Source organism: Cryptomeria japonica, chromosome 10 (assembly GCF_030272615.1).
Source record: "Cryptomeria japonica chromosome 10, Sugi_1.0, whole genome shotgun sequence".
Lineage (NCBI taxonomy): Eukaryota > Viridiplantae > Streptophyta > Pinopsida > Cupressales > Cupressaceae > Cryptomeria > Cryptomeria japonica.
The window spans coordinates 675,318,496-675,390,584 of NC_081414.1; the positions used below are offsets into that span (position 1 = coordinate 675,318,496).

At 34.1% G+C, this 72,089-nt stretch overlaps 2 protein-coding genes and 1 non-coding gene across 4 annotated transcripts; 2 read left to right on the forward strand and 1 right to left on the reverse strand.

Annotated features, from left to right (window-relative positions):
• The first annotated feature begins 2,762 nt into the window (after positions 1-2,762).
• Positions 2,763-22,051, forward strand: LOC131076999 (uncharacterized). 2 transcript variants are annotated; one of them, XR_009113515.2, is made up of 8 exons: positions 2,763-3,316; positions 3,507-3,613; positions 5,907-6,015; positions 6,302-6,463; positions 6,608-6,781; positions 6,894-6,965; positions 18,343-18,406; positions 21,588-22,051. XR_009113515.2 is itself a non-coding variant. In XM_058014363.2 (7 exons), exons 1-6 carry the CDS (start codon positions 3,083-3,085, stop codon positions 6,921-6,923), a joined length of 816 nt encoding a protein of 271 aa, XP_057870346.1. In that variant the 5' UTR covers positions 2,763-3,082; the 3' UTR covers positions 6,924-6,965; positions 21,588-22,051. The 2 variants fall into 2 exon arrangements, 1 of the variants encoding a protein (XP_057870346.1); XM_058014363.2 differs by lacking the exon at positions 18,343-18,406.
• Positions 22,052-31,527: 9,476 nt separating this feature from the next.
• LOC131077209 (U11 spliceosomal RNA) lies at positions 31,528-31,653 on the forward strand. Its single transcript, XR_009113559.1, has one exon. It is a non-coding gene; the product is annotated as a U11 spliceosomal RNA (small nuclear RNA).
• Positions 31,654-35,553: 3,900 nt separating this feature from the next.
• On the reverse strand, positions 35,554-36,376 carry LOC131077186 (uncharacterized). The gene has a single exon (XM_058014625.2). It carries the CDS (start codon positions 36,276-36,278, stop codon positions 35,637-35,639), a length of 642 nt encoding a protein of 213 aa, XP_057870608.2. The 5' UTR covers positions 36,279-36,376; the 3' UTR covers positions 35,554-35,636.
• Positions 36,377-72,089: the final 35,713 nt, after the last annotated feature.

The window sequence follows — 72,089 nt, forward strand, 5'->3', positions numbered from 1 at the left end:
AAGACATACTAAGACACGTGGTAAAGTTGCGACTTATACATTATTAGCTTCATAGGATCATGACGATAGTTGATTTTCTCAATCACATCTTTCGATGAGATAAAATTGAATCAATCTTTAAGCAATATTGGAATGATTCTTTACTCTTGAGCATCTTTACAATACTATTGAAATTTAACAATTATCTTTAAAATGACATCTCTCGATGCATTTTACATATATTTTTTTCAATATAGGTATGCTAGTTATTTTGATTAACTAGAAAGTACAACAAATAATAACTAGTTATCATTTATGAGTCATGACATTTACATGCTAGGGCAAAATTAATAATAATAAACATATAATTTCTATAGTTCGAAATTTTTTTATTATTTAATTTTTTAATTATATATTTATTTAATTTATCAAAAGGGTCGAGTTTAATTGGTGAGGATGATGGTGTGTTATACCATCTCAATCCTTAGAGATGAGGTTGGGCCAATTTCAATCTATTATCGACTATGGTGGATTGGATAAATGTTTAAAGATAAAGTTGTTGTTGTGGTGACTATACTATTCTATCTACTTAAGAGTAGAGATGTAGATATATAAATTCTTAAATGTAGAGATGTAGTCAAATTGACTTTTTAAACTGTAATAGAATGGATAATGTGTGGTTAAAAATAGTGTCAATTAACAACAAACACATACATGAAACAATATGTAATTAGGAAGCAATTTGAAAACTAAAACAAATGCAAACTCTTAGCCTCCTTTGAAATGTTCCATCTTCCTCTAATCTTGAGGACCTTGAAGGTGTGTAGGTGGCTCTCAGCAGCAAGCAAGTAACCCTCAAAGTGACAACTCAAAAGTTGAGTAGGTACATGATTATGATAATGTAAGATTATGATTATGAAGCTCTAATTATGCTATAATGCTCTAAATGATCAAAACAACTAGATGTCAATTAACTATAGTAACAATACAAAAAGCTAGAATGTGAGAGATGTTTGATGCTCAAAACAAGAGGTATTTATAGGATTTCCTATGCCAAAGCTGCGGTGGCAGGAATCAATGGTCAGGATTCAATTTGGATATATCAACGATCAAGATTGAGGAAGTTGGAGAAGATGTTAGAGGGAGGGACACATGTCATCCTTGTGGTGACAAGTGTCAAAGAATCTTGATCATGAGAGGACAAGTGTCCAAGGGGAGAAGACATGTGGCCAAAGTGCCAAGTGTCCTCAAAGGGGTGTGTACACTCCAAAATGGGTTAGAAAGAGGTTAGAATGTGCAAGTTGGGAAGGGAGAGGGTTTGTTAGACCCAAGGTCAAGTGGAATGTGTTAAGTTAGAGGATGGTTAGGTTATGCAGTTAAAGTTAGGACACATGTGTCCAATTTGAATTTAGAAAGTCAAATAAATGGAAATTGATAATTAATTTCAACAAATCTTTAAATTTGTCTAATTAATTATAGGATTAGAAGAATTGAATTTGATGGGGGGGAATAATTAATCAATTTGGATTAATTAATTCAAGGGGGATACGAAATGAACTATATAAATAAATCACTTAGATTTATTTACAAGTAGACGAATATGGGAATTAATTAAATCACTTGAGTATTTAATCAATTAGGGAAGGGTATATTAATTAAATAACTGGGTTTTTAATCAATTATCTCCAGACAATTTTTAGGTGTATACAGATAAATGTTTAAAATCAAATTCATCATTGTAATTTTCTTAAATATAGAAACACCAATAGATAAATGCTTTAAAACAAAGGTATCGTTGAAAGATTAAATGCTTAAAGATGGAAATATTGTTGGAGTGACTATAATAGAATGATTAAATACTTAAAAACATATATGTCATAATGATATGCAAAGTGAAAAATTTGTTATCATAATTGTCTTAAAGAGAGAGATGTTATCAAGATAAGTTTTATGAAGTAGAAAATATTAAAAGACATAGATATCATAATAATTTAGAAAGTGAAAAAGATGTCATAATTTGTTTAAAGATAGAGATGCTATCATATGAGTTTTATGAAGTAGAAAAATATTAAAAAACATAAATATTATAATAATTTGCAGAATAAAATGTCATTGTAATTTGCTTAAAGATAGGGATGTTATATGGATAAGTTTTATGAAGTAGATAAATATTAGAAGACATAGATGTCACAATAATTTGCAAGTAGATAAATATTAAAAGACATAGATGTCATTGTAAGGATGAGTTTTATGAAAGTAGATAAATATTAAAAGACATAGATGTCATTGTAAGGATGAGTTTTATGAAAGTAGATAATAATTTGTAAAGTCAAAAAGATGTCATTGTAATTTGTTCAAAGATAGAGATGTTATCATGAAGATTTTTATGAACTAGATAAATATTAAAAGACAAAGATATTAGCATAATCTACTTAAAGATTCCAACAGCTAGAAATAAAGATGATGTCATAATCTTCTTGAAAATAAAAATGTTGATGAATAAATACTTATAAAATAAAAATATTATAAAAAAATAAATATTAAAATATACAAATACTACAAATCAAGTAACTTTGGTGAAACGGATAAATCTGAAAAACAGAAATACCATCCTAATCTGCTCAGACACTTTAAAAACAATTTAAAAAAAAAAACTGGTTAATCCATTAAAAATTTACAGTCAACGAGAAATTATTCTCCTGTGTAATGTTGACGTGTACGCCACGTGTGCATCATCTCAACACTTTTGGGGTTTTCAAAATGCTGATCTTGGGTTTTCAAAATTCTTATCAATGGGCCACTCTGAAGAATTCCTTCGATGGTACGGCTCGATCGTCGAATATCAAATTTGCATCTAGCATGGCTGGATAGAAATTGCCCTAAAAGAGTTTCGATAAGCGTTGGAACAAACGACGGTGGGTCCGGATGCGCGTAAGCAAAACGACTTGTAATGTTTATCGTAATGGCAGTGCCATCAGCAGAGAGAATGTCGAAAAGCAAAACTGCGGTGGAGACGGCACGAGCGGAGTGGGATGCTTGATTGCCGACGCTGCTTTAAAAATGCCCTCTACTATGACGAGGAAGGAGATCGTCCGTATTCGTAATGATGATTAACTCACTGCCGAGAAACATAATTGGAGGAGGATGGGCATGGGCAAGGGCAAGGGCAAGGGCAAGGGCACTCAGATGTTTTGCCTCGGTGGGGGCGCCTGCCAATGAGAGGTGTGGAGAGTGGTATGAGGAGTACCGGAAATCTTTACATGGAGGGCTTACTCACAAGGCTCTCTTGGTGGACGCTGTTGGGACTCTTGTCATCCCCTCCCAGCCAGCTGCACAGGTAATATAAAAACTACATTAATTTTTTGCTTTAGTTTTACTAGCAAGGTAGCAAGGATTATCTGTGCTGATACTTCTTTTGATGTGCGCTGACAGTTCTTTAAAATTTCCAGTTGATGCAGAATGTTAATGTGAAATCTGATGAGCGTTTGTTTATAGGTTTCTTTTCTGATTTGCCTGTGGAAATGCAGATATATAGGGACATTGGTGCGAAATATGGCGTGAATTACTCAGAGGACGAAATTCTGAGGCGGTACCGGTGGGCTTATCAGCAACCATGGGTGAATTCCCGCCTACGGTACGCAGTTTAAAAGAGCCATTCAATCCTCATTTATACGCTTGTTTTTGATTTTACGTGGGAGGATAAACCACGGCATTGAGTGGATGAATCCTTCACCTCCTTTTCCCTATCGTGAAGGATGTAATAGTATTTATTCAATCAAATTTGTTGGGTCTTTACACTAGACAAGAATCAGTTTGGGGTGCATTCGGCGTCATCTTTTATGGTACAGAGCCTTCACACTCGATCTTTAGTAGGTTTCTTATAGTGCTTGGTAGTTTTTTCTTTTAGTGCTTGACCGTTACACCTGACAAGAACTGATGCTTAACAATTCAACATCAAACCTTATAATACTAGAGCTTTGCACTTAACAAGATTCAATTCCTGATAGGTGCTTTCTGAGCCAAAGCATTCTCGCAGTAAACCAACGGCCACTTCAAACAGTCGTAGTTATTGAAATCATAACCAATGCAAAGGCAAGGAGTTACATTAGTTTATGATGTGTCGGAACTTGGGGAGAGGAGCCAATCCTCTTTCCCTCTACCTTTCATTTTGACGATAGTTGAAAAGCCGAGGGCATTTGTTTTGAAAAGAGCCATTTGATGCGACTTCCAAAGTTAAATGAATAGAAAATAAATTACCCAAATAGAATATCTCAATAATTTGACATTAATTAGTGCCATTGTGCACAGCTATGGCCAATGCTTTTTTTCTTTACATTTGAAATCTGTTGTTGCCAATGCCTTTAAAAATAACTTATTCAATATAGCTGAAATTAAAATCTAAGCTCTTTCCTTTGTTGACTTTGCCTCACTAGATTGGTAGGAGGTTCGTGATCCTTCTTTTGAGGAGCATAAGTATGATCCCTTTCCTCTGTCCGATGTCTTGATTTTCCTTTTATGCCTGTTAATAAATTTGATATTCCAGGTATTTTAGTTGCTATTAATTTCGTGGGTTGTACATACTTATTGGTCACACTTTAACTATAAAACCATAATTGTGTTTTCTGTTTTCATATTTTGTTTAATGGAACTCACAGAATTTGTATTGTAAAATCATCATTATACTTTATACTTGTAGTCTCACATTTTGTTCAGTAGAACACCATGACAGCTTTTCTGCTTAAAAAAACCTAGTTTTAGTTTTAGCATATATGATATATCAATATTCCGACTGCATGAATTTGGTTGGTTGACGTCTTTCCAGGTAGAAGTGGCTGACCCACTGACATAGAGTGCCCAACAGTTACCATACCTATCTTGTTTGTCTCTGTTGGTGTTGGAAATAAGCCACACCCGGACCGACGATGGACTGGTCCAAGAGGGGCCAGTAGCTCAGAGGTAGAGCACTCCAGCAGCATATGGAAGGTCCTAGGTTCGAGTCCTAGCTGGTCCATGTCTCAACATGGTATTAGAGCCAGGTCCAGGCTAGGAGCCCCAAGCACACGAGAGGTGTGGCTTAAGGGGGGTGTTGGTGTTGGAAATAAGCCACACCCGGACCGACGATGGACTGGTCCAAGAGGGGCCAGTAGCTCAGTGGTAGAGCACTCCAGCAGCGTATGGAAGGTCCTAGGTTCGAGTCCTAGCTGGTCCATGTCTCAACAGTCTCCTATGGTAGTACAGTTCATTATTAGTGGCAGTGTTTTTGAGAAAGGTGAATAGTTAAGCCACCCAATTATTTAGTCTAAAAAGCTGTAGAGGATTAAATTTTTCAAGGGGAATGGTGCTGGTTATGGTCAATTCACATTCGAAACTTTAGGAGAAATTGTTTTATGAATAATATCACTTATTTCTCTACACTCCATTTTCAAGTTTTGACATGCGGATTTTTGCTCTACATTTCAGTATTTTTTTTGTTTCTTACCATCCTGAATTTTTTTTTTTTGGTTTGTTGACTTGCTACATATTTTCCTATTTTCCTAATTTAAATGTTGTAGTTTACCGAGCCAGGAATTTAACATTATTGTAGTTTAGAATGTTAGCTAAATTATATCATTCACATTCCATTTTTTACATTATCTGTGATGCACCATCAAGCTTAGCTCACTATTAGGCTTATATGCAACGCACTACTAGTTTTCTACCCTTCAAATTTGCCGAGTACTTGCACCGAGCCTTGTTTGGCAGTGGCACCTGTTAGTGCTGCAGAACATGCCAAGTAGGGCTTGAACCCAGGTCATCATTAAACTTGACATTGTTGTATGTTCTAAAATTTTATATTTTACAAAGGAGGGATTTTATAAGATTATTAAATTTTAATTTACATTAAAGTTGTCATGTACATAAATTGACTATTGAGAACATCATTTCAGATTCATGGACGATGGGAGACCTTTTTGGCAGTTTGTTGTACAAAGTGCTACAGGTTGTGTAGATCCCCAATATTTTGAGGAGGTTTATGAGTATTATGCGACAGAGAAGGTATTCACATGCTTTCTCTTAGTGCTCTACCATGACATGTTGGAGTCCTATTGACCTGTTTTTATCATCTGTACACACTAATATAATTTCTTTTATTTCATTTCTTTATAGTTAGTTTTACTATTTTTATTTTAGAACTCCGATTCTACAGTTTTAATAGTCAGGGGGTTAAGGAAACAACAGAAGTATTATAGAGGATAATCCTTATTTATATTTTGATTTCAGAAAACATCTCCAAATTTGAGCCTTGTTATTCCAATTTCATACCAAATTTATGGTTTTGTAGGCCTGGCACCTCTGCGACCCAGATGCAGGTAAAGTGTTTGAAGCACTTAAAAGAGCAGGAGTAAAGTTGGCAGTAGTTTCGAACTTTGATACTCGCCTAAGGCCTGTATTACAGTCTCTTAGGTGTGAACACTGGTTTGATGCATTAGTTGTATCAGCTGAGGTATTAACAAGTTTTGTCGTCAGAATCTCTCAAATTCTGTGTTAATTACAAGCCATGACATCTCTATATTCAATATTGCACCATCTCTGCTATGGAAGCCTTTACATATTTAGAATTGCTTGCTGGTTTTGGGTTTTGAGATAGGTAGGAGCAGAGAAGCCCAATCCTACAATATTTTTGAAGGCATGTGAATTGCTTGGGGTAAATCCAGAAGATGCAGTTCATGTTGGAGATGATCGTCGCAATGACATTTGGGGTGCCAGAGATGCTGGTTGCGATGCTTGGCTTTGGGGTGCAGATGTACACACTTTTAAGGAGGTGAATTTTTACTCATTTCATGCTGTATTGTCCATTACTGTTGCTCTGATATAAACACCAGTTTTGATATCATTAGAAAGGACGATTGTAATGCTCTTGTAAATGATTGCAGGTTGCCAACAGGATTGGTGTGGAACTCTGACTGCAAGGGGACTATCTTTCTTTTCCAATTCAAATATGGATGGTATTATACTGGATTCTGTTTAACAGTACTTAGTACTAGAGAGTGCTTTCTATACCTTGTGCATTTTAACTTAAGAATTTTTTCCCTTTAAATGTTTTATACTGATATTAAAGGAAGAGAAATGTAGTGGACTTTGAAAACAACATGATTTTTTTCTCTATGGTGATGGTTGGCTTTCATTTTCAATGTTTATTTTTTCAGAATTTCTCTTATCTGAGAGCTTCATTGCTTTGTAATACGATGCAAAACATAGGCTGACTTCACTACCTATGGCAGCCCCAGGATTAGATTAGTTATTTATCTGAAATCTGTTTTGCTGCAGTGTATAATTTTTTTCCTTGTACTTCATAGCTGTTTTTGATTAGGGAGAAACAAAACAAGCAAAGGGAACTCTAGTTTCACAAGAGTATGTTGGTGCGGCAGATCTATTACCCGTACAGAAGTGTGGCACAATAATAGATTAGTTGTAATAGGAGAGTGTGCCCAGTTGATCGAGTTGGAATGTGTTGTGAGTTGGGTTACAAGGAGGCTTGGAATGTTAGTAGTAGGAATAACCGGTTAGCAATGCCCATTTTGTGGAATTTTCTGTAAATATTTCCTTCTAGGTCGGGGTCAAAATTTTATCAAAATTTGCACTAAACTGTTTGTATGTTTGCTATCAAGATGTCTACCAATGTATCCACCACCGAATGTTTGTCTTCATCACTATATTGTGTTGAAGTGAGTTACTGGTGCAAAATTAAACTTAAATCTGTTCATTTCTCAACCCTGCTGCTATAAATAATTTCGTTTTTGCAAAAACACCATATGCCATTACCAAATTTGATCAACAGATTCCCAAAATCTTTTCTAAACCAAATTAAATAGCTGTAGTGAGAAATTCATAAGCTTGTTTTTCTCTTTTGATACTGTGTAATCCAACTTATATTTCAAGTATCCAGTTAACGTCTTTTCTCTGCTGTAGATCTTTTTTCTTTGCAGTACCATTTGCAAATACCAATATCAATAATACACAAAACTCTATCTTATGCAAGCAGCAAAACAAATGTTTTAATACTGCATGTTAGATAGAGTGGATGGGTGCCACACTAGCTAATAATCTTTTGCTTCAGCACATGAAACATTTCCAGTATATTGTTCTAAATGCCTTCTAACCGTGCTTTCAATCCTTACGTACTGATACACTAATAAAGAAGGGAAGGTTTCATATTGCTCTGCAAATTTTGTTACAAATCAAATGTTTTGATGATTAAATAAGACAGAACATATTCCACACCATCCACCCTTGGACATGTATCTCATGTTGGTGAATAACATGTACTACACCTTTTTATTCCAAGTTTACCTGTATGATTCCTGTTTATCTTAAGTTTATTTTATTTTATTTAGGTATCTTAGGTTAGATTATTTGAATTACTCAAAACAAATTAATTATAAGTGTGGATAATTCCTAAATATACACCTCATGTAGTAGCAATAGAAGTGAGTCCTTGCGAGTAGTCTAGTTCATTTTCTTATTGAACTCAATGTCTGAGAGTTCATTTTCTCATTGACATCCATCACTAGGATGTATATGGTGAAGAGAAAATTGTAAATTTTTGCAACGTCATTGAATTGTAATTTTTAATAATGATTTTCAATCACCATGAGATTCATATTATATTATCAACAACTGTATTTACATGATGCAAAATTGCATTCGTGTTTTATTCAAGTCTAATAGAAAAGTCCAAAGGGTTGAGCTTAATTGGTAAAAAACTTAAAATGTTGAATGAATGTTTTTAATAACGCCCATGAGGCCAAACAGTCTATGGGACCCACAGATAGCTAGCAACATGGATAAGCATGAAAGTTCAAAATAAAATAGACCTGAGACGTGTTTTACTTAATCTCTAAGTTACCGGTTCGGGTTCGGGCTTGGGCTCGGGTTTGGGCACGCGAACCCAGTTTGTGGGCTTGGGCAATTTTTTTTGCCCTTTAGGTTCGTGGGTCAGGTTCGTTTGTACATGTATATATATTATATACAAAAATTTAAAGAAATATACAAAATTATAAAACTAAATACATTTGATTTTATGCTACTTCATTAATGATCAATGCAAATGCCAATTGACAGTTCAGAATTGAATTGGAAGATGGAACAATGCAAAATGGCAGAAGAAAATCATTTAATAGTATGCTACTTCATCATTGATCAATGTGGGTGGAAAACCCAATGATGAGAAGGGCTTCTTTTAGGGACATTTTAGAGATTTTGGATGCAAAAAAGGGTAAAAAATGTCTGTTTTTGTTATGTTTTGGTGCTCAGTGCCTTTGGATAGGCCTACGTTCGTACCCGGCGAACCCAATCCCCTGGATACGTACCCAGACGAACCCTTGGGCGAATCCTGAACCCAAGTGAACTCGGTTTGGGTGCATGGACTGAAACAGTTGAGCCCGGTAACCGAGCTTAGTCTCCTTTTCTATCTATATCTTTGGATCTTTTAGTGTGTATGTTGATCTAGTAATCTGCAACTTTTGTTATTTTTCTTCTTCAAACAGCTTACTCAAGGAGCCCACATTTAGAGTCTCGATGTAATTGATTAAAATATCCTTGTAAGTTGGACACTCTATGATATAATGTCATTCCATCTCCACCATTTCTAGAGAACAATAGCAGCATCTTTTATTTTTTCTCTTCTTTAGGTATCATCCACCTTTTGGTTTTACACCTCAGTTGATACGAACTAGTTCTTAGCTGAGCCATTAACATTTTTGTGTTCCATTTTATTTCCCCTCCTATATAGTTATTTTGTGCATGGTCATATGTGGGATTGGAGTGTTTGATATAATTCTCTTTCCCTCCCAAGTTGCCTTGCCCACATGCTTTCTTTGACTTTTCCTTGCGTGTACTTTTTGATTTACCCATTGTTATTGGGGCACTCTTTTATGCTAATACCCTAGTTATTCATCCTCATCATTTTGTTTCATACACTTGCTCTTCCTTCTATCTAATTTCTCTTTTGCTGCTATTTTGGGCCAATGAGGCAGCTCCATGTTCTCTAGTCTTCTTAGATAGCTTAGCAACCAGATCTATAATATTCCCCTTAATTTTTTTTCAAAATTTTCAGTTTACAATTAACACAAACACCCGTTAGGGTTAGCAAAATGAAATCCCAATATTGCTGAAAGTAACCCTTTCCACCTTTTGATCACCGAGATCCCAATCTGGGAGGGTGAGAGCATACAGTGTGAGGGGATCGTTAGATGCAAGAAATTGAAATTGATTACAATACTTGGGCGGCAAGCCAACCCCTTCCACTTTTCAGCGGGATATGGAGAATATCGAAGATCATTCTATTGCTTATCCAGCGGGAGGACTAAAATAAAATTACAATCAACTCGACCGCTTATGCAGTGGGAGGATAGTATTACAATATTCAAAATAGGCGGCAAAGCTAGCCTCTTCCACTTATGTAGTGAGACTAAGAGCAATAATCCAATTAGATAGCTGTTAGTACTACTAACCAGCTTTACAATGCACAATATGGATTACAAATTAAGAGAAATCACTATCCAAAAGATAGGCGGCAAGGCCAGCCTCTTCCACTTTGCAGGGGTCTAAGAAAGATCAATAGAAATTGCTGTTAGTACTACTACCGGCATTACAATATGAATCATAGAAGATAAGAATGAAGAACCAACAACTGCAAACAATTACCAAGATCTTCCTCTCTACTCCAAAGAACCCACACACTCTAAAACCAACTCCACACAAGAAAACACTCCAAGTTAACAAATTTTCAGATTTTGATATGCAACCCACACGCTGGAAACACACAGACCAGCAGCCTAAAAGCTCACAAAAATGCTCGTAACTCTATTCACACTCAATGGAATGACCCCTAAATGGATGCAAATGAGAGATACAAGACAAGTGCTGAGATTAAAACAAACAAACTGCACCCAAAACCCCCAAATGAATTTATGCACACATTCCCAAGCAGCCCAACATAGTACGGCTAGGAAAGAAGTACGATTTGCATTTAAAAATTAAATACTCAACATTAAGCTCTACAAACTTACAAACTCGATCGCCTGTGGCATAGGTAGATAACGAGCTACTACCCAAAATGATCTGACACACGAATTGAGAGTTATGAACTAAAACATGCTACAGCCACACCAAAACCAGCAAACTGAAAATCCACACACAGCACTTCAGAATCAGAAAACTAATACATAAATCTGCAACATTATCTTCAATCCACTCCTCTGAATGAAGAGTAGTCTTTGGCTCAACTAGTTGCTGTATTGCAAGTAAGAAATCAAGCTATGGCTAGGAGGTAAAATTGTTCTTGGATAGTCCCAAATGAAGGCCAAGGCACATATTTATATCTTCCTCCTCAAGTCGAACTTCTTTTCCCTCTAATATGGGATTAAACAACCACATTCCAATTTCCTTAATTTGCATTTCATTTCATTTCTCCAAAATCGCCCATTACTTGGTGGCAAATACACTTTATAAAAAAATACATTGATAAAGTGTATTACGACGTTTAAAGAATAAAGTGAATTATATCATAAAATTGTCTTATTTTTCCCATCTTGCCTAACAATAATTCACTTATAAAATATTTTCCTCAACCGAAAATCGCCCACATATAATTAAGGAAATGACTTAGATACAGTGTTACTTGGGGACTGGTTTCCGACATAATTTGACCTGTCCCTAAAACAGGGACGTCTTGGAAACTTTTGGAAACCCGAACTCTGGCTGTCTCATAAAATTAATGATTAAATTTTGATTCTTTGTTTGACTTCCACTCTCATGCAAACTCTCAATTTAAATTATTTAACACAAAAGTTATATGTTAAGGTTTTATAATGTATATAAGCATGCTTTATCTAAGTTTTTATATGAATATTTAAAATTTCCCTATTTTTTATATCCCTGTCCCCACTGCTGTCCCCTACTTTGGGGAAAAAAAATCCATCCTGGAAACCCGTTTCCCCGTCTCGGAAACTTGGGGTAACATAGCTTAGATATCAATATAACTTAAGCAATCCCTTTTAAATAAATCGTCCAACCTTTGCCTTAAGTTATAATTTAATTTAAAACACCATTTTTTCATCAAATACTGAACCTGCCAAAACAAGCTCCAAGGATATGGGGAAACAAATTGAGAGAATTGCCTTGCCAGAAATAGTCATTGAACTGAGTTGAAGAACCCTTGCCAAGAATAGCACCAAAAAATGCTGGAAGACCAACTGCTCAAACTGACCTGCCGGAAATAGCCATCTAAATTGGCCCGTTGACATCTTGCTAAAAATAGTACTTACTAAAAATAGCATACTGCTAAAAATAGGAAGTGTTTCCAAAGTGATTTTAACCACATTCTGAGCAGCCGTCGCACTTACTAAAAATAGTAAGTCCATAAAAAGTCACCCGATGTAGATGCATGTCGAACCATCCTGAAGCTCTTTGAAAACCTAGAAGGAATCCAGAATCCAAATTGTCAAACTCCCACATACACCCCTTGAAAACACCAAAGAATCCTCCTAAAAATTAGGAAACCCTAATTTTTGCTCCCGACTAGCCTACGGGCTTCCGAAATAGGCTAACGGCCAAGTGAACTAATCATTGCGGAGAAGGGGACATTACAAGATCATAGCCGATGCCTCCACAAAAAAGGCACTAGCCTTAGCTAAGACAATCTCATATGGAATAGATGATTTTATTTTGAGGCTTGTTGGTGTAAATTATGTCTCATAATTACACTTTACTTAAGCTGACTTAGGGTAATGCATTTCATAGTAGTTTGGATATGAGACACTTGGGGAAGTGTGCACACAAGGATGGTGCATGTAGGAGAAATTTCACCTTTCTCTTTTCTTAGTGCTCTTTCATTTTTTTTTGCTATGGGTTCTCCTAAATTTCCACTTTTAACTCCACATAACTATGCTCCATGGAAAATTGATGTATGGAGTAAGCTAATGTAATAGGGATTAACTCACTATATTGATGGAACTATAACTGCACCAGTTGATCCTAATGCTCACATGGAATGGCTCACCAAAAACATTATGGCTATTGGGACATTGAGGAAGTACATATCAAAGGATCTCATCTTTCACATTGACAAGTGTAAAACAGTTGAGGATGCATTGGATGTCTTGGGAAAATTGTATGGTCAAATTGATGAAATTAAAGGCTATCGACTTGATAATGATCTCACCATGTTGGATTCGAAGAACTTTGATACAATCCAAGATTATGTTACCAAGGCAAATGAGCTAAGAGCGCAGTTGAAGGATTGTGGCATTGATAAGAAGGATTCGTAGTTGGTCTACAACCTTTTGGAAAGCTTCCATTAGAACATGCAGCATTTGTTTCTAGCTTCCAAACCTATCGCTTGTGATGTAGCCATAACCGGTAAGAACCCTCAAAAGAGTCAACCGGCTTATGCAGCAAGAGAGACACAACGAAAGCAGCAAGAAAACATAACAAGCTCACATAAACAGATCATATTAAAGCTTCATCCGACAATCATCATATTATCATCAAAGAACATCTGGTAGTTAATCGGTTACATGCAGACTTCAAGCTAGATACAATCCAACCGGGACTCTAAGAATCAACTAGATCACAACATGCGGATCTCAATCCTTATTCTCAGTTCTACTTCCTCTGCCCCTACGAATGAATACATAATAACACATTTATACCCATCGGAACATATCTGGGTCGGCTTCATAAGATTACATTCACCAATGTAGGAAAATGAAACGTGTAATTAGGTCGGCCCTAAAAATTAGATAAATCTTTCCAGAAAATAACAACCAAGTGATGCGGTTCAGTAGGAAGCTCGGCCACATGCCAAAGAACATCGGACAAGACTCAAGATGGATCCACATCCCAAGAATTGCGCTAGTAATGAAGGAAAACCAATCGGTAAGCACAAGAACTGTCGCGAAACCCAGAAACAGTCAACTGTAAGCGATAACTGACCGGTAAAGAACCCAAATGAACTCAAAATTTGGAATCAAGCACAAGAAACCGTCTAGAAACCGAAAATAAGATCTGCCACAAAGAACAAGCAACTACCGGTACATACCAGTAAGAATACATAAAACTGCACAAAGAACTAAACAAGAACAAAACTGAAAGGAAATATTTTTGGTTGATGCAAGATTGCTCATGAACCGGGGATGCTCCTGCATCAGCTTGATAGTGGGTAGTTCATTCACTATGCCCACATTTGATGCATTCACATAAATGTTGATGGTGGAGCAATCAAAGTTGATGAGCATAGGGATTCTCAAGTCTTCAAAGTCTATGGCTTTGGTGGTTAATAAAGAGAATCAAGGAAAGGATTCCAATAAGAAGCAAAAGCAGTCTAAGCCTAAGACAAAACAAGATAGAGCACAATCTTCCTCTCCACAACAAAAGGATTCTACTTCCTCACCTAAGGGAAAATCATTTAAGGAGAGGCGTTCTTGTTCATATTACAAGAAAAGTGATCATGATGAGCATCGTTGCCACACCAAGCAGATTGATGAGTTGATCAACATTCTCAAGAAGAACAACATTGATTTGCCATCCACTTATAAGAAGAAGGATTGATCTCCTTCCCCTTCCTCGCAGTCAAAAGGAAAGGGACAAGTTCTTTGTGCTACTACAAGTCATGATTCAGGGAGATTGCTTCTAGATTCATGGGCTTCTCATCATATGACATCTTCGCAGTCTATGTTCTCTTCATTTGAGCCTTGCACCATGCCACAAATTTTGATGGGCAATCATACATATATGAATGTGATTGGGAAAGGATCTATTGCCATTGGGGATAACTCCTTCAATGATGTGTTGTGTGTACCCCATTTGACAAACAATCTTCTTTCCATCTATCAAATCACTCATGGGGCAACAAGGAAAATTGTGGAGTTCACACCTGATTTAGTTATCATTAGAGACTTGGAGACTAGAGCTATTATTGCAACTGGGGTGGTTAATCATGCATCTCGGTTGTACTTCTTTGCAGATTTTGGTCCTATTGGTGAGGTTGATTCTTCATATGTTGATGATTAAGATATCGAGGAGAACTTTGGGTACTTGAACTTGGGTGTTCTCACATGTGACCCCGTTCTTGAGCCTTGCATTTCATCTCCTCCTATTGATTTCACATCACCTATTGCACCTGATGATGCGGATATTGCAACAAGTTTGCCTTCTTATGATTTAGTGCAACAGGGTATTTCTTGTTTTCCAACTTCAGTTCCTTGGGATGGCTACTTGACAGACATTGCAGGTTTGTTTGTGGAGTCCTACATTGCAGATTGGGAGACATCATTGTTGATATTCATCTTCTCTTTGATGAAGATGATCCTTCTTCGATTGTTGCGAGGGAACACTCTGACCCTCTTGTTCATTCTCTACATGATCATTCTTTTGAGGTTGACATGATTGTGGATTCTTATGTACAACACTTGGAGGAGGTCTCTTTATCCTTAGAGGAGACATGTGAGTCTTTGGATCTTGTTCTACATTCATCTCCACTAGATTTTGGATTGCCTTTTTCAGTAGTGTAGACTAGTACACCTGATTTGGAGGGAGCTGCCCTTCAGCATCAACTTGGGGACACTTGAGCAATTTTCAGAGACTTCATACATCATGAGTTTTTTTCCTACATCTTCCCTTCACGATTGGGGAGACTTTATGGACACACCTTTGGTTTTGTTTCTTCCTGAGGGGAGGAACGTTGTTCAATGATTGTGGAGAAGTTTCTTCATTCAGTTTTGAGCTTCTACCATTGGTGCAGATTCTACATTTAGGGGTGGCTTCTTGGTCTCTCTTCTTCTCTCATATGGGGTGGACTTTTTCCTCACATGGGGTTTTGTCCTTCTCATACTTCTTTGAGAGTTCTTTTGTATAGTTTTCATCTCTCTTTTGGGGGGGTGTTTTTTCCCATTGGGTTTTTTACTCTTTCTCTGTTTGTGAGAGATTGCATTGCTTTGTGTGCATTTGCGTTTGTACATGGGTACCTAACATGGCCTTGTCATTAGGACCCATCTTGCATTGTTGACTTAAGTCGACATTCCCCTAAGTTGCACTTAAGGCAGGGTGTTGGTGTAAATTATGTCTCATAATTACACTTTATTTAAGTTGACTTAGGGTAATGTATTTCATAGTAGTTTGGATACGAGACACTTGGGGAAGTGTGCACATAGGGATGATGCATGTAGGAGAAATTCCACCTTCTGTGGTCTTATCTTGTTGTTATATTCCACCTTCGGTGGCTGATCCACCTCTTGTGGAATATTTTATTATTTCTCCTACCTACCCTTGTATCTCATTGAGCCATATGCCATGATTATGTGCTCACATATCCATATTGCCTTGCCTTTATAAGCAGGCTCATCTACATTGTATGAAACAATTTCAGTCAATTCAATTTCAATCAACTCAGTCAGTTGGGTATTTTGCATATTGATAGGAATACGGTTTATTCTTGTCACATACTTTGTTCTCTCTTGTTTGTGCTATCAATTGGACTCTAGATCTTGGCAAATTCTCACAAGGCTGTTTGTGATTTGATGTTTTTGTAATCTTTGTATTTGTCTCCACTTCATTGTTGATGTGTTGCCACCCCAAACTTCACACTCGTATAGAACAATACATATCGAGCTCTTTCTCTCTCTCTCTCATCTATCTATCTATATATATATTTGCCACCCCAAACTTCACAACTGTATTGAACAATATCTCTCTCTCTCTCTCTCTCTCTCTCTTACAATTTTTTATTTACATTTTTTAATAATAATCACATTTGGATCTTTGATATTATGATAATCATTGATCAATGATATTATGATAGTCATAATGATAATTGTCTAAATTCTTAGTTGTGGTCTCCACTCCTAGACCCCCTCATTGTAATCAAGTTTCTTAACTGACAAGAGATCCCAATAACTAGTGGGTGGTGGGAGTGGAGACCGCAATGGGGATGAGAGGCAACACTCCTCATGGGGGTCTTGCGGCAATGCCCCTAGTAGGGTCGAGGGGCAACACCCCTTGTGAGGTTTGGGGGCAGTGCCTTTTTCAAAATTTTATAACTTAATGGAAATACTTGGCATACGTTTGTTCATAAAAATGTTTTTAAAAAATGTTTATTTATTTATTTTTTGGTTTGGGTGGCTTAAGAGCGGCTTTGCCATGCCTAGGGTGTGACCCAAGCACCTTGGGTTTGTTGTGGGTCTTTCTGAACCCAAAGTACCTAAGGTGAGACCTTGGGCATAGCTAGGCCACTCTTGGGTGAACCTAAGGGGATCTGAGGGCCACCCAAACCAAAAAAAAGTAAAATTAATTTCTTAAAAACATTTTTATAAAAAAAAATGTGCCAAATATCTAATATTTCCATTAAGTGATAGTATTGTGAAAATGGCTTTGTCTCCAGACCCCCATGAGGGGTGTCATCTCTCGACCATACTAGGAGCATTGCCCCCATGCCCCCACGAGGGGTGCTGCTCCTCACCCCCATTGGGGGTCTCCACTCCCACCATCCACTAGTTATTGGGATCTCTTGTCATATAAGGAACTTGATTATAATGAGGACCCACAATGAACCTTGGGTGTACCTAGAATACTCCAGTTGTAGGGCCATACCTGCACCCACACCAGTTCGGTATGGGATCAGGATCCTAGAGGGGCATAGTTGGTAACTTGTGTGGAAACCCGAGTTCAAGTCCAAAATGGGACATCTAATATGTAATTCAAAGTTGTGACTCTTGTTCTTCTATAGTTGGCGTCTAGTTTGAAGGTGGTTTTTAAATAAGTGGATTTCTAAGTTTATTCTTGGTCTTCTATAGGGGATTTCTTATGTGATTGTTCAAATGGAGCTTGTATTAGTCTCATGGTTATGCTTGCAAGAACTTGTATTGGTCTCATGTTGATGCCTATATTTGTAGAATATTTGTGAATGATATGCATTAAAAAAATAATAGAATGCACACCGACAATGTTCTCAGGCTCATTGCATATGTTTTGTCTCTGCATTTTACATTTTTTTTTTTTAAGAAGTTAATTTTTTTTTAATTTGCTCAGTTTTTTGCGAAGTTGTCAAGTCTGAGTCAGAATTATCATTGCATATGTTTTGTCTCTGCATTTTACATTTTTTTTTTTAATTTGCTCAGTTTTTTGCGAAGTTGTCAAGTCTGAGTCAAAATTAAGTTTGCTGAATTTTATGGAGTAACGAGTTTTTGAACTATGGTTCAGTGTTTGAGATATCATTTTAAACTATGGGTATCTACAATAGGAGCACTTAAACCTGCTATGTTTCTCAATTAATCTTTATGATTACATTCTTGCTCCAATGAATTAAAAAAACTCCTTGCCACACAGGTGCGGCAGAGCACATTCAATATCCAATGGAGTACACCTTCTTAGCTATAACTACAATTGGCAGGTACAGTAGCTTATAAGTTTAAGTCATATGTGCATGTTTACAGTCATCTTTGCATTTTCCAGTCATCTTCGCATGTTCATAACCTTTGTAAATTTGTAGTCATTTTCACAGCTCATTTTCACATCCAACTCATAATTGCTCTCATCCACATATTTACCTATGGAGTGATACTCAAGGAAGCCTTATGCAAATAGCTTCATCTTTAAAAAACTAGACAATTCATGAAGATTTTGTGTGTGGCTTAGTGCGCCCTTACATTATTAGCTGGAATAAGTTGGACTCATCTTGCGTACATGCTGTCTTTGTATATTTCCTACTATCCACACATAAAATGAAAAATCTGCTTGCATAATCTTTTGTACCCAGGATGCAAGAAGAAACATGCAACGCTAATCAATTCTTTTAGAAGATTACACAAATACATATTTATACAAGTACATATGCAGGCAGCTTGTCCAACTATAACAAATTATTAAATTCTATTGTTGGCAGTTATTCTCAAAGTTGAGATACTAACAGCTAAAACTTAAATGAAGATATCCACTCTAGGCTCTTACTTTGTGGTTATTGGACTCATTATACATGTGCGACATTCATGATCAAAATTCACTTAGGATCAGATAGAGTGGCCTCTGCTAAAGCTTGACCAAGTTTTATTGATCTTTCAAGAAATTATGCATTTCATCGTCAGATAGCATTGTTACTGTGTAACTTTGGTGATCCGTTTTACAAGTTTTTATGGATTATTCAAGAAATTATGCATTTCATTGTCAGATAGCATGGTTACTGTGTAACTTTGATGATCCGTTTTAACATGGTTTATGCAGTTCAAGCCCTATGCCTATGAGTTTGAGGAAAAGTCATTGCCTTGCTATTTTCTGATCACTTTATTGAACTTTGAAGCAGTGGACCAAAACATATGAAATTGTATGTAATAAAATCAACTGGCTCTCTTAGAAAAATTGTTAGGGATACAAACTTCTTATTATTGAAACTTACATTTTGATTTAAGAATAATAAATTTTTGAAGCTTCTGTATTGGTTCAATGAGTTCTGAAACATCGCAATTGATCCTATCTGCTGTGTTTATTCTTTGGAATGGATCGGATCTACTGTAAATCGGTTCATTTGGCTTAGCATCATAAGGGTGACTAGACACCAGAGCCATATGATGCAATCATTGCAAAGTATAGATACTGAGGCCTTCCTCTCTGCTCATTAAATTGTTGGAACTGCACCTGAACCATAGAAGGATTGGACACCAAGTGGGCTGGTAGCTTGGTAGTAGTGTACTGCAGCAGCAAATGAGTAGTCGTAGGTTTGACTCCTAGCTGGTCCATGAACAAGTTTTAACATAGAATCAGAGCCAGGTCAGCAGCTAGGAGCCCTGAGAATCTGCAGCGTGGCTCAAAGGGGAATGTTGGAAATTGAAGCACACCCAAACCATAGATGGACTGGTAGCTCAGTGTTAGAGCACCCCAACAGCAAATGGATGATCCTAGGTTTGACTCCTAGCTGGTCCATGAAAAAAATTAACATGAATCACATCTTTTATATTTTAATTTGTTATTACTGCTGCAATTATTATAATACTTCATATTCTGAGAGGTTTAGGAGATTCAATCATGTACAATTCTTTGAGAATGTTGAGTGATTGCAAGAAGGTTATTGCTGTTTCATCTTCATGGAGATGCTCTGTTGGGATGAACACTATAGTCACATTACAACTTGGGAAACCTCAAACGTGCCTTGTTAAGGAGAGAGTACAAGGCTAGGAGAGACAAAGGTTCTCTACTTTCACTTTGTTGGGGTAATAAACACCAAGATATTGTCTAAACTGAGCCACATTGCAGTCGTCAGAAAATGATCTCTGTCACAAATAATTTCGTTTTCAAGGATGAATTGAGACCTTAACCATTTCATATATTTATGGTTATCAACATACGTTGATGTCAAAGTACTTGAAACCTTTTTTGCATTTCATAATCGGTAGTAAGTAGTGTCAGTTTGGGCCATTTTGTGTTCTGTTTGTTATTCATCCATTTGTCAGAGTCCTACTATGTTGTATATGTTTCTTAAAGGAATTAGCTCTCCGAGAGCAGTGATTTGCTCTTCACCCCATGTAGCTTCTATTGTCAAATATGTCTAATTCTATCTAGGCATCATGTGTCTAAAGGCCTACCATTTTGTTGACAACGACTGGCAACCAACTCTAATTACTAGAGCTGTACACTGGCTATCTATCCATCTTTTTACCGAGAATTTTCATTGCATCATCAGTCTTTTCATCTTTTCCTGATTACGATTCCTCATACAACAATACTATTTTTTTTGCTGGCTTTCATGGCAATAGTTTAAAGCATCTAGAATACAATAATTTGCTTGTATTGAAGACTTTTAATGACATTGAATTCTGTTTGTTGTTTTCATCATTCATGTATATTACACAGTTTTGTGTTGGGCATGGGTTCATCGAGCTCAGATTTCGACTAGCATTCATCTGCATTTTAATTCTTAAAGATGTAGTTAGTATGACACTTCGGCAATCTCCATTTTTTCAATTTTAGACAAACCTTCAGCCCACTAGTTTCACAGGTTTCTTTGCTACATAGCGCCTTAAAGAAGAGCAGCAAGAGCTTAGTTTTGACTTTCTGGCTGCAAGGAAACTTGTCTGAGTACTAAATGGAATTCAATAACTTAAGATTGTATATCATTATTTCAGTACTAACCTTGACATTGCACCTTGAAGTGAACTAACAACAGATATACCGCTAAAAGCATACAATAAGAACAATCATTTTAAAATCAATTATCCCGTTTCAAGCTTTCTTCTTTAAAAGATTGTTCTTTCAGACAAAAACAGGTTGCTTTTCTTTTGCAGGGTGACTGAGGATTGCCATCCTTTGCTGTGTGATTAAAATCTATCAACCTTTTACCTATTCTTGCCTTCCAACTTTGAATGTCCTTGAGTAAAGTTTCAACTATCTTTTACTTGATTTTTGTTTTTTGGTGGTGCTACGGTTTGCTTTGATTATGCATGTGTTTCCTTTTGATTGGTGGTAATTTGCAAGAAGAGTAAATGCATTTACTCAATTTATATGGCTTTCTGCGATTCTTTTTTATTTCTCAGTATAATATGAATCTGTACTTATTATTTATTTGATATTCTTCCTTTTTTCAGGGAGTGGAGCTTTGCAGGAATACCGTTGCTTGTGATTAGTCTTTATCTATGGAGCTCCATTATGGGCACGGCACTTATCGTAAAGGAAGACATAGTTTTTTCAAGCATGCTTTGTTAAAAGGAATGCCATCTGTTTCTATGAAGTATGTGGAAGCATGTTTGATCTCTTTAGACATCAAACCTTCTATGTTGGTTTAACTTGTAAAAAGGCAGAAGCAAGAAAGAGGATGATTTGGTCAAAAGTTTGCAATTTTCTTTCTATTTACTTTAGATTAGATGAAAAATACCGAATGAATCTATAATGCATATAAATTTGCATTAACATTCAACTGTTCTTTTAATGCAGATTATAGAAATATGTATCATATGAATAAATAAAAAATGTGTACCAAATTGTTCCATGAAAATGAGATACTTTGTCTGATACAAACCTTCTGATTGTAGTCAGAACAATTCACCAGGAAGTGAATATCTGCTCAAGAAAGTAACCCACAAGCAGGGACGATTAACTATTTTTCTTCTAGAACCAAGATCTTTGCAGGCAGATAACTGATTTTTCTACACATTTCTATATTTTTTAATTATTGTTTGGTTCTTCAAGTAATTCAGATATGTGCATTGAAATTCTAAGGACATTTTTCGAAGCTGTTTCATCTTCATGTTCTCGGCTTTTGTCATCTTTGCTGTCTACCAAGTTTCTGGGATCTTCTTTTCTCAGGTAAGAGTTAAAGACTCTTTTTAAAAAACCAAACTAACTAGGAGTTTCACTGTGGAATCACCATTTGCATTAATCATGGCCGGGTTTCTACTAAAAAGAAATTTGCATCAAAAAATTCTGTTGGATTCTAGCCAAAAGACTTAAAAATTTCCTGCGCAAAATTTAATCTCAGGCCTAAATCGGCCCTGCATTGGTCTATAAAAAATTCAGTTAAACCTTAATTCTCATCATACTTGGTTCCAAGAAATCTTACAGCGCTCTTGCTATTCCTGCATATATAGATGATTGCATATTTATTGAAATCCCTGCCCCTTTTGACAGTAGTGTCCACCAAACTCTAGTAACTCAACACGGCAACCATTTGGCTTTAGTAACCGTTTAGAAGTTTCAGGAATCAGTTTGAACTCCCCTAAAATCCATAGTTTTGTCCTGCCAATTTGTTCAAGTCTGATCTGTTATGTTTGATATGGCTAGAAATCTTGTTACCATCAACCAGAAATCAATCTGCACCTGCCTATCCCGCGTTTGTATTTGATATCACTAGCTTCAAGAATACAAAGAATCAGTAAACTACAAGGAGCAGAATCCTTACCTCTTACCCTTCTTATTTCCTTATGTTCATCTCCACTTCCCAATGCTTTCAAGATAGGTTTTGTTGGTTTCTAAGCAATCTGATATTTCCCCCCTAAAGCATCTATTCTACTTTGAGGTGCTACACCTTGAATGCCCTTTGAAGTTATTTCCACTTAGACATTTGTTGCATTGGATAATTTTTCTTCTTTATTGTCCGATCTCTATGTGATTTGTACTATTAACCTCACTTTTCACCTTATTCTTGTTTCTTTTTATGTTTGGTTGAATTTATTTTAGAATTACAATATTTGAATTACCCCATGGAGGGACTTGACTGTTCCTGAACTAATACCCATTTTAAGCATATATTACTACAACTTCAATAAGGATTCTTTTGTTCTCATTGGACAATTTATTCTCTTATTTTGATCTCATGGTTTTTCAATTGGGGATACTTTTGCGCCATTTTTTTAAGGGTGGTAGGGGATGGCTATTAAAAAATAGAGAATTTTTTAAAAATATAGAAAAATTTCTAATATTTATATCATAACATTGTTAAAGCATTCATTGTAGACATCGTAGAAGCTTAATACATAACATTAGAGTTGAATTGATATTTCACATGAGCACTGAAAAACAAATTAACAAAATTCAAATGCTTTCATTGTCAACGTGCATACATATTATACAATAATTATAATAAAATGTCCAAAGGCTCCAAGTTTCAACCATAAAATGACAAAAAAATAGAAAATATATGGTTCTCCCTAATCAACAAACACAATTGGTAGGTCTATATCAAAATTAGAGCTTGAGTTTAAGTCATTGCTAGTATAAGGGTCTATCTTAGACAATTGAACCGAGTCACCAAGCTCCTAAAACGTTTCAGGGATAGGGACGAAGTACCATGGCAGGGGATGCTTCCTTTGAAGCACAAGCTCAAAATCATGAGCTTGTAATCCATATCGCTTTTGATTATTACCATAATTAAATTGAAACATTTCATTACATCTGCTAATTGGGGTATTCATCTTCATCCATGGACCCATATCAAATGAATCTAGTTAATCAATATATTGATCATGATGTTTTGCATTTTGATTCTAGTAAGACTATCTTGATCATGATAATTTGCATTTTGATTCTAGTAAGATAATTCCTCATCCTTGTGATGAGCTAAACAAACTACATAATTTATTGGATCACATGGAAGGTAACAATTGCCATACCATGAATATTTATCTTCAAAGTGTGTTTTATCCCTTTGTAAGGGATCTAGAGTTATCTCATTGATTGAAATCCCTTTGCTTAGGAACCACGTTCTTGTCATGGTACTATGGTATTTCAGATTAATCATAATTAGAAGGTATTCTATGCAAATGTTGACCTTCATTTAATTGTGTAGATGTCTTGTTCTTCTATTATATATTCTAGATGTCCTCATATTTCTATTAATGCAATAACATATTATTCCTTGACACTTTGTGAATTCTTGTCCCTAAGGCAATATCTAATCTTAGCATCAAATATGTCACAATATAGAACAAGACACATGGATTTATTAGGTTTAAAATTTGGTGGCACCTTTCATAATGTCATGAATAACCTATTATTAAGTTAAACTACTATTTCATTTAGACCTTTCTTAATGGTTGTGAGTTCATGGACAAAAAAATAGGATTTGTCCTGTCCCCATTTTGCAATATGAAAAATCTCATGAGTTCTTCCCATATGTTTTTAATTAAAAAAGCAACAAAAAACAAGGGTGCTGACCCTTCATACAATAGCCCATAGGCGGCAAAGGAAAGAATACAACCAAAGGTACAAACTAAAACAAAACAAGGTCAGGCAAGCCAATAACAACAAACATTGTTAGAAGCCTTCCAAACCAACAACAACCCAAGCCCAACTCAAGAGTGGGGAGAAACACCCAAAACTTGACACAAAGGGGTTTGGGGGGGAGAGGAGGACTTCCCCTTCTACCTGCAACAAACAATAGTCCAGGCAATACTATTATTCGGGGCATCAAATGAAGAATCAAACATGGAGGGCGGTATGGATTTTTTTTCCGCAGCAGCAATAGACTGTTGCAAAACAACATCAAGAGCATAATCACTTGGAGCGGAATGTTGTTGTCGAACAAGAGCAACAAAAGTAGGAGCCTTCGGGACAGAAGAGGCCACATTAGTAGTAATGAGAGGGTCAATAGAAGCTTCAACAATAGCAAGAGGCACAATCTTATCTTGAGGGGAGACATCCTCCTCCTGAGAGGAGCCATCAGAGTCCAAATCAGAAGCATTGACTGTCAAGTGATTAGCAATAGAATCCTTCCACCAAGTAGCAGCACCTCTGTGACGAGAGTGAGAACAATTCGAAGCTAAGTGGCTTGTTAAGAAGCATCTCCGATAGCGAAAGGGGAGGCCTTCATAATCCAAAAATTGAGTCAGTGGCCCATCCCCAACCATAAGAACCACATCCCCAAGTAGAGGCGTAGAGAGTCAATATCGACCAAAATGTGGGCAAAGGTAGAATGACCCATGGAAGACGTAGCATCATCAACCTGCAAAAAATGGTCAAACGAGTTACCAATGGCCTCATAACAAGAGTGCTCCTAGAAATGAAGGGGAAAATTAGGAAGGTGAACCCATACTAGACACACATTAAGTGGTTCGGTAAGGGGGTTAAAGGAAGTTGTCCAGGGTTTGAGAGAGAGAGAGAGTGATCTCCCCAAGCCCACAACTTGCCCAAAAACATCACAATCAAGAGATGAAGCAAAGGAAGCAATGAAAAAGCCTTTAGCACAAGGGAAAAGCTCAATGGAATGAGCAACTAAAAGCTTCCAAGAATTACTCACCCAGCGATGGAGGTTTGGGAGAGAAGGCCAAAACCTAGTAAATTTGTAAACCAGTGCACAACGTTGGTAGAAATCAACATTTTCCACAACCTCTTGGCCATAGACCACCATAGGTGAGGTCTTGGCACAAGGGAAATGACGAATCCCCATGGGAGGATGAGCAATAGATCTGGCCTTGTGAGCAAAGCTTCACCCACCAGCAAAGGCAAGAGGTCTAGGAGGGATCTTAGCACCCACATGATCACCATCGGTAGCAGAGGCATTACCCGCATTGACACCCATAAGGGCATCAATTGCACCTAACCCACCCACATCCAATGCAACAGTAGACGCAGGAGCAGAATGAGCAGGGGCAACAAGAACTGCAACCAATGTAGTGGATGCAAGGCCAGTGGGAGCGTTTGAAAATGCATGGGCGGGAGAGTTGTTAAATGCCATCTTGGCAAAAACATATGTTGATATAGTTCTTCCCATATGTTGATACTATTGTTTGGGAAGATTTTAACCATTCTTTTGCACTTTCTTCTAAGGATTGCACAAATAGTTTCATCATATTACCCTTTATCTCATTCAAAATTAAATTAGGAAAACAACGGATACAAAAGAAACCTAACTATTTGTATCTTTCAATTTCAAGAGTTTTGCTAACAAGAGGGTATATTTAAGCATGAATTAAAAATGGAGGCTTCATTTTTATCTGGTTATTAAATTGTTTATTAGGAATATGTTGATTTCAACAATGTGGGACATATCGTGAATTTATTTGTTGAATTTAGATATTTTGAACATGCTAAGTTTGATTTATTTTCTAGGTATTTATTCAAATTATGTTTGTTGAAACTCTATTTAGGTTTGAATATCTCATTGTATATGTTTGAGATGGTCTATTAGATATGTCATCTATTTCTCTTTCCCTACATTATTCTTAGATTGTATAGTTATATCAACATCATGGAATAAGTGATCTTGTTCATGGTTGGGCTTATGAGAGGAAGTGAGAGTATTATGATGCATATTGACCCATGTAATTTTACATGTGAAGGATTAGACACATTTATATTTGGGACACTCCTAATAAAGAAAACATTCCCATTTCTCAAATCCAATAGTATTTCATTAATAGGCATACCAAATTCATGCGTACTATCCATCCCATCATGCATTACCCTTTCGAGTCATTGAACACATAAGGGAATTGATCTTTTTACTCAAGTAAAAGCATCCCTACCTAAAGTACCAATTTCAATATTTGAAGAAATAGGTCCAATAGCCACACATTTATTTCAAACCTTCCATTTTTCTCATTTCCTTCTTGATTATGTTGCTTCATCTTCAAGTTCACAGGGATCTCTTGAACGACTCCTCTTAGTTGTGAAATTTCTTAGTCTTCTTTGTAGTTCTATATTGGGTCCTAGTTAAGAGTCTCTACTCCTCTAGGAAGTAATGAACAATCTTTTATCACTAACGTGTTATAGAGATTTTAAAATATGAATTATGATCATTTTATCCTTGGTAATTACTCCATTCTATTGGGTTCCAAAATTGTTACTTACACTTCTAGAGAGATCAATCCACTTTAAGGCTAGGGAGATGTCATTTTTAAATATGGATAAATCAACTCATCAACAAATAGTAGGGGGTAATAGGCCTGTTGAGAATGCATAAACTTCCCTTCACTTTGGGCTTTTAGCTAGACCTGTGCAGGTGTTCCTAGAGGTAATTGTAAATAAGTTTTTTTGTTATAACGAGACATATATATGATAAATAAATTGAGTAGTAGCCAAATGCAAGTTTTAATCTCAAAACTTGTCACTAGACCAAAACTAACCTATTGCAATGATATTTTGTTAGGCTAATAAATGCATGCAAAACATTATTCTCTTAAGATAAATACTATCAAGGTTTGCTTCAGATGTTTCCCTATATATAAATAATCACATGATATATGAAGACTAATAATCTACTCCTAAGCTAAAACTTAAAGATTTTGTTCATTTTAAGGATATAATGTCTCAATTTTTTAAGGATTATTTCCTTATAGGGGGTTATAAAGTCACCTTCAATCATAGAAATAAGTAGAAATAATAATATAGGTTTGAAATTCAATAATTAAATCTACTTAACAATCCTTCTTTAAATTTACAAACATTTTTTTTATGCAACAAAATAAATACCATTTTAAGTAACAATTTGTAGTAATTTAAAACATTATGACACTTATTAGATTTTGGGTAAAATTCCATCAAAAAATGGTGAGCCAAAATTTTAAGCAACTAGCCAAGGAGACACTTGGTTACAAACACTTTCTTTGATTAACTACCACTTTTTGAATCCCTAAATGAAATTCTTGGATGGTGTATATATGCAAAAAATATAGAGAGCTCTCAATACAATGGTCACATGACAATAGATGAAGACCAACAGTTTGAATGCCCCATGAATTGGTATTTATAGTTCTTCAATTTTAGCACCTAGTATGCTTTTAGGAACTGAAGGAAGGAAACAAACTTGCAACTATGACATGTCAAGTTTGTTCAATCCCATAGAACTAAAAGAACAAATGGTGGAGAATTTTCTAGGGGTGATCTTGGTGGCAGGAACTTCATTGAGCAACATTAATGGTGATATGATCAACCATAATACCCACAATTAAATCTTCATTTGAAAGCATGATATTCAATTTAAATAATAGATTTTAGGTGGAAAAGACGAACCATTGGTTTAAGAAATCAAATGTAAACTTCAAGGTATGATGGACAATTCTTAGAAGTAGGTTAAATGACTTGTTGAGGGTTTTAGGCTTTGGTGCATCCCTGAAATAAGTTCAGAGGTTCATAAAATGTATGGACATGATGCCAAGATGCATGAGAGGTTTGTATTTCAAGTGGAACAAGAAAGCAAGAACCATCAACATAAAAGGAATATAGACTTGGGGACGTGTTAGTTAGGGAGTGATAATTTGAAAGGATAAGAGAATCAAGGAGTGAATGAACTACAAAGTTTGAAAGTGAGACATTACTCAGAGGGTCTAGGATTGAAAGGGAATATGTAGATAGATGGTTAGGGTATGGGTACTAGGAACGAGGAGGAGCTTGGGGCATAGGACGTGGATGAAAAGGTGCAAAGTATATTAGGATTCTAAGGTTTGAGAATGAGGGGAGGGGGTCAGAGAAGATGGGGAAAGGAAGTTTAGAGGTGTAGGGATGTGGCTTCATGGGGATATAGGACCTTAGGACTTAGTCCCTTGGTTCTAAGTTTGCTTTAAGTCTTGCGACCTAGAAAAAGGTAGAAGTATCCCACAAAACAAGTACACACATAAACTTGGATTTAGTTCATTCCACAACCAATATCACATCAATGAAATTTAACCATAGACAAAAACTATGCCCCCCAAGATCATGGAATTTAAGATCTAATATATTTCATTCTTTATGGAAAATAGGGAGATTAGAGGAAAAATGGAACCATGAATGACTTCCCTTGTAAAGTTAAATTATCCTCTAGAAGACATTCATTGGAAAAACATTCCCCAACTAGTTTCAATGAGGGATTTTTAACAAACAAACATAATGATTGAGCATCCCTAGACAATGTTACACATAGGGGATCCAATCAGACATTTCTTAGATTGATTATTAGTAATGTGTGTAATAGAGTCAAAACACAAAAACAAAGTAGGACTCAAACAAAATTTGACATTGTTAGGATAAGTCACAACAACATCTAAGTATATTAAAGGAATTTCTACACAAATATCTTGAAAATCCTAACGTTAAAAAATATAAACACCATTTTTATACCATTAAATTGTTAGGGAAATGTTTAAATTGACAAGACATCTTATAGGTCCAAGTCAAAAAGTGATTTTTTTCTTTCAACATTCTTTGTAGGATCCCTTCTTTTAGTGAAACAAGAAGGCCCATCTGAATTAGGGTTAAATATAAATCTTTAGGCATCCTTTAACATAGATTTCCATTAAACAAAGCAATTAACTCACAATGGAGATGTCAATGTCATTGTAGTAGAGTTATATAATTTTAGATGTTACTTAAGGGAGATGCTCAAAATTGCATCCTACAAAGAGTTGGTGCATTGTAGCCAATCCAATTGTTATTTACGTATGGGATTCTCTCCCACTATAAACTAGTGTGTTGACTCCAATACACCAAATGTTTACGTTCTTCTCCAAACATTAAGAAATGTACACAAAATTTAATTAAAAATGAACACTTACATTTGAATAACTCTTAAAGATTTGTCATCAAATATTTAAAAAACCCCTTATTTAAGAAATTAAGAGCTTTATTTTATCTAGTAAGCAATAATTAATTAGCATGAATTGATTATTTCCTCTAGAGGAGGTTTCAAAGGGCATCTTGTGCTATATAAAATTTATAAGGAGCTGCAATACAAAGTTCTAACATATAATTTGATTAATAATCAATAATTGAAAATAGATATTCAAAGACTTGAGATCATCTAATATTATGGAATCTATGAAGATGATAAGGAATTACATAATATTTTGAAAAATAAATAATTTGTGCATAAGTTTTCAATTAATGTTACAAATTGGGAAGTTTAGGATCTATGACTATTCTAGTTATAATGAAAATGGAAAATGGAAATGGGTCCTTTTATAGTTTGCGATATCACGTGCTCTATTTTTGGGTCTACAAATGATATATAGTAATATGAGACTACCTCGTATTCAATGGAAGATGTAGTTAATTGTACTACAAACTAGACATACATACCTTACCCTTTGCAAAATAAGAAAACAAGTAGGGGAGATGACCCATTAGTTAAGCACCCTAACTTCATGCTTCTCAAAATCTTATGTGGATATTTCAATCACTTCCAATTTTTTACGGTAGCTTACTTGACAAATGCCTTGCTTTTAACTAAGGTTATAGGGCCACATCATCGAATATGATGCCACATCAACATGCTTTATGCCAAGGTGTCCAAAATGACCTTGAAAAAAGTGAGACTGATACTTGTGTACCAAGTCATGTTTTATTGGTGTGTTGATGCGCCATCACATGATTTGTTGTGTTTTAGATCTAATGAATACATTTCATTCAATTATGGGTAGTCATCATCAACACTAACAACTTTAAAGTCACAACTATTGGTGCAATATTGTTAAAAGTAGTAGGCATTGAATCAACAAGTGCTATAACAACTATTGGAATGCACTCAATTATTTGATACTCTCCCCTAAAATACTCTCTACATTGATGTCTAATTAAGAATAGATTCATTGTTTGTTAAATCCTTTATTTTCAAGGCAAAAAACTTGCACAAATAGAGTTTCTGTATAATGGTCTCTAGCCTCGCCTTTTAAGCCTATGGTTTGACTTTTACCATTTGTTGAATGAATGAACTAGTTTTAATGACATTCACAAGACCATCAATTTATAGGATCAGGAGCGTCATCTTTAAATTTTCAATTTCTTTTCATTTTTGACTCTTTTATTGTGGATCTTGATTAAGAAACCTGCAATTTTATGAACACTCGCGTCTTCAAATAACTCATTTAGACTACTCTCCTTCAATAATCTTTTATTCTGGAAAAACATGTCAACCTAGACAATCGAAGATGTCAGCAGAGGAAGAGGCCATATCAGAAAAGGCAAAGCTCCAGAGCCGTGATAAAATATGCATGATCTGTACTTCCAGTCTTTAAAACAAGGGAATCATGCATATTAATATTGTCCCACATGGGCTTTGGTAAATGTTATAAGTAGAGGGAACTGTATTAGAAGGGTTGGGGAAGGTTAGTTTAAATTATAAAGGGTCGGTTGGCTAATTATGCCACACTCGTCCAGTGAGGCGGGTGCTGTATGGCTATCAAGACATATGGCCGACATAATTTCTGGACTGTTAAAGGGTTGGTCCGCTCGGCCGACCCTCCATAAGTAAATCTAAATAACACAGGTTAGGACATATGATTTCTCTGAATTTAATTGTGTAAAATATTTTTTTTATTATATTTCTGTTTTAATTTCAATTTTTTATTTTTTTATTTTGGTGATAGATTTAGGATTATAATCTGAAAATAAGTACAGCTCAGTACAATAAGTATTGAAATTTGATGTGATTTAAAGTCACAAATACTGATGTAAAAATTGTTAAATTTAAAGTCTCAGAGACAAATGAAGAGTACATATGATTTCTCTGAATTTAATTGTATAAAATATATATTTTTAATAAAATTTCTGTTTTAATTTCAAATTTTTATTTTGGTGATAGATTTGGGATTATAATCTGAAAATAAATACAGCTCAGTACAGCAAGTACTGAAATTTTTATGTGCAGTTCTTTATAGATCATGAAATACTGATGTTAAAATTGTTAAATTTAAAGTCACAGAGGCAAATGAAGAATAGTTCTCTATAGATCATGAAATACTGATGTAAAAATTGTTAAACTTAAAGTCACACAGGCAAATGAAGAATAGTTCTCTATAGATCATAAAATATTAATGTAAAAATTGTTAAATTGAAAGTCACAGGCAAATGAAGAATAGTTCTCTATAGATCATGAAATACTGATGTACAAATTGTTAAATTTAAAGTCACACAGGCAAATGAAGAATAGTTCTCTATAGATCATAAAATACTGATGTAAAAATTGTTAAATTGAAATTCACACAGGCAAATGAAGAATAGTTCTCTATAGATCATGAAATACTGATGTACAAATTGTTAAATTTAAAGTCACAGAGGCAAATGAAGAATAGTTCTCTATAGATCATGAAATACTGATGTACAAATTGTTAAATTTAAAGTCACACAGGCAAATGAAGAATAGTTCTCTATAGATCATAAAATACTGATGTAAAAATTGTTAAATTGAAAGTCACACAGGCAAATGAAGAATAGTTCTCTATAGATCATGAAATACTGATGTACAAATTGTTAAATTTAAAGTCACACAGGCAAATGAAGAATAGTTCTCTATAGATCATGAAATACTGATGTACAAATTGTTAAATTTAAAGTCACACAGGCAAATAAAGAATAATTCTCTATAGATCATAAAATACTGATGTAAAAATTGTTATTTTTAAAATCACACAACCAAATGAAAAATAGTTTTCTATAGATCATGAAATACTGATGTAAAAATTGTTTAAAGTCACACAGTCAACTGAAGAATTGAACATCAAATTGGGTTTGTTGAGGGAAATGATTGACTCTGTTTGGATTTGTTAGGGAGTGACTATTGACAGAGAGATTCGAACTGTGGACGGTGAGTGGAACGAATTGAAATATGGTCCCTGCACCGACCGTTTAGAAAAGTCTTGTTTCCATAGTTGTGTGCACATGCTGCAATTCGTATTTGACCGGGTCAAGCGTTTGAATGGGGAATTTCTGGTTAAAAAATGCGAAAAAATTATGAAGACAATATAGAGCTGACACCACTGATTTTCAGTCGTTGAATTTTATTTTTCTTCCTTAAATAAATGTTGCATACAATAGTTTATTTATTAATTTTTTGATGGAGGTCATTCACAAATTATTTTTGGCTACTATCTTGACTTCATTTCTTTTCAAGTTGTTGGAGCCATGCATTCAATAATATTTGATATATGGTAGGTTCATTAAAAACCATTCAATTTCAAATGACAATAGTATAATTTTGAAAAATTGAATGATAGAATTCAATGGAGAATTGATTTATTAATGTGTTATAAATTTTGATGTTTTTGTTTAGTTTATAAGAATCAAGATCAAAGGCTATCTACAAACCAAAACTTAAGGTAGTCATTATAATTGCGACAAACACTTTAATATCACTATTTTGTATGATTGTCTTTTAAAACACCATTCAATTTCAACTTTGACAAGGTCGGATAAGGGCATCTCTATTGAGTAAGTTGATAATCTAGAAGGTTGTTATTAAAAGAGAAAAAAAAGGAAGAAGCAATAAGAATTCCAATTTTGATTAAATTTTGATATCCCACCAAGAATTTAGTTGATAATCATGAATCTAAACAAATTTCTTTTAGATTGACCATTTTGCTATCCCAAACCTATGGAATATATAGTCTAATATATTGAAAATCGTTGCACCAAATATTCCAACAAATCATGCCATGACCAATATCATAATAAATATTAAGTATAGCTTCAAAGAAGGCCACAATTGGTTCACAAGAGAGTCTTGGATAGACTCAATTTTTTTTCTAACAAATCACACTATAAACACTAAAGAAAATTGGCAAAAGGGAAAGCCGAAAGATGTCTACTGGAATCGACAACCCCTACTTTTTTAAGATCATGTTGATGAAAAAGTTTATCTATTTAGATGCAAGCCACATGAAATAATTAACCCTATGCCAACATTTAGGATGCTAGATCCTTTTCCAAAGCTTAAAGTTCTTAACTTTTTAGTTATCTTCCATGAGAGTTTTATAATCATCTTACACAACATAGATTCTAGAATCTTTCAAACCCTATCCAAAGAAAATTTGTCTATCTAAAGAGACCTTCAAGGATGCTAAAATATAAGCTAAACAATCAATAAGAAGGGATTGTTGACCTAGCCAAAGATCTTTAAGTTTTCACTTCCAAATCTTCACACCATCCTACATAACTACATATTGAAATTCAGAAACATAAATCTAGTCAACTTTAATGCATTTTTTTTTTTTAATTCAACGAGATTAGGCAATTCCGCACAAAGAGGGTTATATTGGTCTTATGTGTCATACCAAAAATTAATTAGGTCCCTAGTCCCCAAAATCTAGAAAAGGCCAACTTTAATTAGACTACTACCAAATTTTATAATTTTGAATATTTGAAAATCTCTACTAAGGGTTGGCATCCTACGGATGAAAGTTGATTCTCCATATTCAAATAGTTGAGCTTAATAATTTTTCCTATAAGGCCTATCCTCCATGCACCATTTCCAATTTAATTTAAAATTAAGAGCTATATTATTCTGATTTTACCAAATATATATATATTTTTTGAATTTTCTTTTCAAAAAATCTTTCTCATCTTACAGTCTTAATCATGAAGGATGCTTTTTAGAGCTACACGAGTCATAATAAATAAAGAGAGCTTGAATAACAACTTTAAGAAGGATTATATAGCCACCCAAAGAGTGGTATATTTGTGTATAGTGATTGATGATGTTGAATAGAATCTAATATAATATTTTAGTATTTTTACCCAAGACAAGTATGATAAATAAGTATACTCATATATTTGAAAGGAGGAGAAGCAACTTGGAAATGAAGAACATAAGCAATATTTTCAATGTCAAGGTCATTGATGTAGAGTTACATTTCTCAGATGTCTAAAAGAAACTCTAAAAGTTGCCTCTTGTAATGAATTGGTACATTGGAGCCAATGTACTCACATTTATATGGGGAACCAATCAATGCTTTGACTTCAATAGACCAATTATTTAAATTTTATCTTAAATATTGAAAACGTTCACAAAATTCAAACAAAAATGAACATTTGAACTTGAATCCCTCTTGAAAAAATTGTCATAAATTTTCAAAAGACCCTTTATTTTAAGAATTAAGACTTATAATTTCATTTATTTGATTTAATCAGAGTGCTCAATAGGCATCATGTGCTTTTTATAATCTGTATAAGGAACTATTATCACAGTTCTAACATATAATTGTTCAATAATCAATGAGTTAGTCTATTAAAAAACTAGAGACCCATTATCCAAGAGCCTTATTCTAATGCCATGGAATCTATGATATCAGACCATGATGAATCACATAATAATTCCAAAATAGATAATAAACAGTTAGTGCAAAAATCTTCGAGTAATGTTACAGAATGAGAAGTCAAGAATCTATGTCTATTCCATTACTAAGAAAACACAGTAAAATAATCTGTACATTGATGATGAAATAACAATAGCTTCATTGTTTGTCAAGTCTAGTCCTACATTTCCTTTTCAAGCCAAACAACTTGAACCCATTTCGTTTTTCTACAATGGTCTCCAACCTGGGCTTCCAAGTCTGCCCTCTGACTTTTACCATCTGTTGATAATCCTTCTGCAACTGAGGAGTACTACACAGGCCCGAATGACTAAAACAATCATCTTTAGATTGGGTATTCATTTTTCCTTTTTCCAAAAGCTTCTGAATAAATTGTGGTAAGATCTTGAGCTGTAAGCGTCCATCTTCTCTCTTCTCTATCTCAAAGGTCTCCACAGACATCACAGAACATCTGCTATGAAGGGGAGAGACAGCTTTGGGGCTTCCTCCTGCTAATGAGGCCAACCAGGCAGCTGACAAAATGCTTCCCTGCATTTTCTCTGGAAGAAGAAAATAGCTCTGCCCACCTTCCAATTTCTCCCCTGAAGCTAAAACAGGGACTTTTTGCCCAATGTAGAAAGAATTGGCATGGCTTACAATTCTCTGTGGGTACCTCTGCATGAGTTGAGAGGCAGTAATCCCGCGCTCCTCTAGTGCCCCTACACTCCCATCTGAATGAATTACTGAGATTTTACGCACAGGCTTGTGACGAATTCGCCACAGGGAGTTTCTCATTTTGATCATAGATCATGAAACACTGATGTAAAATTTGTTACACAGATTCAAAATCACAAACAGACAAATGAAGAGTTGAACAAGTTTGTTGTAAGATCAAATTGGGTTTGTTGAGTGAAATGATTTGAGTACGTTTGGATTTGTTAGGATATATATAAATGGTTTATAAGTGTGAATAGTGACAATTCAAAGTTGGCTCCAGAGAGATTCGAACCGTGGACGGCGGATGTGGAACAAGTTATAGAATAAGAGTATTATGGTCAATGTTCCGACCATTTCTGTAAATGACTGGTTTCCATAGTTGTGTGCATGTGCGAAAATTCGAATTTGACCGGGTCAAGCGTTTGAATCGGTAATTTCTAGTTTTAAAAACATATTGCAGATTTTTTTTTTCAAAGTCAAAGTCAGCATTATTAGTTGTATAATTTTTTTCTTATGGAAACAAGTTGGAATATATGTCTTTATATAATCGACTACAACAATTTGAGTAAGCATACATCTGAATCACAAGTCATGTCAAAGTCATCTAAAAATAATTGTTGTATAATTTTTTATTTATTTATATTATTATTTATGGAAACAAGTTGGAATACATAGATGTTGGTATCTCTATCTTTATATAGCAGATTAGAACAATTGGAGTAAACATACATTTGAACTACAAGACTTGTCAAAGCCATCCAAAAATACTTGTTGTATAAAATCTAATTTAATTTTTTTTGATAGAAACAAGTCGGAATGTGTAGATGTTGGCATCTGTGTCTTTAGATAGCTCATTACAACAATTGAGTAAGCATACATTGAGCCACAAGTTTTGTCAAAGTCATCCAAAAATAATTGTTGTCTAAAATAATTTAATTTTTTGATAGAAAAATGTCAAAATACGTAGATGTTGGTATCTCTGTCTTTATATGGTAGATTACAACAATTTGAGTAAGCATACATCTGAACCACAAGTCGTGTCAAAGTCATCTAAGCGTTGTACTTGATCTGAAAACACTATTGGGGGTATGAACTTTGGTGGATGGCCATACATCACAAGCTTTGACCATTCTCCACATGAAATGTACACCTGCAAAAACACAAATCCGCATAACACGATGATTTTTTGTCAGATTTTTAAAGGTTTTAATAGCACCGTGGAGGAATATTATGAGGACTGGGATGGTGAAAATCACATGAAAATACATCACATCTTGCAAATTTTGGGTTTTCATATAAATTATAGTTTTGTGCGGAGATTAGTCGTATCCTTACATCATATACCATCATCCTTGACAATTGTGCTCAGCCAATTAAACTATAGCCCTTTGACAGATAGTTTAATTTTGGAAAATCAAATAATAAAGATTTGATATCATTTATGTGTTATAAATTTTGATGTTTTTGTCTACCTTATTGGACTAAGTAGATCAACACTTCTTATTTGTTATCATATACTAAGAAAGTTAACATAAGAATCTTACTCTCATCTAGGGATCTCTTCCCATGGTATTATCTCTTCCTATGGTAGTATTGTTTCTTAAATTTGTGAGCTCAACAATTCAACAAGGATACAAATTTAATGAGTTCAATGGTTTAGAAGTTTGAATCTCAATGGCAATATTAACATTATCATTTAATAAACGATTACACTACACTTTTATTGACAAGAAATAATAAATATGAATTGCGATGTTTCATTTTATTTATTGAAGAGTTATTTTATATTTAACTTCAAAGAGTTATTTTGTTTTATTTACTTAAGAGTTATTTTATAGATTAGATATTTTTTAATATATGTTGATTGCATTTTAGTTTTTATGTAGACGATCACAACATCATGATTTGTACATTGTTACCATTGTTAAAAGCCTCTCAATGTAATTAAAAGATAATAAATATATATTTATGTTTTATAACTTAAAAGAAAAAAAATATTAAAATAACAAGTGATCACAATATGTATGCCTATCTTAATAAATAAAGAGAGCTTGAATCACAACTTTAAGAAGGATTATATAGCCACCCAAAGAGTGGTATGTGTGTGTAGTGATTGATATGACGTTAAATAGGATCCAACATAATATTCTAGTATTTTTACCCAAGAAAAGTAGGAGAAATAAATATACCCATATATTTGAAAGGAGGAGAAGTGACTTGGAAATAAAGGACATTAGCAATATGTTCCTAAAGATGAGGGTAAGCATGGAAAAATAAAATTTGATACTATTATCCCTTTAAGAGTTTGATCAAATGCATTGATATAAATGTGAAGAGCTCACCTAAGAGTAGTATCTTCCTCAAGTGGATCCATACCATGGATAATGTGAAATGAAAAAATAGAGCTAGAATACTTAAGGTGTTCTAAAACCCCATCAAGTCCTTCTACCAAAATTAGAAAGAGATGTAGAGAGAGGACTACCTTGATGTAAACCTCTATTAAAGTGAAAAACATCAAAAGGGTTCTCCAAGCCATTTATAACCATAGAAAATAAAGGAGAGGCAAATCATGCCATGATCCATTCAATCCAATTATCATCAAAACCAAATGCATCTAAAACATCTTCCAAAAAATTCCAACAAACCCTATTATAATCCTTAGAAAGATCAAGTTTCATGAGCATATAATCTTTCTTTTTAACATGCATAGAGTGAATGGATTCCTAGACAATAACAATACCATCGATGATTTGGTGACCTTAAGTAAATACTCTATTTTGGAGAAATGATAGAATGAACAATTTTAGGACCTCTTAACAATAGTATTGTGAAAAAAATTCTTACAAACAAGAATACAAATAGGTTGAACACACGACAAATTCAACACATGGGATCTTTCTTAGGATTCAAAGCTATTTAATATTTATTAAGGGATTTTAATTTTTTTTATGTGCACAATTCTTGAAAAGAATTTGAAATGTTATCTTTTTGAATAGCCCAAAAAGGTTGAAGCATGTTAATTGAAAAAATATTTGGACTTGGAGTTTTATCTTTTCCATCATAAAAATAATCTTCTAAAGTTAGTTCACCTATGTAAATATGTTATGGTGTAAATAGCGTCTTTATACATCTACTTTGGAAATCACCGTTCTAGAATTGACTTATTCACATTTAGCTTAAGTTTACTTTGGATTTTTTATGCTTTTGTATTACCTCATGTGGTTGAGACATGTGTCCTCATAATTGGAGTTACCTAGTACATGCATACTTGACACTTGCTATCACTAATGTTATTTTAGTTAGACAAGTGTTTTACTTTTGGAGGGGTAGTTAGTTATTATGTTATACCTTCCTACCTCCTCTATCTTGCCTAGATATATGCAAGGCACTCATTGTATATTTCCACACTCTTCAATTGTATGATAGACATACTATTGTGCATAATTTTTTTCACTTGTGGAAGGTCCATTTGAGCTTTTAGATATTGGCGTTCTCCAACAATAGAGTCATCAAGGAATAAATTATCATTAGGTGAGATTGTGAGGAAGAAAAGGTAGTAGAATCAACTTGTAATAGTAAGAGGACTAATGTATAAAAAGAAAAAAAATAGGTCTGAATTATTATTAATAATGTATATAAATACATATAAAAGCATAAATAAAACACCATACAATAAAAATGTTATGTGAGAAAAACCTTTTTGGGAGAAAAAGCTTCACACTCCAAAAATTTCTCAATGTATTATCAAATCAAACAAGATATTACAACACACTTGAAGAGAAATATTTTATAGGATTTTCACCAAGATCAATTTCTAGAGTAATTTTGATGATATTTAGACAACTGCAAATTCATACAAATAGAATTATAATGCCAACACTCAATTTATAGTCAATGATCAACCTAAAAACCATAAATGATTTTACAAATAATTTGTTAAATCCACCTAGTGGTATGATCCCAACCAAAATGCTAAATCCAATGTCTACCTAAGTAGATTCTACATTTTGGCTTAAAAAATAAATCATTTATGTATTTGAAACTATTAATTTGGCTAACCCACTTACACAACCAAATTATCATAACCCCACCATTCAAATAATACTGTTGCATGATAAGTGTACACAAATACCATAATGATCCTCCTTTATTTTTGGCTCTTACACATCATAAGGATTTGTCATACACCTATTATAGGATCCCAAAAAAGTAGGGCATTTAATTTATGTTACAAATATGAAAATTAAATATTTCTCACAACCACTTGCAACGGATTTCCACATGGCCTTGAATATGCCACCACGAATTTCAATATCCCATTTTGGCTAGAGCACCATTTAAATAATATTAATAAAAAAATATAAAAAAATAATAAACAATTAAAATAGCAAATCTAAGAATTTTGCAAAATTGAAACACCTTAATTCTTATAATTCTTCCACTTGTTGAATATTTAGCAAGAGTCAAAAGGAAACATATCATAATGGAATCTAATTGCTAAGGGCTCATATATTCTAAACACCGTATGAATTTCTCTATGCTCACATCATTTAGCAAATGCATGTACAACATTCAACAAACTTTGGAATTTCTTTAATTTCATCCTTTTATCTTAAACTATGACTTTAACAAAATGATACTACACAATTAAGTGTTTGGTTCTTGCATGAAATGCCAATTCTTTACTAAGAAAATTGAACTTTTATTGTTACAATAAAGAGTAACTAAACTGTAATTTAGTTCATTTTAACATAATATTTTCAACCAAAATTTTCTTTATAATATGAGTTGTTGTCATATACTTTACCTCAATAGTGGACAAAACAACCATTATATGTGACATGCTCATCTAACATATTGAACCACTGTTTATAGAAAACATATATGAATTGGCGGATCTTTTACTATTGACATCTCTAACCCAATCTAAATCCATATGACCATGAATATCCAAATAATTTCTATCTCCTCTAAAATTACCAAGATAACACAAGGAATACTTCGAGGTACCTTGCAAATGTTTAATAGACTCTTTTTACATCCAAAAGAATTCATCTAGGATTAGACATAAATATATTGATAACTCCAATTGCTTGGGCAATGTGTGATCTAGTACAAACTATAAGATACATTAAACTTCTAAATACACTTTAGTAAGGTAAATTTTCCCATGTACTTCATCTTAGAAGGAGAAAAATGGTATTGTGTAATAGATAGTTTTATCCCCAAATTAACAATGTTGGAATCCCATTTTGATTATGTCCTCTTTTCCTAGTCATGCCCCCTTAATGTATCTTGGATTTGTTTAGCCCATTATAGATAATCAATATTAGATAGTTTCAAATAGGTTTTCCTTGGCAAAGGTTCACTGGTCATTGTTTACTGCAATGTCTTGTTGATGGTTTAGTGGGAGATGTGGATATGATTGGTTTCCATAGTTGTGTGCATGTGTTGCAATTTATTTTTGACTGGGTAATTTCTAGTTTTAAAAAATTATTGTAAATTTTTTTTCAAAGTCTAAATCAACATTATTAGTTATATTTTTTTTTTATGGAAACAAGTTGGAATAAGTATACGTTTATTAAATGGATTGTGGAAATCTCTTAGCTTTGAACAAGTTGGAATACAACTCTAGATGTTGGCATTTCTGTCTTTAAATAACAAACTACAACAATTTGAGTAAGCCTACATCTGAACCACAAGTCATGTCAAATTCATCCAAAAACACTTGTATATATATTTTTTATTATTATTTATGAGAACAAGTCGGAATACTTATATGTTGACATCTCTATCTTTATATAATATATTACAACAATTTGAGTAAATTTACATTTGAACCACAAGATGTGTCAAAGTCATCCAAAAATAATTATTGTATAAAATAATTTAATTTTTTTAATAGAACAAGTTGGGTACATAGATGTTGGCATCTTTGACTCTATATAGATGATTACAATTGAGTTAGAATACATCTGAACCACAACTTGTTTCAAAGTCATCCAAAAATAATTGCTATATAAAATAATTTAATGTTTTTGATGGGGGTTGAACTTGATTTTAACACATTGTTGGGGGTTCAAACTTTGGTGGATGACCTTATATCACATACCATCATCCTCAACAATTGTGCTCACCAATTGAACTATAACCCTATGACAAATAATTTAATTTTGGGAAATTGAATAATAGAATTTGATAAAGATTCGATCCCATTATGTGTTATAAATTTTGATGTTTTTGTCTACCTTATTGGACTAAGTAGATCAACAATTCTTAGTTTTTATTAGATACTAAGAAAGTTAACACAAGAAATTTACTCTCTCATACGAAGATCTCTTCCCATGGTATTATTGTTGCTTAAATTTGTGAGCTCAACAATTCAACAAGGATACAAATTTCACAAGTTCAATGGTTTAGGAGTTTGAATCTTGGTAGCAATAACAACAATATTATTTGATAACCAATTCACACCACACTTTTGTTTGACAAGAAATAGTAAATATTAATTGTGATGTTTATTTTATTTATCAAAGAATTAATCTATATTTAACTTCAATAAGAATCATTTTTTAATTTACTTGAGAGTTATTTTACAGTTATAATTTTTTTAAATATATGTCGACTGTGTTTTAGTTTTTATGTAGGCAATCACAACATCATGATTTGTACATTGTTACCATTTTTGAATGCCTCTCAAGTCACTTAAAAGATAATAAGTATTTTTTTTTTTTTTTATAACATAAAAGCAAAAAACATATTAAACTAATAAGTGATGTAATTCAACCTTTTAGGGTGAATAATATTTTGGGAGATTTGGAAATCATGTGGAAATATTATCTTTTTGAATATCCCAAAAAGGTTGAAGGATGTTAATAGAAAAATTATTTGGACTTGGACTTTTATCTTTTTTATCATAAAAATAATCTTTTAAAGTTAGTTCACCCATAGATATAGGACCATGGTGGTGCAAATAGTGTCTTCAAACGTCTGCTTTGGATATCACCTTTCTAGGATTGACCTATACACATTTAGCTTAATCTTACTTAAGACTTTTTATCCTTTTGTATCATCTCATGTGATTGAGACATGTGTCCTCATAATTGGAGATACCTAGTACATGCATATCCGACACTTGCTAGCACTAATGCTATTTTAGATAGACAAATGTTTCACTTTTGGAGGGGTAGTTAGTCATTGTGTTACAAACTTCCTACCTCGTCTACCTTGCCTAGATATATGCAAGGAACTCATTGTATATTTTCACTCTTCATTTATATGATAGACATTCTATTGTGTATGATTTTGTTCACTTGTGGAAGGTGTAGACGTATAAAAATGACCATATTCCTAAATGAATATTTAATGTTCATTTCTCTATTTAATTAAATTACCCGCATTCCTCTATTTAATTAAGTAAATTATTCAATTTATTTAAATTAAATTCACTATACCCATTTAATGAATAAATCATTTTATTCAATTAAATTCCCCCTATCCACTTTTAATTAAATTCAAATTTAATTAAATAGTTATCCTAAATTGAATAAATCTAATTTATTTAATTTCTCCAAATTACAACCAAATTGAATAAATCATTTAATTCAATTAAATCCTATTATCCCTCCATCCACTTGCAAAATCCTACATCTCCCACTTGCCTTCCTAAACCCCTTTCTAATCCCTTCTAGACTCTTCTAATCGCTTCTAATTAGCCTAACCCATCTTCTAAACTTTGTCACATCCCTAAGCAAGGGGAGGTCACTTCTTAATTCCTCAAAATCTTTGATAACCATTAAATGCTTCAAGCCTTCAACCACTTAATTCCTCAAAGTCTTTGATAACCATTAAAGGCTTCAAGCCTTCAACCACTTAATTCCCCAAAGTCTTCATAACCATTAATGGTTAACTCAAACCCTCTTACATGGTTAAAGAATTTCTTTTAACTCAACCTTCATCCAACCCAAGGGTCTCATCAAGCATTTAATGCTTTGACCATGATTATCTCTTAATCATTTGCACAAGGGTTTATCCTTGGATTAACTCTTAATCCAATGGGTAATCTTAATTTAGACTTGACCCTTACCTTCTAGATAACCCTAAGGTCTTCTCAGGCATTTAATGCCTCCAACCCCTTCTCTCAACCCAACCCTATGTTGACACTTGTCACCATTTCATTGGTGCCAATTACAAACATGGATCCCCAACTTTCAAACTCAACCCTTGATCAACTCTTTCAATCCTGACCATCCATTGCCCTGTTTTTGCTATAAATAGAGCTCTCATTCCTCCATTTTGAATCATCCTCCAAATTTGTAGTATCATACTTATGCTCAAATACATTCAAGCTTTCATATCTCATTTTATGCTCATCATTTTAACCTCTTTTAAATCAGGAACTAGTCTAAATATGCATGTTTAGAATAATTTCTTTATCATTTTAGCTCAATCATAAACTAATATATCATGTTAGGATAGTATTTATACTAACCTTGTCATCTTATAATCTAGTTTATTGCATTTTAAGATCATGCATAGCTTAGGATGCATCTCATACTAAAATCTATCAAAGCATCCCTCGTTCTTGCATTTGCCATCCCTAAACCATTTTGCTCAGTGATCTGAGAGCAAAAACATTGGTTTGAGGGACATTGTAGGATAGAGAACCATGGGACCAACCTTGGGAAGCTGAGTAATACCTCATTACTCCATAGCTTGCACCAAGAAGTCCTGTGTGTGTGTGTGGACAGGTATTTTGGAACATTTTTCACATATTGAGTTCTATCGACCCGCTTTTCCCGCATACAGAAGGTACATTTGTGCTTTTAGATCTTGGCATTGTCCTCACCTACTTTTAATAATAAGAGGATTGATGTATAAAAAAATTTAAATCAAATCTAAACTATTATAAAAATGTATATAAACACATATAAAAACATAATTAATACAACACACAACAAAAATGTTATGCAAGAAAAACTCTTTGGGAGAAAAGCATCACATCCAAAAACTTTCTCAATGTATTATCAAATCAGACAAGAGATTACAACACACTTATAGAGAAATAACTTATAGGATTTTCACCAAAATCAAATTCTTGAGTAATTTTGACAATATTTAGACAACTACAAATTCATACATATAGAATTATAATGGCAACACCAAATTATAGTCAACGATGAACCTAAAAACTATAAAGGTTTTACAAACAATTTGTTAAATCCACCTATTAGTATGGTCCCCAACCAAAATCCCAAATCCAATACCTACCTAGGAAGATTCCACATTTTGGTTAAATAAGTACATCATTTATGTATTTGAAATTATTAGTTTGACCAACCTACTTACACACCCTTCAAATAATAGAGTTGCATGATAAGTGTACACAAATACCATAATGACGGTCAATGTTCCAAAATATTCTCATTTATTTTTGGAAAAGGAATCACCCTTAGGAATTTGACTTGCTATCATATTCAATTATACATTTTCATTCTATCTCAACTTCTTTTTATTTATTTATTTATTTATTTATTTACTAAAGGCAATTAGCACTTTGTCAATTTTACTTATATCAAATTTTTTTGTGATGTTTTCCATTTGCACCTATGCATTCCATAAACATTGCATATTTTGACTTTATTCATTCGTTTCCATGACATCTCTATGATACTCCTTAATAAATATTTTATTTACCATATTTTTTTAGTATATCTCTATTAAATAGTTATTTACAAAACCATCTAGGGAATTAAATACAACATCTCTAAAATTCTTCAATATGGGCTCATCACCATCCATTTTATTTGTGTCATTATTTTGGTTAGTTAACCTATCAATGATGGCTAAAATCATCATAACTCAAATCCTCTACTCTTTTGTCTTAGAGCTTCCATCCTACTTAGACATTCTTCAACCAAATGATTCTCTAATTTTAATTGTTCAATTCATGTTCTCACTTTAGAAATGATTTCATTTGTCGTTGCCTTCTTTCAATAGAAATCCATCATCTAATTTCTCTAATGCTTGTAATCTTGATAACTCTATATCATTTTGTTCCAATTGATCATTACATTTTTTCTTCAACTTAGTTGTTTTATTTTTCCAATGTAATACTTGTGTATATCTATTTATAACAACTTTGGTTTTTTCTTCTCCTTGAAATATTAGCTCCTTTATGTAATTATTTGTTACATTATTAATATGTTTCATTCTATCAAGGGAAGATATCTCTCCGTGTGATAGAAGGACGAGAGTGTAAGAAAACTTCTCTATGGTTTGGTTAGTCCCATCCAATTTTATGATATAGCCCTAGAGATGCACCACTTGCACTTTTAATTCTTGCTTTCTCCTATTATCTCTTTCTAGTCATGATATTGTTGCATCCACATTAGCTCTTAGTTTTAGAATTTCTCGTTCCCTTGTAAAATTTTGGAGGTTGATTGTGGATATCTTATAATATGTGTGTATCATAACACCTTTTAACTTTTGGACCATTGGTGTGAAAATTTGTGAAAATCTAGATCTAATTCCATCTCTTTTGATGACATATATAACCCTAGATTTCCTTTTGGTTTTAGGTACTTCTATCTTTTGGATGAGACTCTTGAAATCCAAATGCACTATTTCAACTTGTTTTTTTTCTTTGAAATTTATTTACTAACCAATTAGGAATATGAGTCCCTTGTCCATTAATATGTAATTATCACCCTTTCACTTATCCTTGTTGACTTGCAAGAGATTAATCTTATTTTGGTTGTGCTTCTTGTTCTACATGAGTCTCTTCTATGTTATCTTTATTACCTTGATTAATGCCTTGGTCCATTTCCATCTCAATAAGTAGTTTGCTGGTTGGTTGCACCTTGAGACCCCTTCTTGTTGCTCAGTAGAACTTGTACTATTCTTCATGAATTGTATTGAATATCTTCTTTTGTGTTCTTTTCATTGACTTCATTGGTGGCTAGCTTTTCCACCATTTTGTAAGAATTTTTTTAACTAGTTGTACCATTGCTTATACAATGTGAACACCGGGATCAACCTCTTTATTGATCTATTGGACTTCTTAAAAAGTGGGATCTTCTTTATCGGGTTCCAATTTTAATTTCTTGGAGATTAGATATAAAATCAATTCTCAAATTAACTTATTGCTACATTTCTTCCTCAACAATAGGAGAGAAATCTATACTAACTTCTTAATGATGAGATTTGGATGAGGACTTGAAGTTTTTACGTATTCAACTCCTTTTACATTTCATGCAACTAACCCCTTGAATCTTCATCTTACCCCATACATTATCCTTCAATATAGATTTATTTTTCCTCTTCTTCTTCTTAAGGAGCATGAATTGTAAGCCCCTCTCTCTCTAGAATTTCTCTCTCCATATGCTTTGCAATTCTTATAATGTTTGTAATAGATGGTGAAGATACAGATATTTTCTTGATTATAAAGGAAGTTCGGATTTGGAGTATCAATTGCTTAAGTTTTGGGTCTACTACTGGAGGAGGAGGAATAAATCCTTGCAATGCTTGACTTGATGTGGGAATAACCATACTTTCTTGGGGTAAGGAAATTGATTTGGAAGCTAATGCAATAGATGACCTAATAAGATTGATAGGAATGACATCAAGTGGTTGACTAATATCTACTAGGGTTGTTGCGACCATCACTCCTACTTCCAAGGGAGCTCCTTTATTTGAGTATTCTCCTAAATTATTTACCTCGGTCTCTTAAAAATTCCTCTTCTTAATTAATAAAACATCAAACCTATCATATTTTTTTGGTTTTACTTTCCTCTTTTTATTGTTCTCTTTCCTATAAGTGATGACTATGCCCTTTTCTTTTAAGGTTTGAGCGCATTGCTTCAACCATGCTTGAATTGAATCCAAGACACACTTGGTTAGATCATCAATGCAAGATATCTTTACTCAAAACCAATTAGGGCCCTCGACAGGTTCATCAATTTCTTTTTTCACTTAAGAGCTTGAGTGCAACTCATTTTCATCATCTTGTTTTAATCTAAAATATGACAATATTTGTTACCATAGTCCTAATTTGATTTAATGTTAATATTTTGTGGGTTATATTCCTTACCTCATGATAATTTTCATAGTTGGTCCAATAATCCTTAATGTGAGGTTCATGCCATCTATCTTTTGAGACCCATTATTTAGATCTTCCAACTAGATCATAATTGGGCCATGCAAGTTAAAATAGTTGCAAGTTGAATAGTTTTAATTTAGATTCCAAATATTTAGCATTTCCAAAGCTATTGTAGACATACCAACTAATATGAATTAAAAATTTTACTCTATATTTGTGTTTTGCCTCCATGAGATCACGTGAATTAATCAACTACTTGTACATTTATAGTAAAACAACTTTGTTGGTTGGGCACCTAGGAATTTCGGATGGTTTCCCAATAATCCTTAATGTGAGGTTGATGTATTCTATCTTTTGAGACCCATTTAAAAAATCTTCCTATTGGATCATTATTAGGTCATACAAGTTTGAATAGTTTCAAATTGAGTAGTTTTACTTTAGCTTCCTAATCTTTAGCATTTCTCAAGCTATTGTAGACATACCACCTAATATGAATTGAAAGTTTTACTCCAGATTTATGTTTTGCCTCCATGAAATTACATGAATTAATCAACTACCTATTCATTTATAGTAACACAACTTTGTTAGTTGGGCACCTATGAAGTTCGAATGGTTCCCAATAAACCCCTCCATATAGATGTAAATAAATTTTGGGAATTGGATGTGCCAACTTCCTCTACTATTGATTGCATTTTAAAAATCTACAAATATCATTTTTCCTTTGTTTCCCTCTATTGTTCTTACTAGCCACATTTCAAAGTCATCATTTACTCTTTGGTATGATGGGAGAAAGATCCCCATGAGAAGGATCCATAAAATTATTCTTTGAATAGGTCTTGTTTAGATGGGAGAAAGATCCCCATGAGAAGGATGGAGTCACAATGAAATCATTGTTGTATGGTATGTGTCGCATGCTTAAAATCATCTTTTAACTAGAAATAATAAGGAAAATGATGAATCCCTATTCTAGCTAAAGAATTCAAATAACATCAATAGAATAACACAATAAAAGCAATAAGGATGCAAAATATCAATTAAGACTCCCTATCCCATGACTGCATATGGCTTCCATTGTTCTTCTCTTCTTCGTGGTATGATGGCTCTCAAATATTATGCTAGCAACCTGTAATTGACACAAAGATTCGAAGTTCATGATTCGATTGAAAATGAGGAATTGATCCTGAATTTATAGATTTTTGGAGAGGATTGACTGAGAGGTGGAACTCAAGTGAGCTCACATACTGATTGATAGTTGAACTGCTAATTTGGAGGTTGAACAAAATAGATTGAATAGTTAAATGAGTTAATTGATTAAGAAAAAGTTGATTGAAAGATGAAAAAGAATGATTGGAGGATAATTAAGAAATGATGTAACTAATCAATTAATTGAAATGATTAATTAAAATAGATGGAATAGTTGACCGATTAAAAGGTTTTTGGAAAAAGGCAAATTGGAAGATAGAAATAGAGATTGAAAATATAATTGAATTAATTAATTTAGCATGTGCTTGCACTTTGACTTTGAATTTCAATTTAATCTTTGCATGAGATTTAATTGAAATATTAAATTTATTTTAATTCAATTTTGTTATTTGAATATATTTAGAACTTGACTTTGATTTTCAATTTGATTTTTGAAATCATGCACATGTATTCGAATTTAGAAGAAATTAGAAGAAAAAGAAATTGAACTTGAATTTGGAGAGTTAATAAAATTAGAAGAATTAATGAAATTAATTGAAATTAGAAGAAATTAGAATTTGGAATTGGAATTAGAAGAAAGAATTAGTTAATTAAATAATTTAAAGAAACTATTTAATTATTTAGAAATTGAATTTAATCAAATAATAAAGATTATTTAATTAAAATAATTAAATCACAATTAATTAAATAATTAATATTAAAAAATGGTTAAATCATTAATTGATTAGAAATAGAAACAAAATTAGTAAGATGATAAAGAAGTATGAATTTAGAAGAATAAGATTAATTAACTTAATTAAATAATTAAATAATTATTTAACTAATTAGATGAATAATTAGTATGCGATTAACGAGACATTTATAGGTGTCTACATTTTCCCCTCTTTGAGACAATGTCGAAACGACGTTGTTTCAAAGAAAACGAAAAAAATTCTGCCCCGGTATGCCCCAGTGATGCCTAGGGTATAATGTCCCCTCGAGAGATTGTTTATGCATTAAAGGAATGAATGATCTCTCGAAAGAAGAAAAATGTGAGATAGAATAATAGTTAGTTGATTAGAGATAGAGATAGGTGATGTGAAGATGATATTGAGATAGAATATGAGAGAATGAACCTTATAATGAAATAGAATGAAATATGAGAATTAGAAGCAATTGAGGATGATTGATATGAGATGATAGATTGATAATGATAGATTGAAAATGAAGATGATGGTTTTCACAAACTTTTGTGCCTTTATTCATAGCGCAATATATATTCACCACCGAGCCTTATTATGTAACAATGGAGCTTTGCACATCAGGGTATAAGGAACCGAGATGTAAAGATATCTCATTGAAGAAACATACATGTAGCAGACAAGGAGTGAACCCTCCATTCTGGTTGTAGCGGCAAGGGTTGAGGTATGTGCGATAGTCATAAGCATAACTATCCTTGACTTTTGCATACGATATTTGGCGAATGAATGTACCAACACAAACACCCACTGGAACTATTTCCCCAGAACTTCATTGGTTCACACCAAAAACAACAAACAAAGAAAAAGATCATGCCCATCACGAATCCTCTAGTCACTTGTGGACATCCTTGAGTAGCATAGGAACATGATCTTGTTGAACACAATGTACCACTGAGAGGGGGGTGAATTAGTGGTTCCTGAATTCTTTTCCTTTTAAACCAAGCTTGGATTACCGATTATCAACCTAAACACAAAACAATCAAACCGATAAGTTAAGAGTGGGTATCAAAAGAGCCAAACACACAAATGCATAATCCACAACACCAGATGTACGAGGAAAACCCAGTATGGGAAAAACCTCGGCAAGAAATGTTGTTGGAGTCTACTGCTCCAATCCAACCTCACAATAAAACAACAGATTACAATGATTTAGGGCATCAACCCAAGGAGCACCAACTCGGTGTAATGTGATGAAATCCAGTTTTAATACAGTGATAGCATCTAGTTGCAAATGAGTTCTACAACACATGATCAATGGATTTCTTTCAGTTAACAACCTCCTCTTCTTCACTAATTCTCACACTGCCGGTTATCAGATTACTCTCTGATCACTCACCGGTTACTCCCAACCTCTCTTCTCTCTCTCTCAGCCTCACACTTCACAGTGTCATTCTTGGATGCCTTCCTAACCAATCACTCCTCACCGGTACGCTTGACTATTTAGACTGTAACAGTTTACCAGTTACTTTGTCTTTCTCGGTTAGACCCTCTCACCGGTTCAGCCTGCTGACACACACTCTAACTCTGAGAGATAACTCTAAGGCAGGTCATCTTTCTTCTTGCTCAGGCTCTCTTTCTTTTTCTCACACCTCGCATCAAGCATCAAAACATTTCAATCTCGAGTTGACATATTTATCTTTGAGGGTTCCCGCCTTAAGCAACATTTGAACGGTATCGTGTTAGGTTTTCCCTTCACCAACTCGATCCACATTAGATTTGATCTGATTTGCTTTTCAGGAAGGGTGATCGACATCACACCAAACAACACCACCATCTCCTCGCTTTTCAATGCGCGTTTTCTATTTTGGGATGTCTACGACATGCTTTTCTATGTTTCTCTGTCATGGCTTGGTTGTTTCCTTTGGCAAATGGGTACAAAGATCAGATCATCTTACAAGGTCATTTCAATCACCTAGCCACCTTGTCTTCCTCGAGCCACAACATTCTGCCATCCTTCCATGATTTTTGGGTTCTTCATTAATGCCGACCTACTTGCTGACTGTTATATTGATGAATACTTCACCGACCTCTGTGTGATCGCCACCTGGTTTCCACCTGTCATCCTTGTCGACATGCACCTATGCTCGGTTTTCTATGTCGGTTTGACATCCTTCACCAACCAAGATTGACTACCGGTTCAACTCACCTTACCGATATAACATAACTTCACCGATGGTCCTTCATACCTGCTGACCTCTTTTCTGTCGGTGGATCAACTTGGCCTTCCATCAAACATGCTGGTCCAACTACTCAGTCCATTTACCAGCAGCATTAAACTTCTCTGTGTATACCAGTTCACATCCTTCAGTTCTTCTTTTGCTTGCTTACTTTGCCTTGTTGGTGGTCCTTCTTTACCGGTAGATGATGCATTTCATGTGTACCGGTAACATACCTTTCTGTCTTCTTAAACACATATGGAATTGACATCATCATGTCTTACTTCACCCATACCGGTCACCACTACTTACTCACCAGTGACCATGCCAAACCAGTTGACATCAATGAAAACCTAATGCCAACAATGCCAACAGATCTATCGCCAAATGATAAAAGATAAAGACTAACTAGGACAAAATTCAACATCTATAAAGATCCGTTTCTTCGTTTTGATTTTTTGATGTGATGGTTGATAATGTCTGATCTCAGGAAGTGTGGACCCCATTTAAGACTGACCTGTCTGATTTCGAGTGTATCCATCTCTATTTAAGACAAGATAATGATCACTTGATATGGATATGATATGATTGATAAGACAATTTGATCAGTTGTATCCTTTGTTAACTTCATGCGAAGTATTTGTTGGATATCTGCTAGGGTGTTTGATTCTTGCGAGACATTTTATTGCAAGTTTTTTGCTTGATTTTTATTTTTTGTTCATTTTTTCAAGACTTTATCTGAATGTTTTTGGATTTTGTGAATTGATATTTGAATGTTTTTTATTGACTTTTTTCAGGACTTTATTTGAATGTTTTTGGTTGATTTTTCTAGGATCATATTTGAATGTTTTTGGTATTTTCTCTGGATCGTATATGGATGTTTTTTGATATTTTTTGGTTGATTTTCAGATGTTTTTGGTGTTGTTTTGTTTTTTGATGTTTTTGGATTTTTTTAGGACTTTATTAGAATTTAAGGATTTTTTTAGGACTATATTTGAATGTTTTTGGTTGATTTTTTCAGCTATGCCCCCAGTATGCAAACCTATTATGATATGATGATCTAGGTGATGCATATGGAGACAATGAATTCTCGACATGATCTATGTTAATGCTATATGCATGATGAAAATGTATTTCCTATTTCGACATGGATGACCATGTTTGGTTAGCATTTTGTAATACACCAATTGAATTTGAGGTACAAACATTTCATAGATAAGCGGTCAATCGATCCTCAAGGTCCTTTGGAACATCCAAATTAGTAGACTTAGTGACTAGGATTTACAAATGGAGACGCGTAAAACTTCTCCATTGAATCTTGAAACTTTGATCTTCTTTTGCCCATGTGTGTGCAAATGAGTTAATTTATGCACTTATGTTCACTAAAGATCCTTAGCATCCTATATGACTAGCTAAGCGAAATATTTTAACTTCAAAAGCATCCTTGATAGAGCCTCGCTACCAGCAAGATTTTGGAGCTTTGACGAGGTTATACACTGTAATCTCTCGAATATTACTCCATTGCTAGCAGGCGTCCATAGCCCTGATGGAATTATTCGTATGTTCCCATAGTCAAGATTTTTGTCGCACTTACATGCGTGATATTTTAGTTATATATTTGACATAGCACTTTTTATTTTTATTTTCTTGCCTTCACTTGTAAGTAATGAAACCTACATGGGTGTGACAATTACAACGATGCTGAAGTAGAATGTTAGATGTTTCACTAGTCATGTGATCAACTAGGTGTCTAGAATGAATTAGAGATTTTGTTAATGTGTTTGAGATATAGCAATTGATAGATTTTGGGTTAACAAGACTCAAATAGTGAAATCAATACCCAACCAAAGGTAAATCGTCATCCCAGGGTAATGTTGAAAATGAATGAGACTTCATGTCTGAATATCTAAGAAAGGAGACGACCCTTGTTTCTTTTGAATGCAAACAGATGGTAAACTTGGATAGTTGCTTTGTTTCATTGATGTCACTATATGTAAATGCAGAAACTATATGCTATAGAAATTGTGAATGTAATGTGCTTGAAAAGAAACTAAATGTAATGTATTTCTTTTAATAAAATGATATGTAGTGCGGAAAGTAAAACCTAAACTAACCCAACCCTTATATGTAGTATCGTTTAAGGTGCATGTTGTTCATAGGGTCAGGAAGTTTTGTGTAGGTAGTTCATTGGTCTTTTTTTGAAGAGTCGGATAAATATGTCTTTTCCAATAGGATATAAGGACTCAGCTGAGTGTACATGTTCGACATCTCCAATGTTGATTTCCTTAGTTTTTAGATTTTGTGGATCATCAGAGGGAAATCCAGCTCTGGCACCCATGAATTCAGCTATAGCCTTATCATTTTCAAATCAATGCAACTGTGGTAGATCCTCTTGCCCCCAATCTATCAAGTGTGGGTGTATGAGGAAAATAGATTCTGGTTTCAAAGTTGTGACATGAGCAGGTGCTATGCATGTTTCTATTGATGCACTTGAAAAGGATGATGAAGCCAACCAGGTGTTGATCTCATTAGATGGTGTTAAGTTTGTGCTTGAAGAAGATGGTGGAACAATTTGGGTGTTGATTTCATTAGTTGGTGCCATGCTTGTTTCTATCACCATAATGGCATGTGAAAATGGCACACATACAATCATTGATAAATTGTTCTCTGCAGTATGATCAGGATTGGTGATTCTATTGATAAGGAGTTCATACAAAATTTGTGTAGAGGGATTGGGATCATGAGGGGGACTCGGAGAAATGGTAAGTTCATTTGTGAGGGAATCTTGTGAGGAACATGGAGGATTATGACATGGAGATTAAGGGATGGAGGGATCTTGATCAGGATCTGGAGAAATAATGTGATCTTGCTTAGGACATGAAGGTGAAGGAATACTTTGATCTTGACTTGCAAATGGATTATTAGGAAGGATGGAAGAGATGTCCTGATTTTTCTTGGGAGGTGGATGTTGGATGGGACTTGAAAGGACACTTTGTTCTTGAGACAAGAGGGCATCATTATGAATGGAATAGAAAAGAGATAGGGGATCATCATAAGATTCTTGGTCGGTGGGATCTTGATAAAAAATTGGGTAGGATGGAAGGGTTTGTTCTTGATCTTTATTTGTTTTAGGACTCATTTCTTCTAACTTTGGATTATCCTATTGACATGGGGTAGGAGTTTGGATATGCATGGGAGACTCTTAGAATATTTCAACACTTTGGCCTAATGAGAAAGGATTTTGAATGGGAATCTCTAAAATAGGAGTAGACGGTGTGATTGGGTCTTGAATTTGTGAAGCATGGAAGGGACTAGCATCATGAATTGTATTAGCTTGGAAACCTATTGTGGATAGCCCTTCGGAGGTTGAGTTATTGGATAGAGATGGTGCAGATTGCTCTTGTGTGACTTCAGGGTATGAGGAAATGGTGGGAGATATGGAGGCTACTTGAGGTGCAAAGTCTTGATGGGAAGAGCCATTGCTAGACATGGGCAGATGACCTTGTTGCATGATAGGTGACACATTGACCATGTTCGATTGATGTCCAAAGGGTGACATGTTTGTAAATACACTTGAATTTGTTTGGGATTCCCTTGGTGGTGTATTTGAAGACATGAGGATATTCAAAGACATGTGATGTGACTGAAGGCAAAATTGACTGTGTAATTGTGTGTGACCTTGGTAGTGGTTGACTTGTTTGCACAATTTATGGTGCTGAGAGTTGTTTCATTTGTTGTATTGGTTGTTGGTCTTATATTGTTGGATGTGTTTGTTGTTGATATTGGTTTCTCATGTTTATTTATGTGAGAATAGCTGGTATGTTTGATTGCATAATAAGAGATTGCACATCAGCTGGCTCTAAGTTTGTATTGGGTCTTCCAAATTTTTGAAATAGTTTGAACAGTTTGGATCTACTCTCTTCACTTTTTTTAATCTTTTGTTCCAAGATCCCTATTTCTCGAGCTAGTTTCTCTTCAAGTGATGGAGAAATAGGTATGACATTTGTTTGTTCCTGATAAGTTTGATGCACATTTTGGGACATGTATATGTTGGATTGAGATAGTTGATTGTTTGGTTGCAATGACATGGTCCCATGAAAGTTGGAAGTTTGATAAGGGTAATGTTTTCTCCTAGAAGTTTGAGAGCTTGTTTCAACCATTGCACTATATGCCATTTTAGTTTTGGATTTTTTAAGTTTAGGGATGAAATACAATGCTACTAAGGGATGAAAGTGCAACCCTATTTTTTTTTTTGGATTTTGAGAATTTTGAAAATGGACAAATGCAACTGAGGATGACATATGCAACCTATGTTTTTGAATTTTTTTGACACATTGGATTAAGGAATGATAGGATGAAATCCTAAAGCACGACAATGCAACCTATGTTTTTGACAAATTTGATCAAGGAATGAAAAGATGAAATCCTAAAGAATGACAATGCAACTTTGGACTTGGATTAGGGAACAATCTAATTTTGAAGATAATGCAAAATGGAGATAATGATTTGACCCTATGTCTTATGAGGATGAAGATTATGCAAGGACTAAAACTGGGATTATGACGACTGTGTAAGGACTTATGTGAGGATTATGATGACTGTGCAAGGACTATATGCACAGATTATGATGACTGTATGAGAATTATATGCAAAGATTATGATGACTATGCAAGAACTTATGCAAGGATTATGATGATGTATATGGGAACTCTATAAGGACGTATATGAAGACTATGCAAGGACCTATGTAAATGAGGACTATAATGAGGATGATAATGAGGATGATGCAAGGACTTATGCAAAGACTGAGGACTCTAAGAACATCTATGGTCACAAGTATGTAAAATTTTGGACTTTGTTAGATTGTCTGATGTTTCAAGATAGACTCTGTTTGAAGCAACTCTGTTTGTGGGACAAGTCTGTTTTCAATTCTGAGAACATTGTTTGAAGATAAGTATACCTGGATGAACTGTGTTTTGATAATCTTTGAAAAGTCAGAATTATGTAAGGTAGGGCCTAAACTAGCCCAAATACTGACTCAATACTGATATAGCACAACGATACATATAAAACACAGAAGACAATCTTAGGCTAGAAAGTGGAAAACATTCAAAGAGGCCCTTATAATAAAATACCAAAATAAGATGAACAACTAGAGAGTCTAGTAGCACTGGCTCCACTCCATGACACACACTTCTCGGGCATGCTAGTCTCTCTTACCCAGAAGATGCGAAGATCTTACCACTGAGGGAACACTGTCTCATAATGCAAGGTACATGAAGGGTATCTATGGGGTACGATCCACACTCTCAGAATCAATGAATGTGAGATTTGGGCTACTAAGTTGGTTCTTATTATAAGTTTTGAGGGATCTCGATCCAACGACGGGTTCTCAGAGAAATCCACTTAAGGCTTTAATTAAGCTTATTGGTGCAGTGAAGGCCCCCACACACGTTGAATTCACTCAACACTCTAGGCCGCTTGACCAGTATATTTATATAGTGGCTCAAAAAACCTGCTCGAGAGTACACTGGGAGAGATGATATCCCCAATGCATCCTAATTCGAAGTACCTTTGTGGGGTGATGAAATACCCAGTCAAAGATACCCCTCACTACTAAAAAAAAAGAAGTGGGTGTCATTATCATCTTTCCCTCTCTCCCAAGACCCCGAAGGTAGGTGGAAAGGTACTTAATGCAACAATAGGTCCACCCAAGACACAAAAAAGTTCTTTTTCCCTTAAATATCACAATGTGTGATTTATTCTATTCATAAGATAGATTCACATCAATTTTAAAGCCCAAATTTAGGTGTGAGATACACATGTGCATGTCTATTTTAAACACCAAAGTGAAGTGTGAGATCTTGCATGCCAATTTTAATCCCAAGATCAATTTTAAGCACCAAGCTGAAGTGTGAGATCATGCACGTGAATTTTAATCCAAAATTAATTTTAAGCACCAAGCTAAAGTGTGAGATCATGCATGTCAATTTTAATCCCAAGATCAATTTTAAGCACCAAGCTGAAGTGTGAGATCATGCATGTCAATTTTAAACCCAAAATCCAAAAGTGATTTAACCCTAAAGGATCCTGCAATCAAATTGTTAGTGGTTTCCAAAATAATCTGGGATGATCAAGCCTTCTCTGTAATTTCACCACACGCTGCAAACAAGGAATTAGTAACCAGAAAACACACTGAAAAACAGAAAACTAAACTACCTATTTAACAAATGTGTGATCCTAACCAACCGAATGCGAAATGATATCTAGACGATTGCGTAATGATGATTGACCGAATGCATTAAATTGATAGGGCGAATGCATTAACATAACAAGATGAATGCATGACAGATAAGAAGACAATTTAAAAAAATCTACAAAAAACTTAAACTTCACCAGAAACCTACAAAATAGACTGTGAGGCTCTAGTCAGATCTCTCATCAACCATTCTATATTCAACAAGTCATATTTCACTCTATATGATAGAACTAGGTTGTTGTATCTATCAATAGCTGGTTGGTCTTCTAGGTCTTGTATTCTCTTTTCTACCTTTAGGATTTGTTGGTAATTTCTGGCCCACCTCCTTTATTTTATTGTTCTTCGAGCACCTGAAATCTTAAACTTTACCTTATGTGCCATGAGATGTTATATTGAAAGCATCATATAAGGGTAAAAAATCTTCAAATTTGAAGAATTTAATGCATAATTTAGATAGAACAGAGGATGTAAAATCAGAAAAACAAAAAAGATAGAATGCTTAAATATAAATAACAAATGCATAATTTTGTCTAGGAGAATGTGTTAAGGTGGCATCATGAATGCATGATCCTGTCTGATCGAATGTGTAATTTTGTCTATGTGATTGCGTGATGATTTTTGTACGATTGCGTGATGTTTAAATCCACCTTTGAAATTCGTACAAAACCTGCAAAAAAATCTGAAAATCCATACGATTCTGCAAAATCACATAGAAAAAACAAAGGGTTAACTAGCGGTTGTTCACGTTGGGTGCACCAAAATGTCGCATGTTTAAAATCATCTTTTCTTAACTAGAAATAATAAGGAAAATCACGAATCCCTATTCTAGCTAAAGAATTCAAACAACATCAATAGAATAACACAATCAAAACAATAAGGATGTAAAATATCAATTAAGACTCCCTATCCCATGACTACATATGGCTTCCATTGTTCTTCTCTTCTTCGTGGTATGATGGCTCTTAGATATTATGTTGGCAACCTGTAATTAACACAAAGATTTGAAGTTCATGATTCAATTGAAAATGGGGAATTGATCTTGAATTTATAGATTTTTGGAGAGGATTGATTGAGAGGTGGAACTCAAGTGAGCTCACATGCTGATTGATAGTTGAACTGCTGATTTGGAGGTGGAACATAATAGATTGAATAGATAAATGAGTCAACTGATTGAGAAAAAAGCTAATTGAAAGATGAAAAAGAATGATTGGAGGATAATTAAGAAATGATGTAACTAATCAATTAATTGAAATGATTAATTAAAATAGATGTAATAGTTAATTGATTGATTTTTTTTGGAAAAAGCAAAGTGGAAGATAGAAATAGAGATTGAAAAGATAATTGAATTAATTTAGCATGTGCTTGCACTTTGACTTTGATTTTCAATTTAATCTTTGCATGAGATTTAATTAAAATATTGAATTTATTATAATTCAATTTTGTTATTTGAATATATTTATAACTTGACTTTGATTTTCAATTTGATTATGATGTATTCGAATTTAGAAGAAATTAGAAGAACAAGAATTTGAATTTGAATTTGGAGAATTAATGAAATTAAATGAAATCAGAAGAAATTAGAATTTGAGAATTGGGGATTGGAATTAGAAGAATGAATTAGTTAATTAAATAACTTAAAGAAACTATTTAATTATTTAGAAATTAAATTTAATCAAATAATAAAGATTATTTAATTAAAAGAATTAAATCACAATTAATTAAATAATTAATATTAGAAAATGGTTAAATGGTTAATTGATTAAAAATAGAAATAGAATAATTAGTAAGATGATAAAGAAATATGAATTTAGAAGAGTAAGATTAATTAACTTAATCAAATCATTATTTAACTAATTAGACGAATAATTAGTATGCGATTAATGAGATATTTTTATTTGTCTACAGTATGGAGGTAGCGTTGGAATAATCGCTAGCATCCTCCTTTGGATTTAGGACAAGGACTAATTGGCTCTTGTGGATCTATTTATCTCTGGCATTTGTATTAGAAATTAACAGGTCGATCTTTTGCTGCAACGACAAACGTGTTCCAACAATTGGTATCAGAGTCGAGTCACAGGTACAAATCCCCTCGAGTGATGCTAAGGGGATATTATTGGAGCAATCACCAGTGTCCTCCTTTGGATTCGGGACATGGACTAACCTCCTCCTATAGATCCATTTATCTTTGGCATTTGCATCAGACATTAATAGGTCGATCTTTTGGTGCAGTGACAAACTTGTTCCAACAAGTAGTTTTACATGAACTAGATCTTTTGGCAAGTGCTCGATTGAGAAAGTTTAGTAGGACTTTGTACTTTTATAAAAACTTTAATTGGATTCATAATATGGTATTTTTGTGGGGAAATTCAAGTGAAGCAAAATTTCATCAATGGAAAAGTTTAGTTTAGTTTAGGGTCTAATCTTTGCAAGAAATTAATTTTTCTTTTCAATCTAGTGAGGTATGGAAAATATTAAGTGAACTAGAAGTTTAACATTGTAGTTTGGTAAAATTTAATAGGGAATGAAGCATCTACAAGAAGAACGATTTGTGAGAAAATTTAAGGGAACCTCCTATGCAGTATTAGGTCATGAAATTGTTTTGAGCCGATTGAAAGGGGAAAATTACAAGCTAATAACTTGCTTATTTAAGGGAATTTTGATAAGCTCAAAAAGATTACTTGAATTAATTTTTTATACCCTTTCCATCCATGATGTAATTTTGACCATTGAAGGAGCTAATATTTAGAACTCAAGGGACCTTGAAACTTATTGCAATTATAAGGCAGGAAAAGGGCTAGAGCAAAAGATGGGATACTTATTTGCTAGAAGAAAAATTGAGAGTGTTGTGAGGACACACAACACACCTCTCACCATCTTGCATCCTAAATTAAAAAGAAGAAGAAGATAATCTACACACCCATATCAATAAATTTTCTAATAGATATTAGGTTTCTTGTTATCCAAAGCATATGAGAAACACCACTACTTTCAAATTTACCATAAAAGTTTTTAGTTTGTGTTATACCAAGATAAAAAAAAAAAAAATGTGAATCATCACTCAAGTACACCTTACTTCCATCAAATTCTTCATACTATGTAAACTGATATCTATTAAAGGTTATATGAAAAGATTCACCTAAGCCAATTAACCATGCACTATGATTTGGATGAGTGGCTAAAGATGCAATGAAGGCATCGCCACATTCCTTCTTAGATTACAAATCAAAATTAACTCTCTTTTTAATTTTCTTCATTTCATCTTTATACTCATTTTTTAAGTGACTAGGTTTGTGGTAATCCTAGCATATTGATCTGGAATTTCAAGGAGACTTAAATCTCCCACTTAGACTTGGATCTTGATTTTTCTTATTTTTTTGTTCTTATTGCCCCTTTATTTTGATCTACTATGAACATTCAAGGTTTCCTTTGGACTGATTGAAAATTTTCTTTCCATCACTTCAAAAACTAAAGAACTAACAACACATTTAACCTTAAAGAGTACAAAAGTGCTCCCAATGACCATGACAAGACTATCCCATGAATCAAACCAATATCATAACACTTTTTGACATCTCTCTTCCTCATCCATTTTTACACTCAATAAACTTGATTGCACCACCAACACATTTACTATACTTAGATGGTTGTAGACATTTAAATATTTAGTAGTGCACCTAGTCATAATCGGCTAAAACCAACACTTTGTCAAGTCCTCATCATCTAGGCCTAGTCCCCATCATCTAGTCTCAATTAGCCAATTCTATCACCTTGGACAAATCCCCTCACCTATGGTATCCAACACTTAATTAATCACCCTTTCCACTACTCACCATCATTAAATAATTTCCTTTTCCACCTACTTTCAACCTCACAGATGGACAAAATGATATATTATTATTTAATTATGATTAAATTTCCTCAACAATTCCAAGAATAAAGGGTAAATAAGAATAATTGTCCTTATGTTTCCATTATTATCTCCACCAAACCCAAGAATATAACCCTCCCAGATGTACATGTCCCTTATTTCCCTCATTTTCACATCCACTTACTAAATTTTAGATAGTTTATCCTATCCATTCATAAGCTAACAACCTCCATATCCACCCTTCATCCTCTCCTACATCCTAGAGAAATTCTCTCAACAATCCTCCATCATTGATATCACCATCATATCCTTGACCATTCATTCCTCCTTTCAAAATTTTATAGAGTTAGGCACTCTTTCCCTCATTTGAGATCCATCATCACTTGAGCTAAGTACATGATGTCAAACAAGTACTCTTCAATAAAACAAGCATCAAAATATCAATTGTAATTGTAAAAAATCATTCAACAATGGAGGCTTTCATAACATTAAATTTCATTTTTGATGTTATTTTTTTGTTTTCACTCTTTTTTTGAGATATGTGTATGTATTCCTTTATCTTGCTCCATTTTTGTGCTTTTGTACCCTCTGGTTGGTTTTTTACTAACTAGTTTTTGCAAGTTCTTGAGTGGTTTTAGAGCTCAATATTTTACATGTGTTCCTAGGAGAAAAAAAATAATGCAGTTGCATCTAGAGTGGTTGAGAAATAAATTTTGATATATCACTTGACATTTTTGTGACAAGAAATTTATTTCCTATTTTTTTGTAGGGGTACACATCTCATTGTATGAAATTCCATACACTTGTACAAAATATTTATAGTTGTATAATCTGTGACCTATGTATAGTTCTATATGAATGCATAGAGTTTGGTTTTGGCATATAACAACAAACAAATAGGAATATATATCTATAATATTTTGAAAGGCATATACATGATAAATTTTGACATATACTCAATATGTTTTATAAGAAATATTCACAACTTTGTTGCATATATATAGAGAAGGGTACATACAAAAGTCTACATGGAATATACAAACAAGAAGTGCTCGAAATGGTATTGTTAGTGTAATTTATGTCTCATAATTACACTTTACTTAAGTTGACTTAGGGTAATGCATTTCATAGTAGTTTGGATATGAGACACTCAGGGAAGTGTGCACATAGGGATGATGTATGTAGGAGAAATTCCACCTTTTTTGTTCTTATCTTATTGTTACATTCCACCTTCAGTGGGTGATCCACCTCTTGTGGAATATTTATTATTTCTCCTACCTACTCCTACCTACCCCTACCTACCCCTACCTACCCTTGTTTCTCATTGAGCCACATGTCATGATTGTGTGCTCACATATCCATATGGCCTTGCCTTGACAAGCAGGCTCATCTTACAATGTATGCAATGATCCAGTTGATTGTATTTTGCATCTTGATTAGAATATATAGTTTTTTCTTATCAAATCTTTTGTCTCTCTTGTGCTATTCATTGTGCTCTAAATCTTGGCTATATTTGACAAATTCTTATATGGTATCAAAGCCATTGGGGCTTCATTGAGTAGTCTTTGTGAAGAGATTTTGGAGCATTCTTTTTTTGGATTTGGGGAGCTACGCATTTTGGGGGTATCCTATGGAAATTTTGACCTCACTGTTGCATCCGAGAGGTTGATTCCATGAATTTTGAGTATAAATTCACCTATATTTGGTGAAAATTGATTTCGGGGCTTTGGAGGAATTTTTTTAGCCCATTTGGGTGTACGGTACAAATTTTGTAAAAATAAAAAATTATATTTTCGGAAATTTATTTTTAATTTTAATTCTTTATTATTTGCAGAAATTTTTATATTGTAAAATTTTTATTTTACATAATATATATATATATATATTTTTTTATTTTTATTTTTTAATTTTTTTGGGGGGGACCCTGTCCCCACCCTCTCGTACAACACCCTATGATTGCAGAGTTTACAGGGGCCACCATACTCCTTGCTGCCACCATACCTCTCCTTCCCGCCAATATTCTTTCCACTATTGACCCCGTTGCCTTTGGACTCTTTGGGACGCTTCACTGTTGGCCTTGCCTCCTGCTCCATTGGTCGCCTTTGATCCACCGGTCTCTCTGCCACCCTCCTCCCAGCTGAGCACTTTTTCCAGTGCCTAATCTCCCTGGGAATCCTACGCTCTACCACCGGTTCTCAGCTTCCTCTGTGCCACCTCCCTGCCAACTATCACCGAACCCCCACCAGCTTGCCGCCATGCAACAATACTTCACAAGCCCGACCACAACAATAGCTTCACCACGCATGCATCTAATTGCCTACACAATCATCCTTTTTGTACTTCCACGTGGCACGATCAGATTGGTTTGTACATCTCAGTCATTTTGCACAATCATCACGCCACGTCATCTAGTACATATTGTATGGACACCACGCAGGTAGAGAGGTGAAGTTTTCTCGATGGATAGATGACCGTCAAATTTAATTAAGTGAAACGATGACATTAGCACTGCATCAACTACTTTTTTGAAAAAATTTAGACCCCATCTCATTGAGCTTTTGGTTTTGGAGGCAAACTTTGGAGGCCCATAACTTGTTCATTTTAACTCCTTTATTGGTGCAATTTGTTTTGATTTGGGCTAATTCTTTGTGCTCTTCGAAGTGGTGGTGGATTTTTCTAATTTTGGTGGACAAATTTTCTAGAATTTTCAATTTTTACAACTATACCTGTCCAATCCTCAATTTTGCAACTTCAGAGGCTTCGTTCGGGCTCATACGACCTCCTTTTCAGGTGTTGTTTTTTTTGAAAGTGCATAATTTTTTTTCTACTTTCAAGTGGTGCCTTAGATTTTAACCATTTTGAGTATAAATTGTACTTTCAGTATTTGGTCTTTTTTGGCCTATTTGGTACTTGTATTTTGCTTGGATCTCAGTTCAGATTCCATAGCATCCTAAAATTGCCCCCCTTGCAATTTTTGTTGCATTTGGGTCTTCACTTTAGTGTTTTCTCCCCTTGCCCTAATTGAAGACCTAATTAGCTCATATGCATCTCAAATGCCAAAAATCTTAACTTTGCACTTGTTTTGCAGCTTGATCCTGGCCTAAAATAGGGTAGGGCCAAGGCATGGCACCTTGGTCCTCACCAGGATTAGGGTGTGGTGCCATGGCCCCCCCTAAAATGGGCCCAATTTAAACCCTTTTTCTCATTTCAAATTTGAGCGGGATTTTCCCCTTTGTGTCAATTCATGTTGGAAAATCAGTCAATTAACTCGACAGACATGTATATAAAGATGATTTACCCTCTCATTTGAAGATCCATCAAGAAGAAAGAGCACGCATATGACATCAAGCAATCAAACATTCAAGAGAAATTAAGCATTTTCAGTCTTTCTTCAAGCTTTGGAGCAACAATAAGTCAAGGATCAAGCATTGAAGTGGAGATCTACATCCTATTTAATGAAACCCTAATTCCATGTGGAGGCAAGAAAAACTTCACAAGGAGGTATAATCATTTCATTTTTAGTCATAATTCATCATCTCCCTCAAAAGGAGAACATTTCCTTTTAGTCATTTCAATTACATTTATCTCAATTTCATGGTTAATTCCAAAACCGGGGTTTGATCAAAGGAAAGCCCCTATTTCCAACCTATTTCACTTTCTTTCTATGTGTAGGAAATAAGTGTGCAAGAGTACTTTTGGAAATAAGCTTCAGACATAGAGATGGAACAACCATTTTCGACATGCGAAAAATTCAGAGGACCAAGAGGCAGCGCCACAGTCCCTGCTTTTTTGGGCCATTTTCGTATGGAAGATCTGAATCAACTTATATTTCTCAGATCTAGGTGCACGACTAAATCCCGAACTTGTAGCTAAGTATTTTCTTAGTTTTGTCTTCAATTTTCAGCACTTTACCCTAAATCAACAGTTCAACTTACAAAAGAGGGAAAAACTCATCATAATTAATCAATCCACTTAGTATTTAGTCCTTATCCGATTTGTGATCGAATCTAGTGGATTCCTCCCCTCTTTGAATGTGAAGGAAATCCCCCTAAAAGCAAAAATTGATTTGGTGATTTTCTCCTTCTAAGTTGCAAATTGCAAAATCAAAATTTTCCCCTTTACATTTTGGTGAACTCGATGTGTCCTATGCTTACTTCTGATTTTTGTTTTCAGATCTGAGTGTGTATGCAATTTCAAATTCAGAATTTCATTTACAAGTTTGATTTCCTTGCAAATTTAAAAAAAATTAGAGGTTAATTTTATTAAAACCTTAATTTTTCATTTTCAAAATTGAGCTTGTGAATTGCTTAATTTGGGTAAATTGTTTCAGATCTAAGTGTTATTCAATTTGGAAATTCAAATTTTCAATTGCAAGTCAAATTTCACATTTAGATTTTAAAATTAAGTGGTTAATTTCAAAAACCCTAATTTTCAAAAAAATAAAAATTGAGCTTGTGGGTGGGTTGTTTAAATTTTGAATTTATCATTTTTGAGTGGCTTTTAATTCAAATTTGCAATCTTGGATCTAATTTCAAATTTAAATTTTAAAATTAAATGGTTAATTAAAATTAGCCTAATTTTTGAATTTAAATTAATCTTGTGCATTTCCCAATTTTCCATTAATTATTCTAATTTTCAAAATTTCAACATTGGCTCTAATTGTAAATTCAAATTTCAAAATTAAGAGGCTCTTTCTACAAGACCCTAATTTTAAATTTAATTAATTTTGGATCATTTCAAATTTAAATTTTAAAATTAAGTGGTTAATTACAAGAGCCCTGATTTCATATAATTTTAAATTAAGTGGTTCTTTTTACAAGGCCCTAATTTTAAATTTTCCTTTAGATCACTTTCAATTCAAATTTTTAAAAAATTTAAGAGGTTATTTTTAGCCCTAATTTTAAATTTGAATTTCTATCTCCTAGTGGGTATTTTAAAATTTAAATTAAGAGGTTATTTTTACATAATCGTAATTTTAAAAATTCAATTTCCTAGGGGATTACATCTTTTCAATTAATTTGTTCATCTAATTGAGTAATCATTTTTCCTAGAATTTTGCATTATTCAATTGTTTTGCAACTTAAATTCCAAATTCAAATTTCTTTCAAACCTCCTAATTTCCCTCCCTTAGTGCATGCGTTTTACTACTATTAGTCCAACCTACAATATTCTTATGAGAAGAAGTTGTAGAATTAAGGCTTCCCAAGGTTTAATTACCGAGGACATGGAGCCTAATTTGGATAACTTTTTCAATGAGGATATTGGTGGTTCTTCCAATCCTATGAATGTCCCCATTTATCCTCATTCTTTAGATAATTCTCATGATGTGGATGAAACACTAACTAGGGTTTTCGTTGACCAATTGAAAAAGATTGACAGTGAATTTGAAAATCTTCAACAATGGATGAGTCAACAATACCCGAAAAGTGAAGCTCTCCCATTGATTAAAAGATTAAAAAGAATGGTTCAAAGTGATAAAATTGGTGTTGATATCTTGCATGGTATTGCTCACATTGTTGATTCTAATATTATGCCCATGAAGAGTTGTGTTGAAGTCCTTGATTACACACAACCTCCTAGTCAAGTTAATCATTCCATTACTTTGACTACTCCTATGGCTAGTGTTCCTACATTTACATCAAACATCATGGATACCTCTAGACAAAATGTTATACCTATGAATGTTAGTCAAGGGGGAAACTCCTCTTCTTTTGTTCCCCCTACCATGAGTCTTCCCTTTGTTACCCAATATTCTCCTATACCTATGAATGTTAGTCAAGGGGGCATCTCCTCTTCTTTCATTCCTCTTGCCATGAGTCTTCCATGTATTACCCAATCATCTCCCATACCTACCAATCATAATGTTCCACCTTCATATTCTCAACCCCCGCCTTCTTATAACAATATCCCTCCTTATTGTCAAGCTCCTCCATTCTTCAACAATATTACTCCTTCTAAATCAAACATGTCCAATTTTAATCCTTCTATCAAAGCTACCATCAATAATCTAGCCCAAACATTGTCTTCCTTACAACAACAAATAGCTTCTATGAATCAATCTAAGTATAATGAGCCCACATTTGATGCAGTGAGCCTATTATTCAATGAAATTGTCCGAGTTGTCCCTCCTAAACATGTTGAAGTCCCTCAATTGGAACTTTATAATGGAAAAGGTGATCCCTTAAGTCATGTTAAAACATTTCAAACTTCGTGTTGTGACTTTGCTCATGACCAAATATTGTTGGCTAAATTGTTTACTACAACATTAAGGGATAAATCTTTGCAATGGTATTGTTCTTTTCCTCCTTATTCTATTACTTCTTTCCAACAATTGGCTAATGTTTTTATTCAACAATTTCACAAAAATATTGGTCCTAAAATCACTTTGATTGATTTGATGCATTAGAAGCAAGGCGTGAATGAAAAAGTGATTGATTTTATTAGTAGATATTGTTGGAAATATACTGAAATTGTTAATGTGTTGTCATTGATGTCAACATTGTGCTTCGGTTGGATATGGTTCTATCCCGGTTGGTTACTGCTAACCTGGTTGGTTCCTGTTTCGGTTGGACTTGGATATCAATGATTCTGATCTGGTATTATCAGATTGGTTGTTTTGGTTTTGGATGGTTATATGCTTGTCGCATTCAGTTGGTTCATGATTTGGTGCTCCAGAATCTATCGCTTATGTTCTGGATTACTGGTTGACATTTCTTGGTACCGGTTGGCTTTACTGGTTGGTGATATTCGGTGATTTGGTTAAGTGATTTTGGTCCAACTTATAGAAATGGTTCCCAATGTTCCAAAGACATTCTTGATCATGTCCTAATTGTTTGGTGTCTTCACATTGGCTGACATGATGATTTGGTGGTCCCATTTAGACCCGTTGGTTATTTTGTGTTATTTGCACTGAGGGTTTCTATCGGTTGGTGAAACGTGTTGATATATATCTTAGCAGAATTTTCGACGGGTATAATTGTTTGGGAATTTGAATTAGGTCCATGCTATGTAATGTAAATCATAATATTGGTCCGATGGTATCGTGTAATGAAATTTTTGTAATTGTGGTTAATGGGTTTAGGTTTAAGTTGACCTTGTTATCAAGGTTGATGATTTGTATTTATAGGTGATATATTCATGTAATTTGGAGATCGATATGGTTATGTCTGCATTATCAGAGAGAGGTAATTGTGCGAACAAGGTTATTTCATTCAACAAAGGGTTGTGAAGGTTTTGGTATTGCAGGGCAGACATTTGTGCTTAACTGAAACTGTATCAAGCATTAGGAGATGATATTTTCACAGTTCATTTTCTCTGGATTGTAGTCTGATGTTTATGTAAGTCAGTGAGACTTCCCTTTTGTGATGAGCAGTGAGCTCTAGGCGGTTGGCCTAATTGCAAGTGTAATCCCCATTGTAGTTATTTCACATACTACTGCATAAGTATTATCTGACTGTGGGTAGGGTTTCCCACCATGGTTTTTCCCTTTACTAGGTTTTCCACGTCAAAATATTGGTGTTGTGTGTTCTGTGCTTTCATGCTTTATCTTTCACTGTGCTATTTATATTGTGCTCTGGTAAATGGTTTATAATCTAGATTAATTGTTTAATTTGTGGAAAATTGATTTACCCCCCCCTCTCAGTTTTCTTCCAGTATCAGAGATTCTAACAGATATAAGCATTTGTATTCTCAAATTTATTTTCCTGTGCTTGATCAAGATATTTAAATAATTTTCATTTCTAATTTGCAAAAAGATATTAGGGATAAACTTTTCTTCTCTAAGTTTACTTCCTTTATGCAATTGTGTGCAGTGCTTCACAACTATCATCTTATCATGAGTCAATTGGAACAATCATCATCTTCAATGGCTCTGAGTGATAAGGGTGAAAGTGCTCAACAAATTTTTGCAAAGTTCAAACCGAATAAGGGACTCATCAAATTCAATGACAACAAAATCACTCAAGTGGTAGTCGCAACAGGTGTGCCTCCTTTGTCCAAATACTTTAGAAAATAATTCAATTCTCTTAATGAATACTTGCATAGTATTATGTCTCAATTGTTACAAAGGAATGTGTTGAAACTTCCCCTTATCAAACTAATTGATGCAACTAAGACTTTGTTAGCTTCTTATGATGCCAAATCCTTTTACCAATACCATCGTCAACCCAGTCATGACACTGAAAAGTGTTATTCTTTGAGAAGATTCAAGACTTGACTGATAATAATACCATATATGTGGCTGGTGTGAATGATAAAGGAAACAAATTAGTAGCTCCTCCTGATCAAAACCTTCAAATTTTCACTAATCCTTTACCTTCCCATTCTACTAATGTGATTGAAACTGATCATCTTGCCTTCTCTCCCAATGATTTTGACCTTGAATCTAATAATGTGGTGAACCTTGTTGACAAAAATGAAACTCCTAAGGATTTGGGCATTACATTTGATCCTAGTGAAATAATTAAAGCACCTGATGGCCCATTATATATAACTGCAAAAATCAAAGTCATACCTTCTTGAGGAGTGCTTATTGATCTAGCTTGCATGGTTAATGTGATAACTAAAGAATTTATTTATACTTTGAAATTACATCAAGTGATATATGATGATATTGATGTGGTAGTTAGAGTTTTTGATAGTTTCTCTTGTCTTGCTATTGGTTCTATCACACTTCCTATCAATGTTGGCACTAAATGCTTCTATGTTAAATTTCCTATCATTCCTACATTTGATCAATTTTGTGTGAAGTTGGGACATCCTTGGCTCTCTTCCATGAGAGCGATCGCTTCTACTATTCATAAGTGTTTGAAATTTCCTCATAATGATAAAATCATAACTATTAATCATAGCATGTATCAACCTACAGTAAGGCATGGATATGTTTGTGTTGATTATGTTTGGTCTAAACAATTTCAACCTCTTCAACTTAGAAGTGATTCTCTCTTTAAATCCTATCAAAAATTGAAAAATGAGAAGATTTTGTCTTTGAATAAACCTATAAATCCAACACTTATAATTTATCTTGATGATCATATACCTCTTCTTGAGGATAAGATTATTCTTCCTCCTAAGGAAATAAATAATCTTCTTCCCAAAGAGGAATCTATTCCTTCTATGGATGAGTCTATTATTTCTCCCAAGGATAGAAATGCTCCTCCTCCCAAGTGTCAACTTATTCCTCCTAAGGGTAGACCTATTGCTCCTCCTCATGATGGACTTGGTCTCCTTCCTACAACTCCCATTCCTCCTTTGTATAGTGTGGTTCCACCTCCTACATCTTATAAAGAGAAGAGACCAACCTCTCCCATTGTTCAACTTAAAAGACCTCAACCTGTTCATCCTTCCTTAAAATAAGAAAACAATCCTATACCCAATGAACCTAAACCTTCACAACCTTCGGCTAAAACTAAACGAAAGTGTTGTGCAAGAGAACACCGATGAAAATGTTGTGCTAGAGCTCATGAACTTGCTTCCCTAAACATTTCTTCTCCCAAGACACCAAGTGTTGACATAATTCCCTTTTTTCCTAATGAGGATGTTCACCCTAATTCTCCAAGACACAAAATGTTTAA

Coding starts and splice junctions, on each gene's coding strand:
- LOC131076999 (XM_058014363.2), top strand. CDS start 3,083: ATGATGATTAACTCACTGCCGAGAAACATAATTGGAGGAGGATGGGCA. Junction 6,464..6,607: donor CATTAGTTGTATCAGCTGAG/GTATTAACAAGT, acceptor GTTTTGAGATAG/GTAGGAGCAGAGAAGCCCAA. Junction 6,782..6,893: donor ATGTACACACTTTTAAGGAG/GTGAATTTTTAC, acceptor AAATGATTGCAG/GTTGCCAACAGGATTGGTGT.
- LOC131077186 (XM_058014625.2), bottom strand. CDS start 36,278: ATGATCAAAATGAGAAACTCCCTGTGGCGAATTCGTCACAAGCCTGTG.